We start from the raw sequence: 72089 nt of genomic DNA on the forward strand, positions 1-72089 counted from the left end.
GGTACAGGGGAAAAGGAAAGGCGGATTATCGTATTATCATTGGCGCCAAGTCCCGCCAGTGGAATCCGTACGGAGAAAGAAACAGACACTCGCGAAGAAAAGCGAAACATAACACAAAGCTCAAAACGATTCATCGTGAAAGCATCTGATAAATAGTTCGAGCACACCATCGCGCTCGCCCATTCATTTTTGCCCCATTCTAACACAATATCCTCCCTCACATTTGCTTTTCTCTCGGATATGAATGGAAATATATCTTTTTCGGTCACTTATGTTGAGTTAGAGCTGAGAAAACAGTAAAAAAAAACAGCGCAATAAGTCCGAAAGCAAGCAATTGTAAAAAAACCGGCCATACTAACATTTCACGTGATGCGCAGTGGCGTCCCCTAGCGTGGTTCTTGCAGCGAATAAGAAATAATTCCATATATATATGCCATTGTACGCTTGCGCCATCTATCAGCGATTTACTTAAGCGCTCGCATAGAATCCCATGTATTTAATATAGAAAAATGGCCATAAGACTGAAACGTTACGCTTTGAATAATTTGCCATGCTGCTGCTCCCTTCTATCATATACCACTAATTTTGCGCAAAATTACAAGATGATGACGTGTAAACTGTAGGTACCTCAGTCGAATAAACCTCTTGGTGTATTTCCACTACGGATACTATCCAGGATAATCGAAGTATAGGGTTCATTCTTGGGTATAAACACTGATCTCTATGACAATTGCTGGATCGCGTTTGCCCGCACCGCGAATGCGGTCACTGGCGGCCATCTTTAGGTAGAGTTATATCACCTCCAGCCAATGTAAGCTGCTGCAGCCGCTATCATCCATCCATGGCAGATAGCGTTTTGGCAGGTGGGTTGGCAGGCTGCGGTCAAAATAGCGTGGGTGATATTGCGTGCTTGATTAAAATTATTTGACGAAACATGTTTTTGAAACCCGGCGTGAACAGTAGTCCGGTTTTTGAGGACCTGGTAAAAGTTTCACGAAATCGCAGCACCGGGAGAAAAGCAGCACAGCACGTATCGACAGTCGCATCGAAAGAAGCATCGAAAGCAGACGACGGTACGGAGTCTGCTTTTCATGCGAGCTGCGCTGCTTTCCCCCGGTGCTGCGCTTTCGTAGAACTTTTGCCGGGTCCTCAAAGATGAGGCTACCATTCACGCTGGGTTTCAAGAATCTGCTTCGTCGAACAACTTCAATCAAGCACGAAATGTCACCCACGGTACAGTGTACTAGATCTACAGCTTTTTTTTATGGCAGCCTGCCGCCATTGCGCTGTCCGCCATATTACTATGATGGCTAGAGATGATACAACTCTACCTAAAGATGGCCGCCAGTGACCGCATTCCGGTCCATAGGAGGAGCTGGTCAAACGCGATCCAGCAAATAGACATAGAGATCAGTGGGTATAAATATCTGGCTATAATTGTATAGATGAAATCGAATCCATCCACAATATTGTGGCAAATTTTGTAGTCTATAAGACGGGTATTACATTTTTACAAAAATATATTTCGGAGGTAGCTCAAGCACATTTTTGAGAAACAGCGAAGTTTAAACGAGCACATTTTAAAGATACAACAAAATACAAGATTTGTCATCCAACTCCAGTAAACCAGAATAGTCGATAACGTGCTGGGTGCATATTGGTTTTTCTCAAAATTATTTTTGGGGTTTTTGAGATCAGTGCATGAGGTGCATTGGTCTCCGTTTATACGTTTAAATAATTTCCGGTATTCTGCAACTGACATCAATAAACTAGCAAACAAAAAGAGCTGTTTTATATTACTATATTCTGAAATTACAAAAAATCGAACCATATATGTCAATTATTAGTGTTATGTGGGTTAAAAAAAAAAATGAACGACGTTTACAATCTCCTTCAACGCCGAATTAGAGCGCAGCTCTTGAGGAGGAGGAGGGGAAAGTACAGAGAGTAGGCTATGCCCATCCTGCCCTCCTGCTCGGCTCGCATTTAGGGGAAAATTCTCCGCTAAGTTTAGCGGGGAACGTTTGCCATTGAATATAGCCGGGAATTTTTACCGCTAAATTTAGCGGAAAGTTTTTTCCGCTAATTCTAACGGGGATATTTTTTCTGCTAAATTTAGCGGGGACATTTTTCTGCTAAATTTAGCGGGGAAATGTTTTCCGCTAAAACTAGCGGTGAAAATTTCCTGTAAAATTTAGCAGGGAAATTTTTCTGATAAATTTAGTGGGGAAAGTTTTTCCGCTAAATAAAATGGGGAAATTTTTTCACTAAATTTAGCGGGGAATTTCTTCACCTAAATATAGGGGGGAAAATTTTCCGCTAAATATAGCACGAAAATTTACCCATAATGCACCACGCGGTTACGCCGACGCCGATGGCGACGGCGACGCCGCTCAAGCCGGAAACGGTGGCCTAAGAGCTGCGCTCTAAAATCAATTCATATTTTAAATGATGTGAGCAATGCGACCTCTCATAAACAATTTAGGTGAGGATGATTGCTCTTTTAAAATTAACATTCACATGTGACATGTAAGAATTAGGCACGTACTAAATGTTTGCAATAAATTAATGATCCCAATCGTCCGGCACCAGAAGAGAGCAAAAAAAAAAGGAAGAGCGTATTGAAATATCCGAGTAGGCATCGCACCCGCGGACGAATGATTATCGTGCTTGGCCCCCACGCACAGAGCCGAGGTTCGCCGCCTGGCCGCGGATACACCTTCATGCTGTTTCTGTAAATGTCGCGTTCTGGTAAATTCAAGAACCCTGTTGGCTTCTTCGAGGTTAGAATGTTCTACGGGTCGACCCTATTGAATTATACACCAAGCCGAGGGCTGGCGTGACTTGATGTGACACCAGACTTTTTCACAGATGTGATTTGGGACATTTTCACACCAGCAATCTGGTGTTCTTGTGTGACACCGAAAATCGTGCGTGTTGGTGCGTCACCAGCAATCTCGTGCTCGGGGTTGACACCAGCATTCTGGTGTTCTGTTGCGACATCAGATCCTGTTATAGTGATACCAGAGCACCTGTTTACTGGGTGTTGCTTTAGTCACAAAAAAGGGTAGGAATAGAGGTTTGACAACAACGCTGCTGTCATAATTACTTCATTCAAAAAAGCAAAAAAGCACGACAATAAAGCTTTGGAAGCTTTATTTTTGTAGTGAGTTGGCCGTGATCAACTGGAGCTTGTCCCGAGCCACTGCCCTGCGTCGAAGAACCGGACGTTCTGTCGTTCCTCAATTCTCGGCCTTTCAGCTTGCGGTTGACTCGTGCCTCAGTTACGCTGATTCGTTCCGTGTACCCCTCCGCGCCAGTTATCTCCTCTTTTAAGGCGTCATATTTCACAGATAGCTCAATTTTTTTTGTTCAATCCTTTCAGGAAAGCCTCCATAAGTAGAAGAATATCAAATCTTTCTTCGGGAGCCCACCGATGTCGGTTCGATCCGTGGCCAGCACGGCGCCAAACTCGTTAATGATCTTAGTTGCGGCGGCTCGCCTCTTTCGCTTCAGGCGGTTGACCCTCTCCTGGCTCGTAGAAGGCATGATCTGGCCGTTAATTCCCGGGTTTCAGGAGCTAAATTTTAATAATTACTAGCTTTTTTTGTTGTTTCGCGACCAGACCAAGCTCGTCGGAAGTCTGGAAAGCGCACCAACACGCATCTTTTCGGTTCCTGCTCACAGAGGATACTCGTTTATTTTCTCAAATTTCAACAAGAATACTGGCGGAATGGGAAAGGGAAACCTACAAAGAAGCGAGCGCCGCAAGCTGTTCAAGGCCGCCCGGGAAAATGCTGGGGACGAGGGGGATACTTTCTGAGCACAAAGGAGCCCGCCGCGGGGCCTCCGGCGACCACCAAGACGGGAGGAAACGAGGCACCGCGTCGGGGGAAGGAGCGTCCCACAAAATAATCAAAAACACGCTCGCGGACCGGGGGGAGGGGGAGTAAAAAACAACAAGACTGATGTCACATCAGACTGCGTAGGCACACCAGGCTGCCTGGTGGACACTTCAGCCAGAGTGATGTGACACCAGACTCTCTTGGTGCGCCCACCATGCTGGTGTGCGGGTACACCAGCGTTTCTGATGGGCACACCCAGGCTGGTGTTCTCAGTACAAAAGCATTGCTGGTGGGCACACCAGGACTTCTGGTGTCACACCAGGATTCATTGTTTTCACACAAGGATTGACTGGTGTATTTTTCATTCGGGGAACCTTCTACGCCGATTGTTCCAGAAGCCCACGCCTCTATATAAGGGGCTCTGCGTGGCGAGTCGGAGTCAGCCACGCCCTAGCTCTCGACCCTGCTGTTCCGCCGACATCGACGCTTGCGACGCTAACCGCCAAGGTATGCTCTATAAGGAGAACTTCAGCGACAAGAACATGGCGTGGCTGTTGGTGATCTCTTCCAGTTTTCGAGAAGAGACATTTCAAGGCTGCCATGATGACCCGACGGCGGGGCACCTTGGCTACAGCGGGACTCTTGCCAGGATACGCGAAAGGTACTACTGGCCGAGGCTACCGAAAACCGTTCACCTTTACACTCGATCATGCCATGAGTGTTACCGACTAAAGAAACTACCGACGAAACCGTTAGGACATCTGCATCCGCATTCTCCCACGTCACGCCCTTCCAGCACAGCAGAATGGATTTACGTGGCCCTTTTTCCGTCGTCAACGTCAGGAAAAGCTGGATAAAGGTCACCACAGGATATCTCACGCGGTAAGCCGATCCAAATGCCTTCCCTCAGGGACTGCTGTGGAAGTTGCTAAGTTTTTCATCGACTCGATCGTCTTCCGGCACGGCACTCCCGAAGTTTTGATTATAGATCGCGGGTCATTGGTCATGGCACAGCTGATGAAAGAGATCTTCCGTCGCAACTACACCAACCACCGGCGAACCACAACGTACCATCCTCAGAGTAATGGACTGAGGGAACAATTACACAAGACACTGGCCGACATGGTTTCGATGTACGTCGACGTGGAACACAAGGCATGGGAAGAGGTCCTACCTTATGTCACGTTCGCCTACAACATAGCGGGACAAGAGACCACTGGTGTTACACCATTCTAGCTGGTGCATGGTCGCAAGCTCACCACGATGCTTAACACTCACGAGTCAGCTGGCGACGGAAGTGACGACGCCCAGGTGGTTGCGCAACGAGCAGAAGTCCGCCAGCTCGCCCGAGTCCGGATCCAAGACTAACAGCGTGTCGACGCTGGTCGCTAAAACCTTTATCGCCTGGACGTTCACTTCCAGCCCAGAGACCGGCTGTGGGTGTGGGTATGGACACAGATAGGATGTCCTATCGGTTTTAAAGCGCTACTTTGGGCCCTACAAGGCCCTTCGGCACCAGAGAGATCTCAACTACGAAATAATGCCCGACGTAACGCACGCACCATCGCGACGCCGACCACGACCTGAGGTCGCTCACGTCGTTCGACTCAAGCGATTCAACGCTCGATAGGACTGTGGACCTTATGGGTTCCAAATAGCTCTTTAAAGTACCGTTTTTCTTATTTTCCTAGTTTTGTTTTGTGTTGCATCGGGGCGATGAACTTTTTAAAGGCAGGGGGGGGGGGGGGGTAGGGGTAATGTCACGTGGACAGCTAGCCAAGTAGGCAGCGCGCTTGCCGATGAATAGTTGCCATGCTTGACTCCTACACAGAGAGCCGAGGTTCGATGCCTGGCAGCGGATACACCTTTCTGTTGTTTCTGTGAGTGTCGCGTCTTGGTAAATTCAAGAACACTGTTGCTTATTCCAGGTTAGAATGTTCTACGCACAGAATCTTTTGGGTCAAATGTTCCAGAAGCCTACGTGGGTACATAAGGGGCTCCGTGTGGCCAGCCCGTGTCAGTCTCGCACAGCGCTCGATTCTGCTGTTTCGCCGATATCGACGCCTGCGACGCTAACCCTCTTCTCTTTCGTTTTGGACACAAGTTCGCCGCATTAAACGTTTAGTTTCTCCGGTTAAATCACCGCCTCATCATTTGTGATTTGTGACAATATCACATTCCTCAAAGATGGCTCGAATCCAAGATTTTACAATATCACCGGCTTTTAGTCGCCCGCCTTAAATTTTACTTAGCCGCCAGTTGAGAAGATGGTTGATCTAAAAACGACCTGGATAAGGAGCGGGTGCCCAAATGTGAAATAATGAACGACTGCCTAAAAACAGCCGAATCATGAAAACCGTCGAAACAGGATTTCTCAAACATGGTTCATTTGAGAGGATTCGCCGTAGAAGAAGGTTGTAGTCAAAAGCCCATAATTGTGTATTTCGTCTCCAGCGGAGTACTCAGCTGATCTCACAAAGTTCCTGGATGATTTGCAGTGGCCTGAATTTGAAATTTAGAACAAATGCCTAAAAATAGTCGAACCATGTGATTGACGGCTTCATGAATACTGGTCTTCTGATAGAGGCCACTTCCCAGCCAGACTTTGGGTTTTGGGCGTCGTAGAAATTGCACTTGCAAAAGTATTTGGAATACCGAAGGGTGAAGGCTAGTCCGTTTTTTCTTTTTCACATTTGTATGAACGCTGTCTTAGATGCCCAATAAGCTCGGCTAGGATTTGTGAATTTGCTATGTTGTAATGCTCTTAAGACGCGTATTATGTGCTTTGTACAGCGCCTTTTTACCCATGTAAATAACCGTTATTTTAATAAAAGGAATACAAAATTGTGCGTGGCGGAGTTTGCAATGTGTGCGATTGTCACGCAGAGGAATGGGCTTGAGTCAGTGTCGTACCAAATACCCTAAACAAGTAGTCAATATAAGATACTAAATACCCATTTGAAAATGTATTTAGAGTATAATTCTGGTTACTTTTACTACCAACATTCTTCAGTAGAGTACAAACACTTCCAAAACGTAATTGAATTTGTTTGGAATTTACTTGGCGCGTAGGTCTCTAGCTTGTAATATATTAATCAAAAAGTCTGGAGTGATGGTGTGATGACTCCGTTAGAAATCACAATCTGCTGTATTCTTTATGACTTCCAAAAGACGTGCTAAGCTGCTTCAATCGAAGTTTTCTTTGAAATAATTCGAAATACGCAGCATAATGTTTGTGCAAAAAGTTTAGCAACAAAGGGGACTCACGTATCGTAGACATGGCACCTCCCGTGCTTTAGTTTGGCGGCGAGATCGACTCAAAACGCATTCCGAAATAATTTCATAATATGCCTTGCCGCGATTTGGGGGACTTCTCATTTAGTCTGGCTTGCATTTTCCTAACAGCCGAACTTGAACTTGATTAGGCAGCCAGACTTGTTGATGCGAGTGAATGAAAACGTGCACGCTCAGGATAAGCACCGGCTCGTGGACAGCAGCCTCTTTCGCTGATCAACAACCAAGAGCGAGTATTTGGTCTCCCTAGTCAAGTGCGAGGAGGAGGGCCGGCTACTTCAAACTGTAAAAAAAAAGAAGAAGCTATTAGGAGGGTCAAGAGGGAAGAATGTGTAACGAAGAAGAGTGTCCACGAAACCTCTTCACAACCCCATTTCATTTCCGCCCTTCTCCATCATCTAAAACCAATCTTGATTCATCGAGGTTAAGATTCCAGAATCACAATCAACCACCTGGTAAAAAAACTGGGTTCAAGGATTCTGAGAATAAAACAATGCGTGCATTCGGAAGGAGACGAAAGAAACGCGTTTGAACGAGCTTGGATGTAAACGTTAAGCTACAATAGGTACAGAAGGGACTTTAGGCAAACCCAGTCTAGGTCACTGCAGCTCAATAAAGCCTGCAGGATCTAGCTTCCTAGCTCAAGGGAGTGCATGCACTCGCTTGAAAATGTACTTGCGCAATGTCGAACAAGTACCTCCTGAACCGGCGATTTCCGAAAATGGTTCATTGTGACCGTACCGAGCGTTGGCGTCACAATCCTCCGCTGGCGGAACCACCCTAGCTTCAGACAAAAGGTTTAATATCCGAATGATATCCCCAGCACTTCGATAGTTCCAAGAGTAACGTGTCATTCAAAACAAATTGGAAAAAGAAAAACGAACAAGACGGCACTAAGAAGCGGGTGTACCTGGGGCTATCCATTTGGTCTTTTGTTCGCATTTGGAGACTGTGTTTTGCTCGCTCCTTGTTTTCTGTTCTGTGTTCGATCGCTTAGGTTCAAGTTACCAATTCGTTGTCGTTTACCCTGAGCTCTAAGAAAATATGGAGGAGAAAGGTAGCAATGGCGCGTCTTCCTCCCTTCTACTGACGTGCCTCCTGGCGGACAGGAGAAGGAGGGAGGAGCTAGATGTTTTCCTCATTCTCCAGGCAGAAGGGAGAAAGCTTTCGCCCTCCCGACTCATCTTCTTTCGGTTCCGTTTTTCGAGCACGTCGCGAACGTTGTTTAATAAATGTTGTTGAGTTGATTGAGCTTAAGCGGCAGCGAAGGCGGCCTGTAATTCCGTCTTCAAGTCCAACCGTGCAGGACATTTCGGTTGCATTGACGTTTTTACCACTAATTTTATCAAACGAGCAAACGAAGCTGCTAGAAACAGCGAAGTTCCGGAGCACTGCGAGCAGTGCTACGTACACTGGGTAAGATCACCGCCACCAGATTGCGGGACCCACACGGAAGTACGGTAGTGGAACCACGCGGAACTGTGGCGACGTTTTCGACGTCATGAAAATCGCAGGAACTGCGTCCAAGACAGGCAGGTTTTCCTGCCAGCTGCCTGGGTGTCTTCCGTGCTGAGTTCGGTTCGGTTTTCCCATGCCAAGTGCCATCCGGCAATTAACGTGGTCCTGTATTTCTGCGTGTCAGCAATATAGCAGCAATATCGTGATGGGAATGTTGTGCGTTGTGAACAGAAGACTGAAATTATCGCCTATGTGATTGTGTGTTCGCGTGTCAGTGGTGTAACAAGAGATGACGTAAGGTGTCGGTCATTGATGCCGGTGGTCGGGCCGTGATCGGAGGCGCGGGGTGTCCCAGGTTCACATTCCGCTTTACATTACATGAAAGGGTTTAGGACCACTTGAGGGATTAGGTGGAATCGATCGACGTGCGGATAATCATGTTGGAACGCTGGTCTGAACGGTAAGCTTCTATCTTACAGGGGCCAATGTGACTGTCAGTCCCCGAGAGCGATTGAGCACTCGGGAAAGGACTGAAGAGTACGCTATTATAAAGGAAAGTACCTATACTTACAGTGTGGAATTTTAGCATTAAAAAAATAGGTAAAATCGAAAAAAAATATCCTTTATTTTTTGTTTAAATGTACTACGGTTCCTGCAGAAACTGCCCTCCAAGTAGCACGCTGGGATGAGTGCTAGAAGTTTTTGTGCTTGCCACAGCGTAGCTCCGTACATTTAACACCTGCCGCAATTCGCGGCTTTGTCTGCATTTAAGTTGATCGAAAAGCGATTTCTCTGCCCGTGAAGCTCCACTTCCAACTGAGTGATTATTGCTCTACAGAGATTAATTCAAAACGGCAATTACAGCCGTGCGCGAACAGCACAAATAGAAAACCAAAACACTACAATATAAATACTGGCTACGAAATGCCGTGCAGGGAAACAAACTCATGTTTTGGATCCGCATTGGAGCAGCTCGATTTACTGGCTTTCAAATAATCACGACATGATCAAATGTTTTCTTTTTATTAAAAGATTCATCCCCAGAGCCTTTAAAAATACTCTCAGAGGTATTACATTGCTGGAAAAAAATCAACATGCTGGGAATATTTTTTATTGCTGAGGCAGTCACCGAGAAGTTCAGTACGTGCAAAACAACCAGTATAAAAGACGGAAACGCAGAGCTCGAGTGTAGTGATTGCGTTGGTGACCCGTTGTATGATGTTTGTATGTGCCATGTATTTGTATGCGCTCAATGTATGTTCAGTTGATGCTTGCAGTATGCGTAATGTGTCTTCATGTGTGCATATAAAGGTTATCAAAGATCCCGAAGCGAAATGGTGGTGTGAGAAAATAAAAATATTTTTTGTAGAACATGAATTGCGCGGTACCTAGCTCCACCTAGCCTAGCTACATGCGATTACTCTGCTTGACCCTTCCATCTGGTGGCAATCGATTTAACCTCCTTCTACGCTACGCGGCTATGCCATAATTTCTTGTTACCGTGCAAGAGGCTGCTTCGGACTTGCGGTTTTTGAGAACGGCTTTTGGTTTTTCGAGCAAAGGTTTACCATTCCTCTGTGATGTGCGGTCGACGAAGGAATTGTGGCTCGAAGAATAGCAAAGGTAAGATATGAAGTGCGCGAAGTAACTGGTAAGCACTGTGATGTTAAACTCCGTTTAACATCGCAGTGTTGACAATGAGAAGACTGAGTGACTGCATGCTTTCGGAACGCAAGTTTCTTTACCTGCAAGAAAAAGCCGGCTTCGGAAATAAACTCAGTTCGCGGAAAGCTCGTCTTATGTTTTAGAGCGCAGCTCTTAGGGGCCCATTTCCGGCTTGAGCGGCGTCAGGGGGTCACGTGACCCCTTAGGTCACCTGACCCCCTGACGCCACGTGACCCCACTGAGGCCATGTGACCCCCTGATGTCACGTGACCCCCTTGGGGACACGTGACCCCCCGAGTTCACGTGACCCCCCTAAAGTCACGAGACCCCTGAGGTCACGTAACCACCCTGACGTCACGCGAGCCCCCTTAGGTCACGTGACCTCAAGGACTCACCTATCCTTCAGTACGCTTCCATCTTCCTCCTCAAGAGCTGCGCTCTAACCGGCGTTACAGGGAATTGTAAACGGCTTTCATTTTTTATTTGCTGCTCCTTTCGCCCCGTACAATAGACTTAGTGTTCTCTTTAAGGCTTATTGAGCTCGATTTGCTCGATTCATGGCCGCCATAATGAGATGCAGGCAACGGAGGAACTTTGCTCTCCCGCTTTCAGGGCGAAAGTTTCTCCCTTTCTAAACGAGCAAATGTGTCAAGAGCGTTTCTCCCTTTAGGGAGGACTATACTGACCCTTTTTTCCTAAGAGTGTGAAGTCTGACGATCCCCAGTTCCGTAGATATTTCCAGCGACAAAATGTTTCCACCGTTGCAAAATGCATCTGATATACTGAGTACAATATAGTGAGAAATGTAATTAAGATAGACTAGCGAACACTCTAGATGAAATGCCTTTGCAAGATAATAAAGTACTATCATGCATAACCAGATCTCAAATTACCTCAGTCAAAAATTTTTTCGTTTCAGCATGGTTTTTAAAGGTAAAGTTTGTTGAAACAAATTCGTTCTTTTTTGTAGATTTTTCTGTGCCGGTAGTCACAAACTGAGTCCGAATTGATGCTGTATATTTTGACATTCCGAAGGCCGTTGACCGTGTTGATCATACTTTACTCCTCTGCAAAATTTATTCTTATGGCATGTGCCCAAAGCTTCGTGAATGAATCAGGAGCTACTTGAGTTTACGGAGTAACACAGTTCGTGTTGGCAACTCTTTTGTAGTGTTTTACGTCAACTTTTGATGTACCCCAAGGTCCGAACCTCGGACTACTGTTGTTTATTTTGATTGTAAACGATATAGTGTCATACGTCAAGCACTCAAATGCCCTTCTTTTTGTTGACGGCATAAAACGTTTCTTTTTTAATCTTAAAAACTATATTGACTGTGCTTTATTGCAAACTGATATTGGGGCAATTTCAGAGTGGTGCAAAAAATTGCGTTCTCGTTAAATTCTGAAAAATACCAAGGTGATTTCATTATTGAGAGAGCGGGACGTTTATTTTTTTACCCTTATGTGCTTGAGGGAAATGTGATAATAACATTATTTATTTGTGTTGTGTTCAGAAACAGCACATAGCCTAAATAGTTGTACACAGTTCGTCATTGGAAATTAAATGCAGGCAGCCACATAGATTCAATATTAAAAACAAATGATCGACTCCGGTGTTCGTCGATAAGTTGTCACGTCACTAAAAATGTCTATGACAGATTGGTCAAGGCTGTTACATTCGAGCTGCATTCTTGTTAAGGGAGACGTATCGTATAAAGTCAGGGGGTAGAACGGGCTCTGAAACCGACTTGATCGCAAGGGAACATGAAAACAAACAGTACTTAACAAAAGTGATGAATCAATACTTCCGTTGTCAATCTTATGTAAGGACATAAAATCATAAAAACGCCTTCTATCAAGCAAGTTGCGCTACCCTAATTTTTTAGTAGTACTAGTAACACTTGCGTCCAAAAAGCCTGTCGTAGATTACGCCGATGAAGCGTCTTGGAACACGCTGAATAGAGCTTGACGCAGTGTAGTTGATACAATTCCAAATAATTGAAGCAAACTCCATCTTTGTACGCACTAAACAGCGAAACAAACACACGAGATAACCAGAAGAAAATTTCCTCGTAAAACGACATATCACCGCAAGATTTCTAAGAGAGGCAGTACATATAGTTGAAACATGATTAGTAAAAGTTAAAGATGAATCAACAAAAATTCCAGGTTCACGAATGACGTACACTCGTAAGATGACACTGCTTTCTATAGTGTAAGGAAACACAAGAAAATCTCGCTTTCTAGACAGGGACATTATTTTTGTCTTTTGATCATTAAGCGAAAGATGGTTCATAGAACACTACCCTGAAATTGTGAACGCGTCATCCAGAAGAAATTTTCACTCCGAGTGCGAACGGACACAGCGAAGCAGTTTGATGTCGTCGACAAATAGTAACACTTCAGAGTTTTTCACGCTGTAAGAGATGTCGTTCACAAAAAAAACAAGAATAAAAGTGGACCAAGGTTGCTTCCTTGGGGCACTCCGGAAGGCGGCAAAATGTCATTAGACATGAGCCCTGACACACGGACATAATTTTCACGACAGGAGAGATAACGTTTAAACCAATGGCAGTACGTTGGACACAAACCATAACTACCTAGTTTGGTATGAAGAGTATTGTGATCAACCTTATCGAGTGCCTTCGTCAAATCAAACTATATTGCATCGACTTGTGCATTTTCACAGAGAAATGAAACAGTGTAATCTAACAAACGAGCACAGATTAGATTTAACCGACTTGTCCTTCGAAAATCCGCGGTGCTCAGGGTTTATTTTTAGGCTGAATTAGCTGTACAGACGTTCGTGTCTTACCATCGCAAAAACCTTGGAAAAGTCACACAATAATAAAACGAGACGGTAGTTATTTACAGTACTAGGATCGCTTGATTTATGATTCGAAACAACTACGGCGCTTTTCTAGATAGAGGGAAATATTCCTGAACGAGGTGATAAATTAAATATGTGTAATAAGACAGAAGACAGAAGCTCCGCACACCCTTTCACAATAAGACTGGGAATGTCATATGTACCACAAGACAGCTTAGGTTTCATTTAAAAAAATTCTTTCCTTAATTTGAAGTTCGTCAAATGGGGTAAAAGAAAGAAAATCTAGTGTGCCTTGGCACGTCGTGCTGCCGTCAGTGACTGCCGCAGACGCAAACATTATTTAAAATGCACTGCAAGCTTGTTGACAATTTTACTTGGATCACATGCGTAACCGGAATCATCTCTTATGGGGACCACATTATGGTTTCGTTCCTTTTTTGGTGGTACATACTTCCAAGAGTGTTTGGCTCCGTGTGCATGTCGGTCTCAAGTACAGCCATGTGCATAGGTGTCTTGTTTGAAACCCCGTTTGCCAAAGCACGACACTGACTGAATTTGGCGTACCACTTATGCAGTCCAAATTTTTTTTATTATACGACGATAATAAAGCTTACGTCGTAAGAAACGCCTGAGCTCCCTTGAAAACCATGACGGGTACTTTTTTGCCTGAATAAAACGCTTAGGAACGTATTTACCTATGGCGCTGGAATCTACTGTTGTAGGAGTCTCAGCAGCCGAATCCGCGCAATTATCATTCAAAATCGGTTGCCAAGCATAGCTTTGCAAGTGCTTGTATGTACATATTAAGGTAATTTCCCTCACTGTACAAAAATATTCCTGGCTGCAAGAGCCTGGTTGACGCAGCGGAAAGAGAAAGGACACAACGAAAATTTAAGGGGCAAGATACGATTAGCACGATACAATTGACAAGATACAAAGAATTGTCGAGGAAACTAAAACAAACCAAGCATATTTCCCGCAGAATTCTGGATAATATTGCTTTGTAAAAATCTATTAAAATAACTAAGATCTAATAGGTTCGATCTGTTCGGGCTGGTGACCTTGCTCGCCAACAAATCACAACTTGCCAGCCAGTCAATTTCTGATAAATGAAAACCATCATATATCTGAACTGCGAACTTCGTCATATCAAGCTGTTGTTCTAGATTTTGAAAAAGGAAGCAAAAACTTCTGAGTCAAGGTATGGTGGAAAGTCATAGTTCCCTATTAGATAATTAAGCCCGTGACAGGAGGTAACCTGAACCCATACACATTCCGGGTAAGTCTCGAGGTCACATCTTCTACATGCACACAGCGACGCGTCCTTAGCGATTAAAACACCTCCTTCATATATCTGCCCATAACGGCATAATCACGGTCGTTCAGGAATACTGTACATGACGGAGGAAAATATTGAGAGCTAATGATACAGTCCTCTTTCCAAGTTTCAGTAAGGCACACAATGGTGTATGGATAGCCCACAATTTCCGACATAAACTCGGGGCACTTCGTTCTAAGGCCGCGAACTTTCTGGTAGTAAAGCGTGCATTCCACAGTAAAAGGTTACAAGGTTAAGCATTTACAATGACCACTGTCGCCGACGTGACTCTAAGAATGCCAAAAAAGGGCGAAAAAGGCATCCGGTTGGCCAAATGTCGGGTACATTGATATCGTCAAAGTCATCGTTCTCGACAGCCACGTGAAAGGATGCATAGGTATCGTGTTTCGTTACAAGCTTGGTGCACGTCACTGACTTGCCTCTCAAAGCACCTGCCAGGGATTCCGTAATGTCAACTTCCGTTGTTTGAGGATCCAGCCGGGAGACGAAGAGCCCTCGGCGTCTGGGTTGCAGAGGCACAGAGCCCAGCTTGCTGCCGGCGTTCTTTCGCTCGGCAGGTCTGTTTTTTTGTCTTTTTTTTCTTGTAACAGTTTTGAATCCTTCAGCGTCCACGGTGTCCCCGTGGCCTGGATATGCAGATGATGACGATATTCCATGAGCCGCGCTATTTACGGGAAGATAACGACGTTGTCGCTGAGTCAGAGACTTGGGTCGGGTATCCAGAGCAACAGAAACAAAGGGCTGCGTCATTGACTGCAGAACGTCGCATGAGTTTTTATTTTGGCAGCCCCTGCCATGGGGGGGGGGGGGGGGGGGGGGGGCCTCGCTCACAACTGCTTGGCGAAGTTAGGAGACTTCCACTCGTAGTGCACTGTTGTCCACGCGTAGCAGCTCAACCTCAGCGGTCAAAACTTCAAGCCGAGATGAAAGCCCCATGAGTAGACGAAGGGTTTCCCAAGAAATCTCTGCATCTGCCGATTCACCGTTGTCGCTTCCGCCGTTGTTGAATTCCGCGTTCCTTGTTTTGGGCGTAGCCGCACCATCAGTCTCAGCGCCGATAAGCCTCGTCGCAGAAGGATTTGCGCGCCTCGAACAAACCCTGCATTTGTAACTGCTTTTTCCAGACTGCATGAAGTTGTATTCTGCTATCTGAATATCTAGGCACTTCCAGAAAAACTGACGAGAACATGACGCACCGTGCAAAAATTGTTGTCTGCCAAAAAAATGGGCAGAGCAGCAATCGCACCCGTCCTTGCTCCCCGTCATTTGCGCATTACCTACCTTGCGTCAGCATCGTCGACAGCCCGTCTTACAGCGTCTCGCAACGAGTGCGACGTTAGCAAAATAGATCGTGTATCCCTGGTAAGAGACCTTGGCGTCTATGTTGATAGCACTCTATCATTCACTGTGCACGTTTCTAAGATTGTTGTATCAGAAATAAAAAATTTGGGAATGATCACTTGGTTATAAAGTTTTTTTACTTCACCATTATCTGAGTGTGTCTTTTGTGTAGCCTTGTGCGCTCAGGACTTGAATTTGGTTCAATTAGTTGGAATTCACTATCTTTAACACAAGTTGAAATGATCGAGCGTCTGCAGAAGAAATTTATGCAAATTATTTATGACCGATGCATTGGTCGGAAACAGTGATTTAGTTGGGATTTCTTGCTGTCTCTGTTCAGCCTTGACAGGCTATCACCGAAGGGGGCTGTTAGAGACATTCATTGTCTTCATAAGGTAGTGCACGGTACTGTTAAAACTGAAAATTTACTCATGAATATAGACTTTCATGTGCCGTCCAGAGCTAGTTGCCATTTTTAACATTTTATTTTACTAGAAGTAGCGAATCATCGCCATTTTATCGTATGCAGTCTGTCTTTAATGTTATTTGCGATTGTGACGTAGATATTTTTCTTGATATTGTTAGTTTCATGTCGGCCTAGAAAAAATGTATTTCATCCAACCAAGAGTTAGTGTAAGGCTTTATTTTGTCTGCAACCTTGTATTTGTGTCCTTGCAAATGTCTGTATAATTCTGTGTATGTATGTATTTTAAATAGCGTTGCTGTAAACACGAAATAACAGTGCACCACACAAAAGGCGTTACAACTGTTTGTGGACACTAAAAAAAAATTAATATTATTTAAATAAATATACTAGATAACATAAATAATAAAACATGGAGAAGACGAAACACAGACGAGTGCTTCGTCCTCTGTACGTTTCATTCTTTTTGTTAGCTAGTGTACTTTACCAACACGCTCGTTAGGAGCGTAATAACAAAAGTTTTTGAAATACAGTATCTTGGGTAGAGTATTTAAGAATGACAAAAGTCTGGCTTGAGTTCAATTCGGCCTCGATTCTTTATTTTATTAAATGTGTTCTCTGCTATAAATTCACAGCCCCTTTCTTGGCTGTTAACGTGTTCTTGTTCAGAACATTCCTTAACGCGCCGCGTCTATAAAAGCAGCGATAATGCGCTTCTTCGGGCCAGTCACTCTTCCGTCGCCGACGCAGCATGCGTCGGCGACGGAAGTTTGTAGGCAAAAGTTCGACTCATTAAACGTTTATTTCAGGTTCTAAATTTATCTGCTCTTTTCATTGGTTACAAAATTACACCACGAGGAAAGTGTTTATAAATCAACGTGTAGAAAATTATGTGCATGAAACAAATACGCTGACAATCCATCCTTAGATACGTCCTGTACGGAATCAAGAACTAATAATAGCATATGTCTTTTGTCTTATACGCACTCACACCAGAATTATCTTTGAAGGTACTTAACTATATTGCGCTCCAAGGTAACTATAAAAACTATAGAAATGCATGCTGTTACTACTGGGAAATCGTTTAGAGTTTCCGATGTTCTTCTTCAGGTCGGAGTGTCCCCATGAAATAGCAGACAAGAATGATAAAGTTATTATTATGTCGCAGCCGCAAGACGCTTATTATCTCATTATTTTTTTAATATTCGAAGTTACTTTTTTTTTTTTCTCGACACGCTCCTCCTTGGCGGAAATTAGCGGACGGCGTAAACGTTATAAGTCAATCGCAATACGGGGACAGTTTAGTGAAGTAGAAGCGCCTGCGGAAATTTCTGGCTATAGAAATGAAATGAAATGAGCTACATAAATATATACTGTAAACGACTTAATTTTCTCGAGGAGCCAATTTTCGCGAATTTCGCGAATCGCCATAAATTCGCTAAAAAATAGGTCCTGCGAACAATTCCGGTAAAATGTAAACACATTGGAATGTATATTGAGATCTCACCGGGTCGGGGAAATTAGAATCCGCGAACAATTCTAAAACTTCAGCTTTTACCTAAATCGCAAAATATTGAGCCCGCGAAAACTGTCGTTTACAGTATTTCAGAGAAATTGCAAATATCCTTTCAACAAAAACATTTACGTGATTTGGGTAGACTAAATTCCATTTTTCCACATAACATATCACTTGCACTGACTTTCGAACAGCAGCCATTGTTGCGGCCTTGCTGCCGAGAGCGTGCTTCCTGCAACATGCAATCCGCGCCCTTTGAATTGTTTTAGTTGACAGGCACAGGTGGGAAAGTTCACCAGCAGGACTCAATGACGTAACGTCCAAGCTATGAATAGTGTGAAACAAGCTTTACATTTTTTTTTTGTAATTGCGTAATGTGCATTTTTATGAAGCCGGAAGTTAGTCAGCCTTAACGCAATGCAAGTGCCGTTCCACAGCTGGATTGTGGCATTTCATATGCACCTTGCAGTAGTGATTCACGACTGCACGCCGGTACGATGCTTATCCGGATCGAAATAACAAGTGTCGTGTTTTATGCGCTTTGCTTCTTTTAAGGCGCATTTGCAAAACTCAACTAAAAATCGAAGAATATTTGAAGTTAAACTTGTTCCACGCTTCTTGTTTAGAAACACGTGTATATAGTTCACGAAAACCGCAAATATGGCTTTCTTGAAACCACGTCCACGATTTCTTTGTATTAAGCTCCGCACACGTGGTTTCTCGTTGTTCTAAATGGCATGGAAGTGTTTTGTCGTGTTCGTGATTACGTGCTTTTTGCAGCTGGTTTTCTGAATTTATGTTTTATCTTTTATAGTTGCCGTGCCCTCTCAGACGGTTCTGTAGGTAAACTAAATTATTCGGTTTTTATCATTTGTAATCATGTCCTGTATCTACCGAACCGTAAACTACGCACTTCTAAATTAACTTTCTGAGGTCATAAGAAGTCGGAAATTGCCCCGCACACACCTCCTTTGTCGTTCACATGGAATCTAAATAAAGTAAGAAGTTTGTTTCCTTTTTTCCCCTTATAGATATTCCTTTGTGGATCGGATGACTGTGGCGTTGCTTTTTTTCATAGACTGCTGCTTGCAAATGAACTGGTGTGGTGGTTTTATCTCTTCCACCTCAAAGATGTGCCATTTATGACTGAAGTAAAGACTAAATATACTAAAATTCTATACTTTTTTCCATTATAGGCCAAAGGGGATAGAACTGAATCAACGGGAATACACTGTAAAGCATTAGAGTACCCATGTCAAAGTCATTATATAAAAGTCAGTAAACGAATAATGCAGGAAGGTAGCGAGCTGGCTTACGAAGTCCCACCCCGTTATTCACCCGTCTACATGAGCTGCCATTTTTTTAAGTAAAATGAACTGCCCGTTATGTCTACAACAAACGTGGGATTTCACATTTTCATGAGAACTTCCAACCTTATCAAGAAAAGGTTATACCAAAGGAAACATAACTTTCGATTATCTGCAAGTGCGTAAGACCCTGTCAATGATCAAAGACGAGCGAGAAAGGTTTTCGCCTTTTTCAAATGTCATACGTTGAAATAGTATATATACGGCCGGCGAACGGTCTTTGCCACATCTCTCAGAAAAAAAAGAACACCGACCATGGTTCTTCTTAAAGTATTCCTTGTGCTTTGTGCCTTGGCGTATGGTAAGTTTTCTGACCGAGCTGTAACGCGAAACTTTTTTCTTGGTGTGTTTCTTTACTTCAGTTTCTCAAATAGACAAACGAAAACCATATATCTGAAATTCTATGCGCACGCCCATAAAACGGTTATAGACTGCTACAGTCAGTAATCAGAACCTATTGTGCGTCAACGACCATGACTTGCATTTTTACACAGGTTTATTTATGGTTAGGGTAATCGAATCAGTCGCTACTGTGGTGGAGCATTAAGGGACGTTTCTTTTAATTGAAATTAAACTGTTGAAATAAGGAGAAAACAGAAGTTATAAAAACGAAAAGCAAAGGATCATGAAGGCGAAAATGCACACTAAAGACGGTGTGTAACAAAGTCGACTAGCCGGACATGGGCGCTCGGGAAGTACGACCACAAACAAGACTAGTGTGCTAAGTCGTGGACTTTTCGTTGCAGACAGCGTTTTGCTGTGTTTGATTTACATCATCACAGAAGGCGTAACCTTTTTGTTGAAGGCTAGCAGAACGTGATCAAATAATATCTGCTGAAAAATAATAAAAACCAGAAATTGAAATACTTATCTAGCATCTTAATGTCGAACAATCACCTGATGGCAATATCCTAATTTACTGAGTCGACAAGGAGGGCGTAGACCGTAAAAATGTACTCAAAATGTGTTGTAAACAATTACTCATTCAGTTGCGCGTAAACGGAGGGCAGTTCACTTTACACACTGTAATGCTAACCTCTGCGTAGGCTCGCAGAGTATAAAAATTCCTGCGTATTTTGCCATGTACTTTTCCATGCAAAAGTTGTTGACTGTAGTTTTTGAACAGAAAATTAAGATATAAAACTAGGAACGCAATAAAGAAGAAAAGAGTTCATTCCCGAAAACGTGCTTTTTTAGTATTATGGGTAAAACGTCAAATTAAACAAAGAAATATGAAAGTAATGCCTCAAAATATTGGTTCAAAAGCAAAAAGTTGACAGGCACAGTTGTAATTTCTGAACAGTTTACTGCAAAATGTAAAACAATATCACGTTGATGGCTCTCTTCCACTAAGCACGCGAGAGCCCATTCACTGCATTTTGCCTTGCGTTCCCTAGCGCGCTCAGCGCCAACTGGCGATAATAAACCTCAAATTTATTTTCATCTGGCACATAGCCATTTTGAAATAAGTTGTCGTTTTACTTCGTTAATAATTGTACACACATGCGCTCGGTGGTAAACAACACATGAGTGTAATTGCATGCATATTTGTTCACGGTGAATAACCACGTGGTTTTGCTTTTTTGCTTATAATAAAAGGTTCTTGGAGTCCTTTATTTTCGGACATTGATATGAACTCATAATCTAAACTCGGAGACAGATTTAAATAAAATATCCGACGGATTTTGTGTCGTTCGGTTTGTTCTGAGTGTCTTCCGATTTAGGTTACGCTGTTCCCTAACCAGCTAGCCGCCTCGGTGGCTCCAACGCGAGAGCGTCGGCCTACCCATCCCCGTGTGTCGGGTTCGAATCCCGGCCGAGGTGCCCGCAATTTGACGGAGGCTTTTTGCGGTGAAGGCGCCGTGTAACCGAGCTTTCGGTTGCACGTCGAAAGATCCCCAGGTGGTCGAAATTAATCCTCAGTCCTCCGCTGGGGCGTGCCAGATGCCCGTCGTTGGTTTGGCGCGTAAAAACCCCCAAATTTGATTTTTTTGTCCCTAACCAGCTTGTCTGAGTACCTTCGCTTCTTGACACCCTTAAATTTATTCTATTTGGAAACGGGTGAAATAGAAAAAAAAAACACGCGCCTGTGTCGGATAATTAAGATAAAAAAAACAAAAAAACAACAAAACAACCCGAGATTATGCATCTTTAAAATTGCTCATAAATGCTTACAGTAACAAAAACCTAATTTAAGTTTCATAATCGTGGTCGGCAATAATAAATCACATCACGATTTCAGTGTTTTTTTCCTCTACGCCCCTTCCGTGAGGAGAGCTTTGAAGCGCAGTCAAGTCCGAAGGCGAGGTTGATAAAAACGCAAAAAGGACGTACCATAACCAGGGCAGCTGTGAAATCACAATGTGTTACTGGATAATGTCTAGAGGCAATATCTGGCGAATATATTTTTTCTTGTGAGTTAGATGGGATTGCCTATTCACGGGAATAACAACGCATGCCTGTTTTTGACTGGAGTAGCCGCTTATATTTACCAAATAATGCACTCAGCACTTGAAAAATTTAGACTTTAAACCATTGACAGGGAAAGTTACAAGAAACCATAAAGCCTCTCTGGTTTTAGTTTTACCGTTTTATGACATATGTGAATATGGACGTTTCTTTATAGACGCCTTCCCAGGCATCTATATATAAACGTCCCTAACAAGTTGCGTCAGGAGGCCTAGTGTGCGGAGTGGGATGTAAAAACAATAGCGTCTTCAGGGCTTGTTTATGCTACATTGAAGAGAGCAGAGCTCGTGAGTTATGTCTCACTGAATCTTTTTAATCTATTTATGGTATTTTATAAATGAGAATACAATCAGTTTTCTTCAAATTACGATACAGTATTGAAATTTTGGAGAGTGTGGTGGTAATTTATTCTTTTAACGAGAATTTTATGTTCAAACACATTGCTACTTCTCAACCGATGCACTTGCTTTAATGGGTTTTTTTTTTCAGGGACGTCGTTATACGCAAACCTTGATGGCGATGCAAAAACGAATAGTGCAACCTCGCTAGTAAGAATAAAACGTGAGTATTTACTTTAAGTGTTAATTTGCTTACTGGTTAAGTGAGGGTTCTTTCGCGAGAATAAAAAGGTGCAGCTTTTCTTAATATACTGAGCTTACGATATAATTTGTGATCTTGCCTTAAACAACACAAGTTTTGCGATAATACTATATATAGAAGAAAGGTCTTGTGACGTCGAATATTAGCGTAATTAAGGCATGAAGTGTGATAGCGACAAAAAAATTAGGACGTTATTAACACCCTGTAACGCTGAATTGGAGGAGGAGGAGGGAAGGGTACTGGAGGGGGTATACCCCACCTCCTCATCCTCCCTGCTACTCCTCCTCCCTCCTATTGCTCCTCCTGCTACAAGCTCCTTCCCTCCTTCTACTTCACCCACCCCTCCTCCTCCTCCCCTCCCTTTCATCCTCCTTTTCCCCCTTCCCTCGCTCCCCCTCGTCCTCCCCCTCCTCCCCGCGCGGTGCATTATGGGACATTTCCCATAATGCACCGCGCGGTTACGCCGACGCCGCTCGAGCCGGACATGGGCACCCAAGAGGTGCGCTCTAAAACACCTTGCTGCAGAAACAATGAATGGCTAAATATCCTGTTTTTACCCGATGCCGCTCATACCTTTTTATTCGGCCACTCAACTTTACTGAGAGTAGTGTTGTGGGGACGGATGGACGAGAAAAATATTATCGAGCATGCTCAACTGATGAAGAATTCCTCTAGCCAAGATTTATTCTACTAGTATGCTCCCTCTCGCGTGAACAGTTCGATATTGAGCAGTTTCGCAGAAAACGTTTATTCGATTCGTGAGATATTTGATGTTTTCCAAGCGAAATTGTGGCCCAGTTGGATTAATCACTACCTGAGTCAGTCAAGATATACCGTTATCACTGTGCCTAGCATTTCCGAATCGCCAAATTTTCCAGATGTTTCTACTAGAGATTAAATGGAATACCATTATTCTTGAGTTAAACTGAAAATTGCTTTTTTTAGGGCGAATATTAAGCAAATCCAGCGTTCATAAACCACAATGAAACGATTTTATAACTTACAATGTGAGCAAAACAAAATAAAACAAAACGAACTTGACAAAGACTGCTTGCGTACCTAAATGTTACTCATAAACACAATTCACATGGGCGAAATTATCAGGAAAGTACACGCGCGTACGTTTGCGGCTCTAAGGCTCAAAATCGGGGTTGTTTCCGCGCGGAAATCATCGGTTAAGAATTTACCCATTTGACTTTTTTTTTTAGTTCCTTGCCATAAGAGCACAGAAATCTAAATTTTGGAGTGTGTGACGTTGGAGGCATATATTGGTAAACAACAAAACCGAATAAATTAATAATAATACCTTTTTGTAGACACCGAAACTGCAAGGATACGTGGATTTAAAGAAAATTTGGACGCGCCGTCGCACCGATTTGAACACATGTGACTTCCGTAGCCTTTATCACCAGATTGATCCTCTTGGTTTAATGTGAATTATTTGCTTGTCTAATCTATTTATGTGTTTTCTAACGAGATGAGTGGGGTGATTCTTTCAGATGATGCTTTGGCGATTCACATCCGAAACAGTTTTTTTTTTTTCAAGTGCCAGACATAGATAATCCCAGGATTCTAAACTGGAGTATTTTAGATAATATTTTAGTTAAAAAAAAAAAACACTTTTATAGTTCAAAACAAAAGCTAGTCACAAGCAATTAAGCCACAACTTAGTGTGAATGTAAAAAAAAGAGACAATGTGAGACAGAATAGTTGTTGCCTTCCTGGCTTTGTTGTATTTGAAAGAACATTAATATTAAGCATCTCAGAGCACAGCTCTTAGGCGCCCGTATCCGGCTTAAGCGGTGTCGGCGTCGCCGTCGCCGTCGGCGTAGCCGCGCGGTACATGATAGGTAAATTTACCCGCTAAATCTAGCGGAAAAAATTCCACGCTAAATTTAGGGGAAAAATTTCCCCGCAAAATCTTGCGGAAAATTTTCCCCGCTAAATCTAGCAGAACATTTTCCCCGCGAAATTTAGCGAAAAAATTGTTTCCGCTAAATTTAGCGAAAAGGTGAAGGTACGGAGAGGCATAGCCCCCTCTCCGTACCTTTCCCTCCTCCTCCTCGAAAGCTGCGCTCTAATTTGGCTTTACAGGGAGTTGTAAACGGCTTTAATTATTTATGTTTAAAGTTTTCTAAAATTTTAAACCGAGTAGATGATATTCTCTTTAAAAACAACCCTGTTTTCCAGGTGATTTATATGTTGGAGGTTCAGCCCAACTTGAACTTTATATACTTTATAGTACAGGGCACAAGAAACGTCTAACGAAAAAAAAACATGTGTCTGATTATTTACGCAAGTTTGTGGAAAAGGTAAGTAAATTTGTATGAAATTGCAAACAGGAAAGTGACGACTTTTCAAATATTGACAGTATGTAGTCGACCTGACCTTCTAACGCTCCGTAATTATCTGAATAAGAAATGTATAATTAACTACGCATATAAACGGCAAATAGTGTGCTGACACAGGTATTGTTAATTTCGCGAATAATATTGTTGAAAACATGACTAAAATAAGAGGTCTAAATTTACTTGCGTAATTGACACTGGAAAAAAATTCCTCTTGAGACCATGTGACGCTGCCTTGACGGTCGTCCAAAGTGCGGCTGGCCAATATGATTGGGCAAGGCACTGCCATTAAGATTTATACCTCCGCGATCGCTAGCCCCAGCGCAGCGTGCTTCGATTTGCTATTGTGAGACTAGAAGTTTGGTTGACTTTCCGAATACGTACACTTCGGATGAAGTAAATGACTACCGATACGCCGGCAAGACGAACGTCCGAGACTGACTGTGTAGTTCAAGTTTGGGAGTAAAAGATATGTTGAAGTATCCTCGCGCCAAACGACAAGTATTTTGGGTTGGTTCATTCTTACTAGTCACTGAATGTTCCCCAGTACCAAGTCCATTCCAGTCCGCTTACCAGAAGTAAATCTCACAGAATCCAGTTTTGATTGGCTGGATCAACCAGGTGCGGGATTTTTCAGTCGGCCACTAAAAAATTACCCCCTTTCGTACCTCTAGGGAATCGATGCGATAGGACAGAACGGAAGATTCGTAGTTCTTTTCTATTTTTTTTTTTTTTTTGTATTAAGGATCCGCTAATCTGGTTCGCCCAAAAGATTGCCGGCTCGTTTGGTCGTTCTGGTTGCGCTGGCGCTGCGTTGGGAACTCTACGCCTTAGAGGCTAAGCCCATAACACTGGACTTCGATCTGCTTCGAGTCGAAAGAGAGATACGAGCCAGCGAGGAGCAAGTCACGCGCTGTTCGGAACAAAGAAAACAACTTTAATAAAAGCATACCTGTGTCTCTACAGATCAGGAAAGTGAACTTGAAAGCTCGCACCACAACGAACGCGACACTATACGCGCTTCGTTTCGGCCGCACAGGGCAGTGCCATGTTGGGGATGGCGATTGTTGCGCCACGATTCGGTTCTGAGGGGAAGCTTGGAAGTTTCTGTACTATGGGAATATTTATTGGCTCTAGTTCTCACAGGAGAATGAGATGGTTGCGGCGTTTTCGTTGGCGAAGCTAGCAACATCGGTGACGCAGACGTTTGTCACGTCTTCGTTGTCAATGCAGTTTTTCATCAGCGATTGATCGTGCAGTCCCCCGCAGGGGGCACCTGTGAAAGCAGGTGTTTGGAGAGTGGCGTCTCCACGGACCCCGAGCCATGCGGGTTCGCCCGCCCACGTCTGGCTGTGCGTGGCTTTCTCGTGTCCGGGGAAAAGGGCATCCTGGTGGTTGAGCCAAGCCCGGGGTAGGTTTGGACCCTTCGGGGCCCCCCGGGCGAGGCAATACACCACTTCGGCCCCCGCTTCCCGTAGACGGGTGTCCTGGCTTGGCCCGACCAGGATGATTCAGTCAGTCGCCTTTTCTTCTACTATCCCCTCCCTTCTTTGGCCTTTCTCTGCTCTTCTCTTTTTCATTGTCACCTTCTTTGGCGGCAAGGGCTAACCTTTGGGTGGAGACAGATACCTTTCTCGAACCACACTTGGTTATAGTTACTTGGTAGCACTGTTAGTGTAGCATACCCAGCCAAGCCATACTTGCTATGGGGTGCTACCTACCCCCTTGTTGGGCTCAGTGGTGGGTGTTGCGCCACAGTTTCTGAACACCCTCCGCCTTTCATGGCTTCCGCAAACCCTAAACCCGGTTCGGGACGAACCTCTAAGAGGCAGCGTCCAGAACCACAGACCATTGAAAAAGAAACTGTAGAAACATTTTCAAAGTTTTTTGTTATTCACTCACATGACGAGCAAAAACCTGTAGCAAAGATGTCACCTTTTATTGTCGCCAAAGTGCTAGAAAACCTTGTTGGATTTTCTTACAAGGCCAAGAAACTGCACTCGGAAGACCTTCTTGTTGAAGTGAACACTAAAAAGCAAAGCGAAGCGCTTCTCAGACTGACCAACGTTCTGGACGTGGAGGTGTCGGTGAGCCCTCACCGTACACTAAACACGGTCCGTGGTGTCCTGTCTGAAGAAGCCTTTCTTTACACCAATGAAGATGAACTTCTTCAGGTTCAGTGGTCGTCGATGCTCAGGTGTCGTCGATGTCAGACGTATAGTGTTCCGCAAGAATGGTGAAAATATCCCTTCAAAACATGTTATTCTCCCTTTTGAAAGACGGGCACTCCCAGAGACGGTCAAAGCCGGTTACCTCAACTGTCGCATCCGCCCATACATCCCCAACCCCCAGCGGTGTTTCCGTTGCCAGCGCTTTGGCCACGGATCACGCAGCTGTCGTGGGAAGGAGACATGTGCCACGTGTGGAAATGAGGGTCACGTGTCTGATGGTTGCGAGGCAGAGGCACACTGCGCAAATTGCAGAGGACCACATCCTGCCTACTACCTAAGCTGCCCCCTCTGGAAGCAAGAGAAGGACATCCTCGCAATTAAGGTTAAAGAAAACAGTCGTACGCAGCTGCAAAAAAGCGCTTTTCCTTCCTTTCTAAGGGAGGTTATGCCGAGGTGGTGCGCAGGGGCCCGCACCACGCTCGGAAACAAAGGTCACTCAGGTCTCTCCTGAGATCTTGGTTGCCGACCTAAAGGCCCCATCCCCACAACAGAGGCAGCATGCTGCTCCCCTGGGCAAGGACGGGCCGGCGATAGCCGTGCCCGCCCTCCCTTTCAAGACGGTGGCAAAGGGTCAGCGGGCTCACCCTTCTCGCGGAGAGGGCGCTCCAGCTGACTCCTCTGCTCAGGACAGGCCAGCACTGGCTGTACCTGTCAACACAGGCCGCACTCCTATGGAGGAGAAAAAGCAAGTTCCTCAGCCTCAGTCTCTGGAGAGACAGCCAGGAACCAAGGAGCTGTGTGGGTCGCATGCAGCTCCCTTGTCGGGAAACGAGGTGGAACAGATGTATGGGGTAGAACCCCTCCCCAGTTCATCAACCACCCTTCCACCCAGTTCTGGTCGTGGCCGCGGATCGGGGCCTCGCGGCACGGACCCTCCCAGGCCAGCAGGCAAGTCTGCCTGCAAGGCTCAGGAAAACACTAGCGCTGCCTTGTCTGCCCCCTCGTTGACTCCGGGTTCTGACCAGGGCGAGATGGAGTGGCAGACTACTAAGAAATAAAAATAAAAAAACCTGTAATTCCTCCAAAGTGAAACAACTGACTCACCTTTCCATCTGCTCCGGTTTTTTGTCCCTAAAATTGCTTCAATACTCGTACAGTGGAACTTCCGTGGCCTTCTAAGAAACCTGGACGATGTAGAGCATCTTCTGGAGGAGTACAAGCCACGAGCGCTGTGCTTGCAAGAGACTCATTTGAGTCCCAGTCGCTCTAATTTTCTGAGACGTTACCAGGTTTTCCGGAGGGATCGCCCGGGCTCTGGCAATTCTTCTGGTGGAGTTGCGGTGGTCCTCCCGAGAGACGTTCCCTGCACTGAGGTTCCACTGTCCACACCACTTGAAGCAGTGGCAGTTCGGTTCATGCACCATAAAGCTCTGACAGTATGCTCTTTATATTTACCACCTTCTTTCACCTTGAAATGTTCAGATTTTAACTCGCTGTTAGAGCAGCTTCCAGAGCCTTTCCTTTTAAAGGCGATTTTAATTGTCACAACCCTTTATGGGGGAGCACACGTCAAGATGTCAGAGGAAAAATAGTTGAGTCAGTTTTAACCACACGAAGTCTCTCTCTTTTTAACACGGGCCAGCCAACCTATTTTAGTCCATCATTTTTGTCATCAACTTCCATCGACCTTTCAATTGGTTCTGCTATTTTACTTCCAGATTTTTCCTGGAGTGTGGATTCCAATCCACGTGGAAGCGATCATTTTCCTACTTTTTTAACCGGTAGCATAGCCCCTCTTTTAATTCATACACGCCCGCCTCGTTGGAAGCTTGACAAGGCTAATTGGGGCCTTTTTAAGCAGGCATCGCTTCTAGCATATTCTCGTCTCGAAAGTCTCACAATTGTCGAACTCAATCATCTTTTAACCGAGCGCATTATCACAGCCGCCAAGCTGTCCATCCCGCAGACATCTAAATTTCTTCCTAGGAGGCTAAAGCCCTGGTGGAATTCGGAATGTGAAGAGACACGCAAGAAACAAAATCGGGCTTGGGGTATTCTGAGACGATACCCCACTAGAGATAACCTCATATCCTTTCGGAAAATGAAGGCCCGTGCACGCTACGTCCGAAGAAAAGCCAAGCGGGAAAGTTGGCACGGCTATGCTTCCACTATAAATAGCACTACCTCACCTAAGGAGGTCTGGGATCGAATACACAAGATCAATGGTTCCTATCATGCATTTAAAATCCCCCTGCTTTTTAGAGATGGAACATGCCCAGACACACTCGAGGAACAAGCTGATATTTTTGGAGAACATTTTGAGTATATATCCAGTTCACATCATTATTCATCTACTTTCCTTCGACACAAGCTGAAGGCTGAGAGCAATCCCTTGAAAACCTCAGGAGGTGAACAGGAAGATTATAATGCTACATTCAGCTTGCACGAGCTTCTCGGAGCTCTTCATAACACAACGCCCTCAGCTCCTGGACCAGATGGTTTACATTATTCAATGCTGCAGCATATTCATCCTTCAACACTCGATGTTATTTTATGTCTTTATAACCGCATATGGCAGGAGGGCTATTTCCCTTCATCTTGGAAGGTAGCACATGTCCTTCCACTTTTGAAGGCTGGTAAGGATGCTTCTTTTGTTTCCAGTTATAGGCCCATTGCTCTTACCAGCTGTCTCTGTAAGACACTAGAACGAATGATTAATCGTAGACTAATGTACTATTTGGAGCATGGCAAGGTACTCGACAAATTTCACTGCGGCTATCGTTCATCAAAGTCTACAGTCGACCACTTGGTCCGTCTCGAAACTGTTGTACGTGACGCCTTTGCGCACGGGCAGCACTGCCTCTCCGTGTTCTTCGATCTCGAGAAAGCGTACGACACGGCTTGGCGCTTTGGCATTTTGAGGGACCTTTCTGACCTCCGACTACGTGGTCGCATGCTTCGTGCAATTCAGAGCTATCTAGACAGGCGCACCTTTCGAGTTCAGCTGGGAAACACACTCTCCCGTGAATTTTTGCAGGAAATTGGAGTGCCACAGGGGGGAGTGCTAAGTGTCACCTTGTTTATAGTTAAAGTGAACTCCATTGCTTCAGTAGTCCCTCCGTCGGTTCAGTACTCTCTTTACGTCGATGATTTACAAATTTCAGTTTTCTCCTGTAACCTCTCAGTCTGTGAACGCAGGGTTCAGCTAGGCATCAACAAGCTTACTAAGTGGGCTGACAGTAATGGGTTCAAGTTCTCTCCTCAGAAGACTGCATGTGTTTGCTTCAGCCGCAAACGTGGAATCCTTCTTGAACCATCCCTAACAATCTATAATAGTAATGTTAGTGTCCAACCTCAGCACAAATTTTTGGGTCTTACGTTTGATAGTAAACTGAATTTTATTGCTGATGTAAAAAGCCTGAAATTGGGAGCTCACAAATCTCTCAATATCCTTAAACTTCTCTCGCACTGGTCTTGGGGCTCAGATCGATTGTGCCTCCTGCGGATCTATCGCTGTTTGGTACGCTCCCGACTAGACTATGGCTGCTTTGTTTATTGGTCTGCCAGACAGTCTGTTCTCAAGATGTTGGATCCCATTCATCATCTTGGGCTTCGGTTGGCTACAGGTGCATTTCGTACATACCCTGTGCCCAGTCTATATGCAGAGGCTAACGAGTGCTGCATCGAGAGAGGTAGATTCGCATTGGGCATGATGTACTCTCTTCGCATCCGATCTGTACTCCAGCAGCCTACTCGAGAAGTTGTACAAGAAACACGCTCGGAACGACTGTTTCTTGCAAAACCTAGCGTGATCCCTCCGTTCAGTATGCGACTGAAAACCTTGATTGAGTCTGTCGGATTTGATGTGGCATCCCAGGTAGTAGAATTTCCTGGCATCATAGCACTTTGGGAGCACCCTGACATACACTGCAACTGGTCTCTTGCACAGTATAACAAGAAAAACACTCCATGTGCTGTGCTTCTGCAAGAATTTTACGAACTGGCTCAATTGTATGAAGATCATACAAAGTTCTATACAGATGGAACAAAATCTGAGACCTTTGTTGGCTGCTCTGTCATTGGCTTTTCAGCGGAAGTTGTAAGGCGGATAAACACTGCCGCTACCATTTTGACAGCGGAGCTGTATGGCCTCCTGCTGGCTACGGAACACATAGCCCGCCTTAGGATACCGCTGGCAGTAGTTTTCACGGACTCTCTCAGTGCCTTGCAAGCCATCTCTTCTCTGCTGCCTACAAGAAACACCCTTGTTGTTGAAGTTCAGAAGAAAGTTATTGTGGCAGCTAGAAAGCATTGCATCATTGTCTTTTGCTGGATTCCCAGCCATGTTGGTATCCCAGGCAATGAGGCGGCCGACCGTGCTGCTCGCACATGCGTCAGCAGGGAGGTAGACATAAAAGGAATCCCTTACGTGGACTACCGCTCTTCTGTAAGGTCTCGCATACAAGCCCAATGGCAAGCCGAGTGGAATGAAGAGATCTACAATAAGCTGCATCTCATTAAGCCAAACCTGGGTGAATGTGCAAGTGCCCGACACCGAGAACGGTTTTATGAAGTAATACTGTGTCGTTTGCGCATTGGCCACACGCATCTGACTCATGGCTACTTGCACCGTGGGGAGGATGCCTTTTTGTGTGAACAATGCGATAAACCTCTAAGTGTTCTCCATTTTTTAATTGAGTGCCCTTTCTACGAACGGGAACGCCAATCTCACTTTGCACAGTTGTACAGAAATCACACTCCCTTACACCCAATGTTGTTGTTGGGTGATGAACCATTCGTGGCTTACAAGCAGGTTTTTAAGTTTTTAGATTCTATTCGTCTTCTACATCAATTGTGAATTTCAGTTTCTCACTCATGCCCATTGTTGTTTGTGATTTAATCCAGTTTTATGTCTCATTCCTTTTATTTTTAACCCTGACCACTAGAGTACTTTATTCTCACTTACCCTCAATGCAATAGTTTCCTTCTTTGGCGCTCTTTGGCCTCAGCAGCCCTTGCGCCATAAACCCCCAATCCCAATCCCGATCGTGCAATCGCTGTTTATGCCGTGTCGGACACATCAACGTTTGCGTCACTTACGGCGTCTTCAGCAACAGCAGTAGAGAACGTTTTCTTCGTCGTCAGTGGCATCCTGCGGCACGCGGTTCCCTTCTCAGATGCCTTTGGCCAACGAATAAAGCAAAAATACTAGGCAAAGCTTGTTAGATCATGAAGCGGCGGCAACCAGCACCATTCGGGAGGTAGCCAGCCTGCCTGAACTGCTTTGAGACTCGCCTTATATATCTTGTTTTCGTAAGTGTTCCCCCTCTGTCGTTTTATTTCATAACGATTACCCAATTGCTCCCAAAAACGGGATCGCTGGGCAAGGAATAAAAGGAACATCTGGAAGAGAGTACCCTAAGTTCAGATTCTCTCACGCGCCAAGCCCGAATAAAGTTGTAGCTCGGTTACTGTTATTGCCCTAGCTCTCATAATGATTCTTCGTGCACGCGCGCACATAACTTCATTCATCTCGGGAATCGGGAGTGTGCACTCAACGGACTGTGCTTTATATTTACTAAAAATGGATTTTTCAATGACAGCTGTATTATTGCAGGCGAACATAAATCTAAAATTTCCGATGTTTTCCTTGTTATCCGTCGCGTTTTTACGCTTCACGTGTTGCACAGCAATAAGGATTCATCTCGAAAGGTAAAATGAGGGCACTGCAGCTTACTGGCCCGCGCCACCGTATGCCTCCTAATGGCGGCCACGGACCCGCCGGTACCGGCGCACGTAACCGGGCCAAGCGGTAGTCCGTAATTTTGATTTGGTGCCGCCAGATGGGGCGGCATCGGTAAAAGAAGTCTATGCGGAGAGCAAGGCATCTGCTTCTTGCGCAAGGGTTGCAGTGACGTCTGAACGACGCCAAGTTATGATTGGCTTCGAATGGAAGTATAGTAGCTAGACCTCAATGGCTAGGTGCCTTGAAGTCAACCCACTATTTTTTTTTTTAATGAGCCAATAAGAGCTTAGCGTTCTGACATCGTCGAAAGCCACGTGCAAGAAGCAGACAAACTTGCGCTCCGCATTAACTACAGTCCAAAATTGTTTTTTTTTCGAAAATTTATTTTGGAGACAATTCTGTGAACTTTTGGAGCATAGGTATTGTTTACAAAATTCAGAGGAAAGGGGGGGGGGGGTGGAAGGTGTTTCACGAAACACGGCCCAAATCGCTCGTGCGAAGAGTCGGTATCGCATAGAAAAATGTTTGGGGCAATATTGGTCTCTACCAAAGCCCCTAGCTGGGAATATTAATCAAATCGTTATAATAAGGTTCTCAATCATTTTACGTAATTACAATATACATTGGTAAGTGAAAAATCATGGCTTCAGTTAGAAACTATCTGGGCATAATTTAAAACGGTGAAATACGCGCAAGTTGCAAAAATGTAAGGCACGCGTAATACTTCACAATGTTCAACCCCCCCCCCCCCCCCCTTCTCCATAAGCACTCACTATAGACTCGTTCTTTTAAGTTTTGCGTTTCCCATCAAACTGCATCTCCGCAGCTGCGGCCCTGCTCTCTCCGGCCGATATCGCGTACCCATCGTATCGCCGCTTCCTGGAAGGAAGGTGTAACTCGAACCGACGAAATAAAACACTGTGCGGCTTGAATAACCTTGAGAGAATAATATTTGATTTTTGAATTCACCTCCCTCTTGAGAATAATGCTTGGCTGCGCACAATGGTTGCGCGCTTGGGCACATGAGAAGCAGGACTGCAGGCACGAAAATACGTTTTGATGGGAAACCGAAACTTCAAGACTCGGTCAAATGAAGTGTTTGTTCAAAACGCCATAAAATGATGCACGTGCTTGACACCTTGTAATGTGCTGACTTAGAAGTTTTCTTTTATGTCTGCAATGTTTTTCTGAAAAAAAAACATACCTTTGCATCTAGATATGGAAAGCATAAATATTCAGAAGTAAAAAGAAGAAAACTGATTAGCACAAAAGGTAATTTTATTTACATGCCCACTGGCAGTAACCAAATTATAGTAACTAATTTTCTGTGCAACGCGTACCTTTCGCAGGTGGGATTTGGCCCGCGCTTCGTGAAAAATCCTGTATACAAGATACGCTTTTATAACCCTATACTCAACCTTGATGTGAGCTTTTTCGAGTCTCAAAACGAGCTGAGTTTCATCAGTTCCCCAATGCAGACTACGTCAGACTACGTTTCCTCTATGTAGGCGGTATTATCATGATTCAGTTGGGACTAACCTTGTGCCCTTATTTGGTCCTCGGTCGATGCAGAACGAGCGCACCTTGCTTCTCCGTCCCTATCAAAACGCCGTTCTCTATTCGGGCGTCCGATTGGCACAACGAACATGCTGGGTCTTAGTGGGCTGCCTGCCGCTTCTGTTCAGCAACCCCACCTCCAATCTGTTCTTTTTTTATTTTTTTTGTTCGAGGCAGTGCGAAGCAGACCGGAGTTCTTCCAACTTAATTCGCTGGATCTTGAGAAAGTAGTACCATTGCCTTCCCTGCATGCAAGCCGGACACAAAGAGTTACTAACATATAGGCGACCTGGAACTGTCAATGTGATTGACTGATCGGTCTTTGTTGCCATGGCGGTCCAACATTTTAGAAATAATCCTCCGCCCAGCCGCTGTTTATGCTCAATCAAAACGTTTTTCAAGATCTTTGAGGACAACCAAAAAAATATGTCTTTTATTCACGTCTTAAAATTGACAGCTTTAGGAGGTTGTTGTATGCATGAAGCACTATCACTTAAAGAGTATATATAGTAAATATTCTTTAACTAGCCGTATTTTATTAACAAAGAAAACCTTCGGGGCAGTTCAGGGTTGTAAATTTCTCTGGATTTTATTTAATAAACTATTCAGTGCTATCAGAGTTCGTTACAAGGTTCTCACGAAGTAATTATACGAAAGATATAAGCTGGAGCCAGATTTGTGGCCACATTTATGTGTATTAAAATAATTGCATGTATTTATGCATACCGAGAATGGCAATCGCAGAGAGACTGCTGCTGTAGTTAAGTTTTTATATGTTCAAGCTGAGCGTATCCAAAAAAAAAGGAATGGTGGGAAAAATATAATTTTAAATTTCCTGGTTTCTTTTTTTTTTTCAGATCAACGAGATATTTCAAACTCAGAAACACATACTGGTTGTAACTTTCAAACTTGTTCATGCCTCTCTGTGGGAAGTAAGTGTGTTATGCTTCAGTATATCGTTCTTGTTTCTAGTATTGATTTTCTGCAGCCAAAGATGCACCCCATGTATGCTGAGCAGCTGAAATCAAAACTGAAAAAATATGCCACGAGATTAGAAACGTCGTGGAGTAAACAACACCCCAGTGTACCCATTAGTGCTTTTCTTTTTCTGACCACGTGAGTTCCTCAACATTTGTTTTCTACTTTATTTGCAACGCAAACCAATGAACTGATACTAAACAGCTTTCCAACGAGAAAAACAAGAACTTACATTTTTTTTTTATATTCCATAAAACATATATAGAAAAAAATATAATCTTGCCCTGAAGATAAGGCTAGAAGTACCAGATAAGTTGATAATGTTTTAGCTGATAGGAAAACCTACATAAAACAAGAAGTGATTAAAATGAATTAAATACGTTTCTGTGAGTGCGTCAACTTTGCAGTGTATCATAGGTGCTCATTAAAATAAATTTCAGAATGTAATGAAGAAAAGCTCCCTGCAGTATTTTTATGAGAACATGCAAAATAGCATACTTTGATTTTATACGTTTTTGAGCGGACTGAAGTTTTGGTTGTTAGTTGGGGAGAAAAAACGATACATTATATCTAGTTATTGTTCGTGGGACAATATCTTATAATCACGATCCCGTACTATATAAAAGAAAATGAAAGAAGTTTACAAATCTCTGTAATTATAAATTAGAGCGCAGCTCTTGAGGACGAGGAGGGGAGGGTACGGAGGCTAGGGTACGCCCTCCTCCTCTCCCTCTCCTTAATTCCTCCTCCTCTTCTCCTCCTCCTCCATTCGCTCCTCTCCCTCACTCCTCCCATTCAGTTTCTCCGCTAGATTAAGTGGGAAAATTGACGTTACATGACCTCATCACCTATTCAATTTACCATTTAGCGGCGAATCGAATTGGTATTGACATCATGTGACGTCAGTTTCCCAGCTAAATCTGGCGGAGAAACTGAATTCGTCAACTAAATCTAGATGAAAAACTGAACTTTCCGCTAAATATTGCGGATAATTGAACTCGTGTGGAGGTGACGTGACGTCAATTTTCCTGCTAAATATGGCGCGGTTACGCCGACGCCGACGACGCGAAATACGCCAACGGGAGTCTAATAGCTGCGCTGTAAAATAGGTTTTCTGAATGCAATATATCGTTTATGGCGCGTCATTTGCCTTTCGTTTGAACTGGTCGACTCCACTAATGATGAAACCAAGCTCAGTGGAACAAATGTACCTTCTGGCAAACAGGAGCTTTGGACACTGTTGCCGATTTTTTGAATCTGAAGACAATAATAACGTATATAATTAGAGACCAATATGTTTAACGACGATACTATGTAAAATTATAGAGCATAATTCACAGAGTGTTTTTTTTATTCTTACAGATTTGTTTGAAAAAAATCATGAAAGCTACACTTATGCGGTTTGTGTGAGTGAGTTATAGCCCTGGGGGCATTATGTGGGTTGCTAATTTTTGCGATAAGTCGGCTAATTATTTTGAATTCTTTAGTTAACTTTTTAAGTAGCGAAAACAAACATTTGGCTCTAATTAGAAACTTGGTGACCGTTATCGACATCCACTAAATCTGTCATTTTCAGAAAGACTTTCAGCGCGTGAGAAGCGTAACAGTGCACTAAAGTTAACACTCCTGGAGCAGGTACAAGGTTAGCGGTTGCGGTAAGGCGCCCGCGAGTGGTAACTTTATCGCACTACAGCGATTCTCACGCGCTTAAAGTCTTTCTAAAAATTACTGATTTAGGCGTTCTGGACGACGCTCAGCAAATTTCTAATTGAAACCATAAAACTATTCTAAATAATTAACAAGTTAATTATTAAATTTTAATTAATTATTTGATCTATTGCAAAGATTAGCCACCCACATAATGTCCCCCTGCCTGTATACTGACTCGCACAAACCGCATATAAGTGTAGCTTTCAGGACTTCTTTAAACACATCTTTAAAAAATAAAATATACCCTGTATATTCAATTGTTATTAGCTATTTATGTGACCATCACCCCTCTGTACTAATCAACATGGCTTTCGAGAACGTTTTCGTGCAAAACCCAACTCTTTTTTAATTTGCTACAAATTTGCACGACAATAGCCATGCTTCTAAAGCTACTGATGTAATTTTTATTTCTCTGTAAGCTAACTTTACTCTATAAGCTAACTCAGCTCAACATTCATACCGTTCTCATACAGCGAATTGCTAACTTCCTCATTAACCGTAAGCAAGCTACGTAGATTGGGGAGAGAAACTCGCCCAAATTACTAGTGAAATCGAGGTCTTCAGAGGGCAGCCTCCTGGTACCACTGTTATTTCTAATATATATTAACATTAACGACCTCCCACTCAGCTTATCATCTCACATAAGACCCCTCGCGGGTGACTGTGTTATTTATCGTCGCATCACGAAACCGGGTGATCGTATTACAACAGGATCTGACCTTATATTTCACACATAATAGATATAATAACAAGAAAAGCTAAATATGTATTATTTGCAAGCCGACCCTCTCCATAACAAAATAAATACACACTCAAGCACCAGACATACGGTAAGTTAGTACTTAGAAGTACCCAGGAGTCAGATTTGCGGAGGACCTCACTTGAACTGAAGACATCACTAACACCGTGTCCAGTGCATGTAAACCGCTAGGATACATTAAACGCAATCATTTTCGCTCTTCAAAGGCTATAGAGGTGACCGCATATAAGAAATTAGTTAGTCGAAACCAGAATACACTAACATCATCTGGTGTTCACATCTAGCGTATCTTGTCCTCAAGCTAGAATCGGTAGAAAATAAAGCATCACGTTACATTACTCATGACTACTCGTATACCTCGAGTGCCACAGCTATAAAAACTCCTAGACTTTAACTCTTCATTATTTGAGTTTCGCAGCCCCCCCCTATACATCTTGAGAACCCATCTCACATTTCAAAGCGCCTTGATCATCCCGTTCAAGTTCAGCCTCCTTCTCCAGAACTAACAAATTTCAAAGGCCTCTAACCTCTCTTGCCAGTGCCGACGAAAAACTCATTGCCCACGCACGATGCCCACAAAGCTGAAGAAAAAAAAAAAATCCGTGAAATATGGTCTTTTTTTGTGAAGTGTGTACAGTGTTAGTTTTTCGAGTTTTAATCTTGTTTGTCTTGTTGTGCAGTTTTTTGTAGATAGTTGCACCCTCATGTAAAGGGCTCTCTTGGGCCCCCTTTGAAGTAATAAAACTCGACGTAACTCATTGCATTCTAGGCTAGCTGAATAGAGGCTAGAAAAGTTTTGTTAGTGTAAATATTTTTCCATCTTCTATAGCCCCACTGGCGGCTAACATTGCATGTTGTCGTTTTTTTGTTTTTTTTTTCCTTAGAGATATATAATATATAATAAATTTACCTTTTTATTACCCGCGTACAAAGCTGTAAAAGCTAGAAGTCCGTTTGAAATACACTAATACTTGACTTTTCTCGCAGGCAGCAAATTATAAACAAAACAGGAAATTCTCAAGCCGGTAAGCAAACTTTCAGGCCGTTTTTGCGAGCGCTTGTACTGAAAATCAGCTTTATTGTTGAAACAAAAACGTACACACTTACTGCCACACGAATGTACGCGAAACACTAGTCGGTTATTGATGTGGAAATGAAAGCCGTAGCCTTTAGGTTATTGATTTTTCATTGGATAGTAAATACAGGGTGTTTGCTTTAAATTCGCCCAGGAGTTAAAAAAAAGGAGATGAGTGTTAGATGAGGACCGTCGTCACAATATGTTTTTCAGGGCCGCCGGACATTAGGTAAGCGAATAATAATCAAGATAGGTTGACTAATTATCCAGAATTTTTAATTAACTTTTAAATGGTTGCTTTTAGGGTCATGTTGCAATTGCAGTATTGAAGGTAATTACTTTTAGACGTAAGATCTATTTAAATATTTTTTTTCAATATTTAATCGTTTGTAATATGTAAATTTCGACATTTTCAAATTTTTAGCCCAATTTAAAAATTACGCGCGCAAAAAAAAACGGTGCAAGCTCTAATCACAGCGACTCTTTAAGCTTGGAAGAGTGACGTACTCTTTTCAATAATGACGTGACTATCTCGGCAGCCTGTCCTAGCTGGGTCATGTGATCACGAATCAAGTGACCATGTGACTGGAACAACTGCATATCTCTTCTTAGCGTTATTTTGGTTTTGCGGATTTCTTTTTTCGCGCAATTTTAAATCGAACTAAGAAACATTAAAATTAAAGAAATAATGTGTAAAAACACTTTAGATATTGTAAAATTCTTTAAATTCGTCTGACCTCAAAACGTTATTGCCTTCAATACATCAATTGCAACATAAGCCCTAAAACCAATATTTGTGAGTTCTATTTAACACATTATAGTTAATTATTAAACTTACCCGGACGATTATTTCTTCATCCAATGTCTGCCAGCCTGATCTGTACCTGGTAAATGCAGCACTCCTTTTGTAGCTCTCATCTCTTTTCTTTAAGGAGTATGTTGGAATTAAAAATCAAACAGCCTCTACAGTATCAAACATGCGACGTAAAGCGCTTCCCCTCTTGATATATTATTAGAAAAAGTTTCGTTGTTATTAAAATTGGCTTTGGTTTAATCGCATATGGATTGGGTAACTTCTCCCGTTGCTCCATCGAATCACAAACGACAGCCTGCTAGTGTGGTTGTTTGAGACACAATATAGGTGGTCGCTAAAAAGTCAATTCATACATAGAAGTAGGTAATTGTCGTTCATGACCAAAATGTTGATGGTGGTCTTAAAATCGCAAAATAAAGCCAGGTTTCCAGACTCTCTTGGTACTTGAAGTGTTGTTGCACAGTTACTATGCTTCACCAAGTTAATGACGACAGCCTTTACTAATGTCGACATGTGGAGGCTTCTTGAAACCAAGTGGAACAAGCCTTCCTTTCTTCCCTATAAAATTGTCCTGCATGCAGACTGGAAGCGGATTGTTTCTTTTTAAATCGCAAAGTGGCTGAGATCGCGCTGTTGGGGCCCGCTTTTTGTCTACCGTTCCTGCCTCCTGCCAAACGCTGACTCCTGCCGAACGTTTTTGCGAACAGCGAAACGGAAGCCAATCGCAACACGACGCCAACTTTCGAATCAAGTTGGCAACGGTCGCTGGTTAGACACCCTAGGCGTTGTAGTCCTATTGTTTGAGCAGACAAATCAGCAAAGAAACCTGATGTTTACCTGCGTCATTGGAATCCACCACAAAAACAATTGGCTCGTAATTTTAATCATAATTCAACACGTGAAAATTTGGTGCGGGAAAATAACAATACTTTCCAATTGAAGAAAACAAAACCAGTAGGAGAAAGTCTCAATGTTCTTCTACTCAGGACCACATTGACACGTTTCCCTACTTGTGTCTATTTGTTCGCCTTGAAAGTTTCTAAACTTTCCCGCACCACAGTTTCAGGTGTCACATTATGATTCATTATCACCAGCTCGCTTGCCCCCTCACTGTTATATTATAATGTTAACTGGCTTAACCGTGATGGTTTTGTTTGGATAAGCTTGCTTGTTTGCTAATCGGGGTGCGAATGCCTGTAACTGCGGTGCCTTGTTTAGCCTTAACCATAAAAATCGGAACCCTCCTACGATCGCCCAAAGTGACACATTTTGAACGCAATTCGACAGTCACGGAAACTGCTGAAAGCCATCTGCATTCTACACCGTACATACCCACCACGAAAAATTGTTTAGATGTCGTGAGCGTAATTACGTCGCCACCACGCTATCGAGAAGCTTGCGGGACACCGAACTAAATCGTCGCGTTTCTACAACCAAAAGGAATGAAGGTCACGCACTCAAGAAACAAGATATACATACCAAGTGATGTGTAGATCATCGATACAGCGTTTATTTGAGTTCAATGTCAAACAAACAGGACACCTGAAATGGCTTGTGACGAGAGCCCGCCGCCCCACACTACGTCGAGAATATAAAAGCGAACGACCAGGGGGAAGAGCCGCTCCTCTTATCCCGAAAACAAGGTCAGCTGTTCATTCGGGAAGAATCCAGTTGGAAAAAAAAGAAGGTTCGAGGGAATTTCCTTTGGAGTCAGCAAGGCACGCCCACCTGGTCTTTGTTTTTTAGCGAACTGGAATCGTCGGCGCGGTTTCGCGGGTCCATGCATTTTATTTTCTTTTGCCTGAACTCGCGATGCGTGCGAAAAGCACGAAGAAACAGCTTCAGTACCAGAATAGGTTAAATTCGTCTTTGGATTGCATACAAAGCCATATTTTCGATCGTAAAAGAAGGTTCCCGAAATCAAGACCCGAACGATCACGCGTGATCGCAGAGAAACCGCCCACTGCGATACAGTGTGTCTGAACGGGGCCGCTCGGGAACCGTAACGACAACCGCTTCGCCAACGCAGCTCAACCGACAGTGTGAATGCGCATTACTGGGCTTCCCCTTCTTGCTGACGCCAGCTTTTCTCTCATCAGGAGGTATTTTTTATTGTTCTAGTGTCATTCGCCGATACCAGTCGTGCCTGGTAGTTAGGGAAGAATTCAACATCGAACAGACGGTGAACCAGAAATCCACGCTTATACTTTTCTAGAGAACCTGCGACAATAGAAGGCGTGCAGACGCCCGACCGTTTTAATAGAGCGGAGCTGTTAAGGGCTAGTTTTCCGAGTTTCGTGTCCGTCACCAAGTGAATGTCGACACAAAACTCTGGACAGCTACCGCTTCTATGAGCGACGGTGCCAACGAGACTGTCGGCTTGCCGGTGTCTGGTTGCACCCATCGCTCATAGATGGCGGCAACTTTCCAGCCTTTCCACTCTGGTTTTCGCCAGAGTGGAAAGGCTGAATTTCTCTAGGTGTCGTCCTTGAAGTCGTCCTTGTGGTCGTCCTTGACATCGTCTCTGAGGTCGTCCGAGAGGTCGTTCTAGAAGTAATCGTCGAGGTCGTCCTAGGCGCCGTCCTCGAGGTTGTCCAAGAAGTTATCCTTGAGGTCCTCCTACACGTCGACCGGGAGGTCGTACTAGGTGTCATCCTTGAGGTCGTGCTAGACGTCCCTGAGGTCGTCCCAGGCGTCGTCATCTAGGCGTTGTCCTCGAGGTCGTCCTAGAAGTCGTCCTAGACGTCGTCCTCTAGGCGTCGTCCTTGAGGTCGTCCCACCATAGTACAGCTTCGCTGGTTTTCCTTCTTCACCAAAGTGGAAAGGCTAAAATATTTTTTTTAGAGCGCAGCTTTTAGGGGCCCGCTTCCGGCTTGACGGCGTCGGCGTCGCCGTCGCCGTAGCCGTCGGCGTAACCCCAGGCACGTGATCCCCTTGAGGCCACATGACCCCCCTGAGGTCACGCGACCCCCGAGGTCACGTGACCCCCTGACGTCACACGAAAGGTGACCCTGAGGTCAAGTGACCTCAAAGGGTCACCTATCCCTCAGTACGCTTCCATCGTTTTTCTCAGGAGCTGCGCTCTAATCCGGCGTTAAAGGGAATTGTAAACGGCTTTCATTTTTTATCTCCAATGTCTTCTTTTTAGAAATGCGTAAAAGTCTTCGCGGGAACACTCGGTATATATGTATGTAAATATTTACTTAGCTGAAGGGTAATGCCACTTCAAATCTACCTTTTCACTTCACCATTTTATCTAAATTAAAAAAAAAGAAGCAATATCACACGAATTATTTGTCTGCTGACATCATAGAAAGATTTAGCGGGTTATACTTTCAGGGTACATTGAGATCTCCTGCATAGTTTACTAACTTGATTAATATAAAGTGGGGGATCGGTGGCCAAGTCGGCTAGCGCTCTCCAGCTCGGAGCACGTGGAGCGAAAGCTCGAACTGCAGAACCCAGGGATGCTCGGTTCAATCCCTACCTCTGCCCGCTTGGATCTGGATGAGCATCGTATCGGCGTGCAGTGGTGTAGCAATACTGCGTGATTCACGTTATAGTCCCCGGGACTGGTTTTACTGCAGTAGCTAAATTTCACATCTGCAGCTGAGACACCAGACTCCCATCGATGTTGACTAACTTCCGGCTGTATAAGCATACACAAAATAATATTATTATTAATATAGAAAGCAAAAACCTGCATAATACAAAGCTTTCTATTTTATTTTAAAGTATCAAACCTCTTGAAACAATGTTTTCACAGTTCAGTGGATGGCATTTGATAAAGTTGTGCCTGATATATTCGTTTTGTAAATTTTGATATCGGCGTCAACCAGACTGCTGAGCACTCTTACCTGTCTGAAGATGATTCACACAGTGGTGCTTCGTTCCATACATGTTATACCAATTTAGTTTTTGCTGTAACTATACTTTGCATTGCATGAAAGCTCCATGTTTGTAAATACGTCGGAAAAATAACTAAATTAAATCAAATTATTATTAAATTAAATTAAATATTTAAATGAAATAAAAAATAACTGAACTAAAGAAATAACTAAAATAATCACAAATAACTGGAACGTTAGAAATAACTATTCAGGGTGTGTGATTTTATTCGAACAGTTTTTTTTTTTTTTTTAATAATAGGGGGTGAAAGTCAGACGAGTTCTGTATTTGCCATGTATTCATCGTCCTCTGCGGACATGAGTTGAGGGGATAATGGTCACGGTTAGTTGACTAATTCTCTGAAACATCCTAATTTCCTTTTTATTTATTGGTTTTAGGGATCATGTTGGAATTGCACTATTGACGGCAAATACCATTACAACCCAGAACATTTTAATAAACTTGCGAAATTGTAATAGTTCTTGAGGTTTTAATTCACGAAGGGACACTTGCATCCCCTAATTTTTTTTTTCTTTAATTTTTTGGCGGGCCATTTATTATGGCCCTCGGAAGACTACTCAATTAATATTTTGCTAGAGAGTCGGGTATATTTTTAATAAAGCCAAAAAACGCCACTGCCCGAAACGGAAACCGAAACCGCGCACACAGGAGAGAGTGCCGGAAGTCACGTGGCTACATACGACCGTGCTCTTTTTCTTTTGGCTCTCCGTTTTCTTTTTCCTTTGCAGGGCGTAGCAGACGACATACATTGCGGGAACTGTTTGCCATGCGATTTCTTTGCAGTTATAATTGTTCCGCTCGCTGTTCTGCGCTTCATGATGAGTTGTTTCGTACATTAAAGAGTTGGACATGACTATTGAGTGCCCGTGGTGAATTCCCGTGATCGGCTACGAAAAGAATACCCCCAAGATGTTGCGTGAAGAGCTGGCTCACATCTCCTGTGTCCGAAAAAAAGTGGCGTTGTGTGCCAGAGTGTGCACATGTTTCCGAAACATCAACGGGATCGGTACCAATGGCTGGCTGCAATTTCTGCAGAATAGTTTTTGTCACCTCGGAAAACGGACGCTACCCGATTCATATGCTAATTGCATTTTGTGGAAAGTGACTATACATTGAGCTCGAGGGTGTCAAAAAGGGAATCCCATGCCATTTAGTTCAAGGACACATCGTCCACAACATTTTTTTTTTGTGATAATTGCAAAAAAAAAACAACGAAAAATTAAACACCGCAAAATTGTTAGTCAAAAAAAAAAAAAAAAAAGTACGCCTCTACTAGGGATGGAACCTGAGCCCGCTTCGTGTGAAACCGACATCTTTCCACTGAGCTCCAGAGTATTTTTTTTTCTTTATTGAACTTACTGGGGACCTCTTCATGGTAATGCTTCCGGCTCTCTGCGCAAATTGTTTTTTTAATCAACGTAATTACAGCTTTTTAGAAGCCGCCAAAAATGGGTTTCGTATTTTTTCTATTTTTAATATTGAGTGTGTTCCTTCAATGAACTACGACTTTGATCAAATTTGGTGATTGTGTCTAAACGTTAGAAAGCGGCCCGTGACCGCGGAAAAGAGAGTGAGCGGGACTCAATCCAGCCAGCTCTTAATTGGCGGTTTTCGGGTGGAAATAGACCGAATTTCGAACCGCAAATTTTGTTGGGGCTAGTTGCGCTCCCATGTGTCACGTAGAACAAAAGACCTCGGCGAGCATAAATAGCCTGTTAGTGTCCCTTTAAAAATTGCGCGCAAGAAAGCGCAATGAACACTGCCCACAATAACGCTTGGAAGTGTGGCGTAGTCATTTTGGTGTCGTCACTTGTCTCGTGGGCTCACCCACCAAAGACATGCTGCCGAGATTGCGACTACATTTTTAAATGCAGATGTCACTGTTCCAAGCGTGATTGTGGAAAGTCCACTCGATGCCTTTTTAGCACAATTTTTAAATGGGGCGAAGAAACCCGAAAATTGATTGATTAATATATGAAAAAAACGTTCCTGTTTGCGAATTCTTTAAATTTGTCTTATAGTTATTGCTCTTATAGTTATTGCCATCAGTACTGAAATTCTAACATGATACCAAGAATCAATAATTAAAAAAGTTAATGAAGAAATTTGAGGGAATTAGCCCTCTCACAGTGACTTTCTTCTCTCATTTGAAGTCTGCCGAGCATCATAGATACATGGTAATGACGAAACTCGTCCAACCTAACCCCGCCCTCTATAAAAAAAGCAGTGCTATTTAAAGGTATACTGAACCGGAATTTGAGTTTCGCAAAATAAGGCCGCAGTAGCGTTGAAGGGGACGCTACGAACTCCCAAATATCACTCATACATCGATATCTCAAACGGATGGCCGTGTATTTGGAAACGAAGGGCGAGATCAAGCGAAGATTTTGACGTCACGATCCTCCTTAAAAATTTGAGAATGAGGGATGCGGCCTCGTTTCTCTCCTCCTCGCTTCGGTTCACCAGCTCGAAAGAACGACGTGAAGAGGAGAGGGAATAAAAATCTTGACCTGTCGTGTGTCGTCGGCCTCGTCAGCCGTGTTAAATCGCGCACTTGATGTGCCAAGGCTTACGTGTACAGCCTTCAACGGTATAAACGGCCCATTTGACCTGTCAGCTTTAGGCAGCTGTGCAAGATTCGGCTAAGCCTGGTTCCCATTACTTGGGATAAGAAAGAGGAGAACCTTTAGTCAGCTGTCTACCTGAAATTAGTGCCTATGACCAAGGTGTGTTTAGCGCCACCAGATAAATTGCCTGGGAGGTTGGATCCGACATTTTATGGGAAACTGAACTTTGGGCGCCTGAAATGTGGTTATAGTACAAATTTACGCACTTCTAGCCAGGCATTTTTAAACTTTGTCTACGCCCACGGATTTCATTACCATTTGTTTATTTTTGGTACACCATGTTCACACATTTTGCTGCTTTTTGGTTAACACAAATAAACAAATTATCAAAACGTACATCTTTGCCTTTTTGGTTAATTTTAAAACTTGTTTAAGACATGCCGTGTTTCTTAAATATTATTCTGTATTCTCCCCAGCGAGTGCATATCTGATGTATAAACAAAATAGTTACAGGTATCTCTGGAAGAATCGGAGGAATTTGTCTGACGGGAGAAAAAGTAGCTGCAGCGACGGATGACGCCCAATTCAGCGGCGTCAGGAGCGCAGCTATCCAGCTGTCGCTTCTGTAAGTCCATATATTACGTACACTAACTATAGGTTTCAAACTAGCTAGCATATATATTGTATAAACTTAATGAAAGAAGTCTACAGGTCAGCTTCGATATTCATAACATGACAAGAGAGACTATAAAAAAATGGTAACACATTGATTCTATGCATAAATTCAGAATTACAAAAATGTGTTTTTATGTCAGTAGAATGCCCAGTTAAATCCAGCAGAGAATCGAGAATCTTCCCGCATTGATTAATCTCCCTCCTACATTTAGCGGGCGATTCTCGGTTATGCGTAACGCACAAATCAGCATTATAACATAATTTACCTTATTATGTCAGGCTTTCTTTCTGTTTCATCAGAGTTCATATTTTTTTCTGTTCAAAATGCTGACTTTTATATTATCAAGGCGTTGTTTCACTGCCATTAAACCTAAAAGTAAAAACTTCGCACGGCCTAGACCTCGCACCGAATGCCCTTCTTCGTCCAAACTCTGAAGTTTGGGCGCAGTTTTAAATTGTAATATTCCGTGTTTCTTTTTAAAAATTGGCGTTCTGCCGAACGTGTCGCACTTACTTTTAAAAAGGCGGTCCGTTTATCAACGAGCAATCACCGACCGATCTCCTAAAATTGCACATATTTCAAGCTGCTAGAGCATATTTTGTGTAATGTTATAAGCGAATATTTATGACTGAACAACACACCGACCGAGTTTCAATACGGATTGAGAAAATGGTTTTCAACTACAACCCAACTGGTATGTACCAGTCATGAATTTGCAAGACTGCTCTTCAAAGCAGTCGAAATCGATGTTAGTTTTTTTTTTTTTTATTTTAGCAAAGCGTTTGACCGAGTTCTCCACAGGAAACTAATTTTGAAACTACATAGTGTAGGTCTTCCTCGAGAAATCGTAAACTGTGTTCGTTCCTGGTTACTACATCGCAAAGAGTTCGTAGAGGAGGAGGGCTTTCGTTCGGACATGTTGGGTGTCACATCACCGTGCCGGAAACATCCTGGTGACACCACTATATTAAATGTATATAAATGATATCATTGACGTTGTAGAGTCACCTGTGAGCATCATATTATGTGCGGACGATTGTGTTTTATTTAGAAATATTACTTCGCCTTCTGATCATGATTTACTCAATTCTACTCAAAGTGCTATTCAAGTGTGTCGAATGGGTCATAAAAAATGAACCGCAACAAAACCGTTTCTCTTCGTATCACTGACAAAATTAAACGTTGCCTGTCTTTCTATCACATTAAAGATGCTCTTACTTTTAACATCAATTACTTGAAATACATTCGAGTCACCACCAAGAAAACCTGGAGTTTGTCAAATCCTACCTATAATGTTTCTTCGGCTGCTTTCCGCAAACTTCGTCTGCGTCGATATTAAAATCGAAAACGACCCTCCGAATGCTAAATTGCTCGCCTACACCTCGATTATTTGATCTAAATCAGAACACTTTTTTGATAGTCTGGGATTGAATTACCAAAATACACGCAGGAAAATTGGAGAATGTTCAAAAATGGCAACTTTTGTTTTATTTAGGGAAAATATAAACACACAGATTCTCCATTTTTGTTAATGCATACAAATAAAATGCCGACTCTATACCACCGACGTAAGTATCCAGGTTTAATTTTTGTCATCAGCTCGTCAATAGTCACGTATCATTGAATCACTACTTTTACTTTCTGTGGCTTTCAACGAGGTCAACCAGATAAAGCCCCGAATGCTCTTTAGCTTCCTCTTTTACCTGAACTAACATATTTAGGTTTTCATACTTTCCTTGAACAATAATAGAATGGAATTTATTAACCCGAGAAATGCTTACTTAGAGCAGATATTCAATCAACGTTAGCAAGCGCTTTGTCATTCTGATGAGATCAGTGAACCTTTTGTTTGAAGTTTTTGTACCGTTTCCTTGCTGTGCTTTTTGTGCCCTTGAAGTGTCATATAACTTGGGTAATGTGATTATAATGTAATCCGAGTTGATGGTGACCTTATTTGTTTTGTTTGTGAATGAGTGTATTAATTATTCACAGTGTCGAATCGTGACGTCTGTCTCGAGATCATTCATTTTTCGTCATGCTTGATGTACAGGCGTTGCTTCTTTTTTTTTCCAATCCTGCCGGGACTCGCGTGGTCCGCAGTATGTAATCAATAACTATAAAAAAGGGGAATGACCTGACATCTTCTCGTGCATTTAGGTTGCATTAGAATGGCGGAGCTTAATGGCAGACATTGGTAGTGTGGATGGGGCCTAGATTTCTAACGACGCTTTTATACACACTAAGAAGCTCTAAATTACAACCTGCAAGGACGAAACTCTGTCATTTCTCAAATTATTTCACGATAAATCACCTGGGTCGAGCATAAAGGAACACTGGGGCTGACGCGCGCTCGTACAACGTAAAAAAACGACGAGGTTAAAACAAAGTTTAACGTGTCGTCTGCTTTCTTTTTCTGCCCTTTTGTCACGTTCCCTAAATCTTCCTCACTATACAACCAATGTCAGTGCCTTTACTATGCCTTGCGTCTTCGATAAACATCAAAATGATTTAAATCCCGTTGGTCTTACTACGATAATTAAAAATAAGTCTTTATTAAGTGAAAATTTAATTATAAAATATGTTTACTTACCCTTTGTCTATCCTTTCTAACATACGATGCTTTCCGCATGCATTTGTTTGGTATTCAAATCAAATAACCACACAAAATATATCTCAAGCTCAACACAAGCAAAACGTGGTCGTCTTCAGAGCAAATCGAACCGTTGTACTTCGTTTCTTTCCTCAGCCTTTTCGTCAGTTAAAGATATATTCTTATGTGTATACCTCACAATATAATTAAATTTGCATAAAATGTATCTTCTACTCCATTCAATCATCGATCAATTTGAAGAAGTCATTTCTTATGTTTAAATGACTTTTAGTGAAAGAAATTACTATGCGATTTAGACTGTATAGGTCTGCATAGGAGAGAAAAAATTCTACGTTTTGTTTTTATAAAAGAAACGTTTTTTCTACCCTGCGTGCTCCGTTTTTGTTTTTACCCACAATTCCCGATAAAATAGCTGAAGAGTTAATCACTAAGAGAGAGGACCTAGCTCTTGGCGCTGTCCCGAGTCCTCTTCCTTCCCATTTCCGGCGAAGAAAAAAACGTATGTGACACCAATTGTCTGAGTCTCACAGTTCAGATCAATAGCGTAGCCAGGAATTGTTTTCGAGGGAGTGGGGGAGTTGGGGGGGGGGGGGGGGCGTCAATATGCATATGTATATTGTAGGGTCGGCTGGATAATTCGAGGGGATGACTGGGCTGGATAATTCGTCAAAGTCAGTGGCTGGGCCAGTGACTATGTCGAACGGCGTAGTGTTTCTAGGCCCTTCCATGGGGAAATATACGCAAGCCCTATGAAAAGGCTTTATGCTTCAGGAGAACTTTTTGTATTCAAGCAAACGCAAAAAGCATGCAGGCGAGCTGGTGGAATTGAACAGTTTGAACACCAGAGGCAGGAACACAAAAAAAGGTGCACAACAGAGGCACACAGGTCTGGGTTCATGTGGTCGACTCTTTTGTTCCTTAGTTTTAGGTGTTAAATGTGTTGTAACATTCATGTTTTTGTTTCGTATAGTAGTACATTAAATATGTTTTAAACATGTGTGAAGTACGATGAACTGAGACATTTCTGGTATCCTTTTGAAGTGTGCTAAATTTATAAGGTGTTTTCACCGTTCATTTCCTCCGCGTTACTGCTGCAACGTTTGTTGGTTAGGTGCCTTCTTTCTTAAGGAATATACATTTAACTAATCAAGAATTTCTAAAACGTAAGTTTAAAATTGTATAGTTAAAAGCCTGACAAGTGAAAACTTACTTTGTAATACCTCTGCTCAGGGGGCGTTCTTAAAGCCATCCAATCGAAGACTTTCACATAATTGGCAAATCAGGTCGCGATTTCACTCGCTGTGCGTGCAAGATGAGAGGTGCTCTACTTAGTTTCAGCTTAAGTCCAGATGCAGCCGACGCTACGTGCTAATGGTGGCAATCAAGCAGCGTCAAAACTGCAAGTCACTTGGCCTTCTTTGTTTATGATTGGTTCAGCCAAGGTAGAACATGTACAGAGATATGACGAACACATGATGGTGTCCTTTTCACACTGTCTGATTGGCTCCGTCAGTTCATAGCGTCGGCTGCGTCAGACCTAAAGGCGAAACGAAGTACAGTTAATCGATTCTACGAAGGCCTTCCGTCTGAATGCCCTTGACGAGCCCACTAAACAAGGGCATTTACATGGTTTGTAATTCGGATGCTTGAAACGTTTTATAAGTTTTATTTTTTTTTAACTGTGGCACTCTGGGAGTTTTGTTAGGACCAATTATAATTTTACATGATTGTAAACCTGAGACTGGGGTAGAAAGAGAACACAACAGAAGGTAGTAAAAGAGGAGACGTTGCCGCCTCGTTTACTACCTCCTGTTGTGTTCTCTTCCTGCCCCAGTCTCAGGTTTACAATCATGTTCAACTTACACCAGCTCGCCTGCACTCTGACTATTTTTTCAATTTTGCTTGTCTCTACTTTTTAGCATGGGTGCTGTGTATGACGGACAGGAACCTCCTGGAAGAGAGTTCGTACCAGGTAGCGACGGAGCTGGACACTGCGACCCTAAAAACGGATTTCTGATGGGACATTGGGGCAAAGATGAGAAGAATAGCTCAACGTTATCTACATGCACTTCGTACCAGGCGATACTTGGTCTAAGGTACGTCTGATTTCGATTAAATTGATTCAAAGGTAACATCAATAATGTCCAGAACAATGTTAATTAATACAAACGGTACTTAACCAGGGATTGGGTGTACTAATATTAAAAGAAAGGCCCGAGACATAAAAAAAGCTTATCATTGAGGGACAGCGTTAAAGGTGGTAAAATGAAGTGTTTTCTGATATTGTACATTTGTGGTAATAAAATAACTCAATTTGCGGGCTCCAAACATTCTAAAGAAACCTGAGAATAGATTGATACACGTCCGATTTCCGTAATAAAATGAGATCCAAGATCACAACGTGCCAGATTTTCTCTAATTCGGCGCAGAAGCCCGAAGGCCGCCGTGGGATGTGACAGCCCCTCGAGGGCGAGCGCTTCCCGCCCGGTGAGGGCCCCAATCAACGGCTGACTGATTTTTGAATGTGTGCGATTCACGCTCAGGAAGTGGTCGCTCGCGATAGGCTCTCGCATGGCGGATGGCGCCCGCGAGATTTTTTTTATTTTTTATTTTTATTTATTTGTAATATAATTAGTTCAAGTTAAGGACTTTAATAGGAGTAGTAATTCAAAAAAACACTTTGATAAGCAAGACAAATAAAAGCAGCAATTAAAGCGCACGAAAAAAACGCCGGTGCACAAAATACAAAGAGTATAAACTATAAGCGGCATCCAATGTACGAACGAGTATAAATATGTATATTGACATGCACAATAGTTACGCTTTGTCGAAATAAGATGGAGACAACTAGGAATCACGGCGTGGAACAACGTTATCCGGTAGAACATTACATTCTAGCAACGGGGGAGGGGGGGGATTCGAAGCAATCTTTATTAAGCGAAAATTTATGCAAGTAACGCGACTGCGTGTTACGAGTGATGCGCGACTTATGAAATGACACGTAAGTTGATCGGTCAATGAGCAGCGCATCACAAACGAGATTAAAAACAAGCTTCAAGTATTTTTTTCTCTGTCTAGACTCAAAAAAAAAATGGCGTGTCCTGATCTTGGATTCCATTTGGATTAAATAAATCGGACGCGTATCAACCTAATATTGTTCTTTTAGAATGCTTGCTGTACGGAGATTGAGTTATGACTAAAAATAGACGATCTGAGACACCACTTCAGTGCCCTTTGAACGACAGTAGCGGATTTCAGGCTACGGTTATAAAGTAATACTTACTCAAAATATTACCAAAACTTACCGACAGCTCACGATTTACCGACATCGGTATCACATCAAAGCTAAGGCTGGAAATTTTAGATTAGCTTTCCTTTCTGCATCTCATATGAGGCGCGCCTGGGTTTTTCAAGGAGTAAACGGACTTCGCAGGATAGGTTGGGGCATACTCTTACATTATGCAGGGCGCGACCAGTGAGTAGACTGTGCTGGTAGGCGAGCTTATGTAAATTGTCGACATGTAGTGTAGCGTTTCTTTTTTTTACAAACGGGTCTTGTCTGGGTCGAGCATGCTAGATATAAGTTGCTCCATTTTTCTAACGTATGACCTATATCTAGGCTACAGGTCTGTGTTTTATTTGTACACTCTTGTTTGAAACGTGGGAGTGAGTTGGGCACACCCGAGGTCTAAGTAAAACGTGGAAAGAGTGGTCTTATACCACTCGCACTTATCCGGATGGGTTTCAACTAGATTAAATAAGGGCAACCGCAAATCTTTCGTCCAACTTGAACACTCCGGCTTTTTCTTCATGGGCCCCGATTTACCTGAAATTCTGATAAACGGACAAACAAACGTCGCTCAAATAGTAACCCAAATATCAGTCAAAATATTTTTTCACTAAGTTATTAAATAATTTAAAATCATGGTCCTCACCGTGTTTCTGTAACTGAAATACTTTTTGTGGCAACAATAAATAAGTAACGCCAACGGCAGAAAGGGTTTCACGTTGGAATCTAAATTTTTTTTTAAACTTATTACGGGCAGTTTTATGGTTCACAATGAATAATTTGGAAGCTCACTCAAGCACCTGTGTAGTAACAGAAATGAATGCTCGGCATAGTCACATTTTGAGACTGCCTGCTCGACCTGCAAGCCTTCCTGCCACTGACGTCACGGCACTGAAAAGTGCGGGTATATTTGAATCATGGTTTTGATATCATTTTCTTTGGTCGATTTTACAAGCTCTATATTGAATCTCGGGATTTCAAATAGCATGCCAGAAATGGCCAAAGCAGGTGATTCACAATATATATCTATTGCGGGTAGTTTAAAAAAGCACAGGCGTCCCACTTAGGTTGAACTGGTGAAAGCAGCATAAAGTTTGATGAGTTTGAAAATGGGCTACACTTTACTGATAGAACAAATGAAATGTGATATAAAAATGACTTTGCACATTGTTTACTTAATGACCATATTATCTCACGCCAGTTTTGTATTGGGAAGATGATGCTCTTGTGAACCTTTACTACGTATGAAGCCTAATATATCGCCAGTGGCTGCAAGAAATTAAAAAAAAACTGCAACAGATAGTCTAGTATGACCGTCCTAGTCTTCAGAAGGAGAGTCAAATAACACAAGCACGGCAATACTCATGCAAACGTAGTAATGTGGGAATGTTTGCTCTCTAGAAAGTAAGTTATTTTGAATATGCTGAATAAATATCTCAAGTTGATTTGACTTCTTAGATTTTCCACATAGCATGATAGTGCTGAACTCATATTACTACATTACATGAAAAATATATTTCATTACAGGCAACGTGGACTCGAATGTTACGGAACTACAGATGACTAAGGTCGGTACGAAGATTCTAAGGATGAATATTATCTTAACAAGCAGAGCTTAACACTGTCTTCGAAAACAAAACAACAGAAACAGCAACAACCGAATAAACCTGAAATTGCAGGACCAAAAGCAAAGTGCGAACCTAACTGCTATTAGAATGTTTTATACCTACTTGAGAATTTTTGAGAAAAGAAACATACTGCAATGCGAGGGCATCTATTCACGCGTTATACTTATTTGTATGCCGCAATAAACTTTGAGTTCAATTTTATGATGACTGCTCTTGGATCAAATATTTTGAATGAAAAATTCGCAGTAAGGTCGAGCGTTGATTTTTCTAATATAATAGGCTCCCAAAATATTTAGGCTCCCCCCCCCCCAAAAAAAAAAAGTAGCAATCTCATTTTCGCAAAATGCAAATACAAAACATGCAAACACATGAAATAAACAAGTATCACATCAAATAACGTATTAAATAGAAATCATATTAAGGCACTAAATTCCAGTTCAAGGTAAAACTGGGCGCGTAAAGGAAACTGCGCTGAACAAACCCTTGCAAAATATCTGAATTTGATGTGTCAGTGATCCTTCAGTTAGACTTAGATTGTCAAAATAAAATTTGTTGTGACGTCACGTGAATTTAGGTTGTACACGTAACTTTATATTCCCCAATAGATCAGGTACATCAATATGTGCTTGAATGAGCTTCGGCAGTAACACTATTTCTTGTCAATGCTTACGGTCACTTGAAGTGCCCCAGATTAATAACGTTGACAAGAAACTTATATTCGAAATAAAGTATCCTGTGCAAATGCCAATCATAAGCTATGCGAACCAAACGACTTTGTTATACCAGGAACAACAATGAACTCAATACTGTCCCCTGGGGAACTCCTGAAGTTAGAGAAACCGTATTTCATAAAATATTTTAAGCCAGCTAGAGCATATATGCTTCTAAATTCCAAATAACTATAAACACATTCACAAAGCTTAGGAGCGATGCCATATTGTTATAATATATGTACAGGGTGCGGCAATAAAGACTAACACATTTAGCACGCCTTGCCAATTTTAAATTTCAAACGCACATCCCTGAAAGTGCGCGTGCGAATGTAGTTTCAGAGGTTTTATGAATATTGTTTTAAGAGTTCAATTTAGATGCTGCAAAATATTAAAAATACAAAAAAAAGATATGGAGTCCGCGCTTTCCTATGCCTTATACCGGATGTTGTTTGTCTGCACATTTGTTTGTGAGCTTACTCCCAAGTAATCATTGTTGACCTATGTTAGGAGCATCATAGCTATCGCGATTATTTTACACATCGCCAACCTCTGCTTTTGGCTTTTAGGGTTCTGTCGCTCAGAAATCCACCAAGAAGCAAGATCGTAAACCAATGTCCGGACGACAAATCGGCTGTTATAGAATATAAAAAAATACACGGCCTCCGATTTCTTAACAAAATGTTTTATTTCCTCAGAATTGAGCTCTATAAAATAGATAAAGAACTTCTGACGAAACCACATACTGGTGCGCATTCGCAAGAATGTACGTTTGAAATTCGAATTTTTCAAACCGTGACAAATGTGTTAGTTCTTACTGCTGCACCCTGTACAAGGAACGAATTATTAACCCTCTTGAAAGCCGTTGAAATACCGAAATGGATCGAGCCAACTTGACCCCAATTTTGAATAACCGTAGCTCCCTGATATAATAAAAAAAATAGTTTCAAGTCAGCATCCTCGAAAAATCACGTTCTTGCTGCGTCACGTACTCTGATACATGAGAGAGAAGAAATAATTTTGCATAAATGTTTCAAATATTTTATAACCCCACGCTCACAGTCACAGAAGACGGTAGTTCTATACAATACAGGAATCACCATATTTACGCATGGACACGAAAATAGCTCCATTCCAGATAGCAGAAAATACACTGGCACGCAAGGACAGGTTAACAATATGACCTACTACGGGATCCAGCAACTGACAACAGCGTTTGATAACAAAGAAATGAATTGTATCTACGTTGCTGTCACTTGGTACCGTGGTGAGAGTGGCAGGTGAGGCATGCAGCGTGCGACCATTCTCGGGCACTATGAGAAGCAAACGATCACCACACCTCTCTTCCTTGCCTACCATACCAAATCTATGTAAAAAGCCCATTCGGCGAGTTTGCTCAGTTGGTGGTTTGGCTAATTGGATATCCGCTGCTACTCCCAGGAAAAGAAGCCGGCGAAGCGATGAGTGCCCTTAATGCCTCTCGTGCCATCTGCTTGTACGCACCGCTCCCACAATCGTCTCATAATCTTGATTGTTAGCAAAGTAGGTTGACACCTTTGTATTTTTTGATAAGCTCAAAATCGTCTGTTCTTTTTTCTCTTTCGGAGACCAGTTCTACTAATACTAATAAAAGCTAACACTAATACATTCAATTTATTAGTTAAACGCAATACCTCAAGATTTAATTTATCAAACCATGCAAACTTTTTGAGCTTGTTAAGGAAACAAATTGACAATGATGATGATAGAGACGTCAACGCCGGCCGCGATGATTTACTAAACACTAAAAATCTGCAGATTTTCGTCCTCCCACATGGTAACACAGAAAAGCAACAAACCAGATTTTAATACCTTAGAATTAGTGCCCTGGTGCTTGCGCTGACCCTGGAAAGGTTTGGAGCACACGTATATAAAGTTTGCAACATCGCCACAGGATGGCGCCACAGCCCCACTGGCTGTTGAAACCATATAGGAAACACCTTCTGCAAGCGCCGACAGATGGCGGCGGGGTGCATATTTTGAGAGGCTGGGCGATAAGACGGATAGCAACGGAGGCCGCACTGTATTGGCTGGTTATAGGGAGCGACGCCGTGACGTACCACCTAGCAACCAAAGATTGCCGGCGACGTCCCCCTTCACAAACTTAGGCACGGCGCAGTTAGGGGGCGGCGGGTGTACCACTACCCTATTGGAAAGACCAGTTTGAAAATCTGACTGGTCATACTGGTATTTAAACTGGTCAAACTGGTATTTGGACTGGTCAGACTGGTCCAACTGGAAATCAAAACTCGTGGAACTGGTAGTCAGACTGGTCTAACTGGTAACCATATTGATCTTACTGGTCACCAGATTGCCTCCGAACTGGTCACCAGATTGGCCTGACTGGTCACCATATTGACCTAACTGGTCACCACACTGGCTGAACTGGTAACCAGATTGACCAAACTGGTCACCAGATTGGCCAAACTGGTCCCCAGACTGGCCGAACTGGTCCAACTGGTAACCAGATTGACCAAACTGGTCACCAGGCTGGCCAAACTGGTCCAACTGGTAACCAGATTGACCAAACTGGTCACCAGACTGGCCTAACTGGTTACCAGATTGACCCCTCTTTTTCACTTTATTTGTAGGGGTGTGCGAATTGGATAGCGCAGAGTCATTCGTAACCTTCACTGTGCAAAATAAAGTCGCAACAAAAGGTTGTGTTAACAGTGTTGAAGCTATTTATTTGTCATATATGTTCTACCATCTCGCGATTGTAACAGGCCGACATGGTACTACAAATAATTAATTTATTTGCAACTGAATTCATGGCATATTAATGCCCACACGAAAGGTCAGCTTTATTTATTTAGCTAGAGAACACTTCTTCAATCCAAAAAAGTAAGAGCATACATACTTAGATATTCTTAAAGAGTTTTTTTTTTAATCTTTTCTTCCCAAAAATAGGTTAAACCAGTTTAAATTCTACAAAACTTGAGATAAAAACGTTAATAACTGCTGCACCATGATTTATGTGGGTGATGGGACAAGTTTACTCGAATATAACGCGCCCTCGATTGTAACGTGTGCACTCTTTTCTCGCGGTCCGAAAAATGAAAAAAACGCCATGACTTCGATTGTTACTCGCACCAGATTTTGTAGGTTAAATACAGAAATAAAACTTTTCTCACTTGGAACAACAAAGGTTTATTCCGAATGCTTCAATCTTGCGATGAAATCAACGGCGCTGTCTCTCGCCGGTAAGGTCGTCATCATGGCGAAGGTCCGGTGCAGCGGTCGTGGGGCAGTATGCATCACTCGTCATGGTTGTCGGGCGACTCCTTATCGCTGTCAACGGCCCAAAGCATTTCATCTTCGGTGCCGTCCATAGCGTTAGGAATTTCGCACTTCTTGAAGGCCTTGATAACCATGGCAGACGGGATCGTGCGCAATGCATCTTTCGCTCATCGCACGTGATGCGGCCCAATTTTCATCGCTCTCTGCGCACAATATCCATTTTCTTTTGAATCCAGTATCATTGGCCTTTTTCATTTGGATCAAGTTGGTTTTAATGTTTCTAATTTTAACTCCCAAGCGGGAGAACCGCATTAATGACCATTTTTTTCTACATGAGCGAATTGGGCTTTTACACTCCACATAACTCACAATAAATAAAAAATTGGCAGAACAAGATTTATTAATTCTAAAGGCAAATATGTGTTTCTAGAATGAACCTTGCCACAGCAGAGAATATGTCTGGCTTTTACAGAACATTTTCTTTATGCAGATGTCGCATAACAGACTAGTAGAACAAATAAAAGCCTTATTTTGACGATGTACAGCTAGCTTGCAACAATAGTTCGTGACAGGTCAAGAATTCTGTGATGCAATCGCCTCATAGAAGTTCATTACCCTCTGCCGGCCAATCGTTCCCACTTGGACTTTATAATTTTCCCGCTTTTTACCACGGCCTTTATCCACCCTCACCTGCACCGAGAAGCCGCTTCCAGGCTCCAGAGCAATTGCCCGAGGCCGAGGCAGGGAGCCTCTCATGTGATGTTAGAGAAGCGCGGGAAAATGTGGCAGTATGAGTCAGGCCCTTGGAATGCGCCGGTGCCCTGGGTGCCTTGCAAGGGAGAGGTGCTCACATGCCAGGACAGGGAGCGCGCGGGCCAATCAGCGCGGCCCTCGCGCCCGCTCGAAGCGCCAGTCGGCGTCAACGACAGCTCCGGCAACCAAAAAAAAAAAAACGGATCTGGCGCGACGGTTGGGCCCACGTTGGGCCGGTTGGATCTTTGTTGTTTGGGGCCGCTGTTCTCCTTGGGGAGGTTACAAGTTGTCTTCAAGCTGTGTTTGTATAAGATAGTTAGCAGGAGCCTTGAGCGCTGCCTTTGCCGATGGTTCTTGTGACTGACGACGTCCTCCACCTGAGTTCCACTCGCTCGCAGGCGAAATGGCTGAGTCCCAGAACGGCGTTTTTGGAATTAGCTCCGTCCTCATTGCGGCGCTGGCAATGGCTGCCTCTGCCTCCGCGACAGCGAGCCATGGTGCGCAGGCTCGACCATTTGGATTCATTTTCATAATCAGGTGCATGTGAAACTGAACGTTTCAGCAACCCGATTTGGAACAGCTATGCTAGTAATACAACCGCCAGTGTGTATGCAGCTTCAGAGATATTCTACCGTAGTGGTTGCGAGTTGCGTAGCGGACGACAGACTGGTGAGGCAGGAAGGGGGTAACAACAGGATCTTTTCGCTCCTGGGCGTTGCTTTGCGTAAAGGCTGAACCGCATCTAAGCAATTAAGCGAACGACGGTGACAGTGACGAGAATCAGCGACGAGCGACGGAGATTTCCCGCGGTCGGTCGTCGCGTCGCTCGGTTTTTGGATTTCTAGAAATCGTCGCTCATCGCCTTGGTCGCTTGCTGCCGTCACTTTTATGCGGTTTGTCTCGTCGCGAGAGTGACCGAGCAACAGCGAAGCGGATCGTCGTCGCTTCTCTTGTCGCTCGCCAAATCGCTTACATGCGGTTTATACTTAATTGCCGCTACACTGGCACCACATGTACGGTTGGCGCACGCTTCCATATTCCCTCTCATACTGTTCATGATAGTGCATATTTTTTATTCGTGGCATTAGTTACATACCGTTTTAGAACAGACGGGCGCGAATAAATCTGCCATGGCTCTAATTTCTTATCTTTATTCTTATTTCAGATGCCTTGAGGTACTATGTTGCCCACCACCGGAACCCCGACACTCCAGAAGATGTGGAATATCTCGCCGACCGGCTCGGACTATAATGAATAATATCATGACAATTGTTTTTAATTGTAAATATGTTTTTATATTAAATTTTGTGGTCTGAAGTATGTGTATTTTTTGTGTAAAAAAGTGAATTTTATCCGTTTACGACCTGTGTTGTCAATATTACCAGTTTAACTGGTTTAACTGCTTGGAGTGAACCAGTATACGCAGTGGTACAGTATTACCGGTATACACATTTTCACAGTCAGACCTGTATGCACAGTTTCACAGTAAGACCAGTATGCACAGTTTGTTTGTCCAGTTCAACCAATTTAACCAGTGGCAATAAGCCGCTGGTTACCAGTTAAACCACCATTACCAGTTCAACCAGTATGACCAGTTCAACCACCATGACCAGTCAACCAGTGTGACCAGTTCAACCAGTATCAAACTGGAGCAAAATCCAAGTTTGAACCTGGTACCAGTTTGAACTGGTTACCAGTTTAAACTGGTCTTTCCATTAGGGTAAAGAGCGTGTTAACCCCCCCCCCCCCCCCCCCCCTTCCCTCCACTCACGCCGCTTCCCAGCGGCAGCTGATAACAAAATAGTAACAAACCTCGGGCCACCCATACTTGTCGCCTCGCGGTGCCCCACCGTCGGCCCAAGTACGCCCTGGCCTCTCCTGTCCCCCACTGCACCTCGGTAGCTAGGTGTTACGTCACGCCATCACTCTCTATAACCAGTCAATCCTGCACGGCCACCGTCCTTCATGCGCATGCTCGGTGACCTGATCTGCTTGCATCGGTGAGAAGAGGGATTTCGGGAACATTCCCCTCGCGGAACAGTGCTAAGAGGCTGCATTCACCATGAATTGTTCTAGATAACCACTGCGCAAAATGCTCACGCACTTCATCGAGAATCAGCGTTCCGGAAGATGCATTCTGGATCTATATTGTTTTTAAAATTTTCTACGCTCTATTTAAATGAGGAAACGATGTGAATCATGAGAGCAATCAAATATTTAGTAAAACACGTTTATGTAATTTAAGCCGCTTCACAAGATTTCATTAATTGTATATGTCCATAATGCAGATGCATCAAAAACTGTAAATTTCCGTAGCCTACTACAGCATGAATACTTCGAGAATTAACGCTATCGTTCGTCAACTTCCTTGCATATCTCAAGGGATTACGTCTTATCAAATATTTTACTGTAGTTCAATCACCCGTTAACAAAAATGATAGCTCCAATTATCTAAAACATAACCGAGGTAGTACAAAGGTCCGGAAAAACATCTGACAATTTCTGGTAGTTTGGGGCTTTGAGATGCACGAAGAAGTCTAAGTCAAGCCAAATCTTGCCATCTTGGGCAAAGGTGTAAGCATCTTGGCTTTCATTTGCCAAAAAAAAATTCCCCAAGTTATGCTTACTGCCCACTGATCTCTATTATAGGGGTCTTGATGGCGCATTGAGCAAACATGTATGAAGCCACCGGAAGTAAGCGGTTTGTGGCAGAAGTGAGCACTTGACAGGCTTTTTCACTGTTCCGAGTGCTGGTTCAAACAGCGTTAAGGGCGCTAGGTTTTTTCTTGTCATCTCAAGAGAGTCTGCTAGTTGCGGAGTAACAGTCTGGTGCCTAGAGCGCGCCTTCGATTGGTGTGTTTAGCGTCACATCTCGCCCATACATCAAAAGTGGTCGCGAAGTGGCAACAAATGACGTCACAGACGCCGATGTGTCATGCTGTCGGATGTCGCGATCCCGGTGGTTGGACATAGAAATGCTGGCGAAATGCACAAGCGAACGCGAGTGCCGCTGTCGTCACGGCGTCCCAGTCGTCCCGACTTCCGGCTGCTGTAGCGTCACAATGGAGAACGACCTCGAGTAGAACAGGGGTCTGCCGCATCCACCACACCTGCTGGGACACCACCATGGGTTGCGACCGGTGACAGCATGACACTTGCCTCACATCATTACCCTATTGAAAATTCCATCAAGATACGTAATTTGGGACACTGACTGCCAGTCAGCAGCCTTGCTGGAACGTGCCCTGATGGTCCATCAGATGACGTCTGACTGCCACTGCCAAGGGAATTTAATCAACAAGGGCAGCATTCATATGAGTAAAGCTATACGCACTCATAAATATTGCCAAATGCCTCGATAAAACAAAAGGTTCACCGCGGATCGAACCTACGTCCACTTCCGTACAAAGCGGACACCTTAAACCCTATGCTTTGCGATCACTTAGGAAACTCGGTTTGACCATTCGTTTTATACGAGTTTAGCGGAGTGTATAGCCATTTCCGTCCGAAGTGCACTCCGGAGTGCGTATAGCCTTACGCTTTATATAAAGCTCAAATTCCGAGGTGGCAATCTTGGATGGCTATGAAACGGTTCACAAGCCGAGGTGGCCATCTTGCATGGCTGTGAAACGGTTCACAAATCTTTAAAATGAATGTAATTTATGACATAAAAAATCAGGAAAAGTGTGTACCCGTCCTTCGTTTTCTTCGCCCTTTCGAAATTTGCGTTTTCGGGCAAAAGGGACATCCGTTTACAAACGGGACCACGTGCACCGTAAGCATGTTTCTAAGAAACGCCCTCGATGTCTGAACCTTTAAGGAACGGCCGTATACACTTTAATTCACAAAACCTATGCGACTCCGCTGAAGCTAGAGAGCAAGCATGCATGCTACAGCAGACAGCCCTGGCTTCCACGGAAGAACGCGAGCAGCAGACATATCTGAACTACGCTAGCGGATGCTTTTTCTCTGCACCCTTCATGAAACAATAATAATGAAGTGCGACGCAGCGGTAAGGCCAATAGCCCTTGCCAGATGGAAAGGTATAAACGTTCTAGCGCAAACCTCTCGGACCGAGTCATGAGCAGTTTAGTATTGCAGCGCGAGATTCCGACAATGAGCGCATCGCTCTAAAGAATGCTTCGGTTTCATATGCAGTTAAACCTTCAGCATGTTATGCAAAGCCCTCTTACATCACTCGCCGTACTTCAGTTCTACTCACCTGCCATGTAGAGTACTTTCGCGTCGTGGAACGATCTCTTTGTTCGCGGGTCTCCGGCCCAGTAGACCTGGTACACCTTGTCGTCTTCAACTACACCGCTAAAGTCCCTTACATCGTCGGAACTCACAACAGGCTGGGTCTTGTCGAGTAGAAATTCTACTAAAACATAGGACATTGTAAAGCCCTGGCAGGATCAACAGGTTGGAGCAAGTCTGCAAACAAAACGAGTCGAGAGCGATCGTTCATGGAAGCTCAGCGAAGCCTCTATGGGCGAAGCGAAAGTGGGGTGTTCGGCGTTTCGGCGGGCTTCTGATCAAGGTTGTCGGTCGGTTGCGTGTCATATCTCTAACATCAGCGGTTTTATGGGCTCACGTCCCGAAATCGTTTTCTCGTGCATAGATAATTTTTCGTATTCATAGATTTGACGAAATAGTGGTATCCGAACAAACTTTAAGTCCTTTGACCGTACGTCTGTCTGCGCGTCAAAGCTTTTTGACGTACAGTCAGAGACAATCGATGCACAATCAGAATCGCCACCAAGACATCTTGATGGAATTTCCCGGCGGCCGACTGCCACCAGTAAACCATCAGAAAGCCGACAAGCGGAGTCTGACTGGAGTTTGACTGTCGGTCAGACTAACTTGTTGGCCAATCAGACATGCTTGACGGACAGTCAGGCACAGTCAGCGGTCCACTAGAAAACACTGACTGCCAAACAGGGTTACATTGATGGATTTTTCCTTCGGGTAGGAAGAAATCGAGGGACTTCTTTATTGGACTCGGTAAACACAGCAGTCGGAGACGCGTTGCTGGTACCATAGTGACAGTGCATGCGGACGCGAGAAGTCTCCTGGGAAGCCATTGGATATGAATATTTTGGGATTCTAGTTGATCAAGTTTGGGTATGTCCCACGTTCGAATGCCTTATTCTCAAGAGTTAATACAGAATGGGAGTATTAAAACCCAATCAAAGACTCAAAACATCATGGACCAAAATATAGACTGAATGCTATAGGAAGAGCAGTGCACGCCTGACTTCCGGGACAAGCACTGAACTTCCGGTGGCTTCACTTGCGCCAGGCTCGGGGAGCAGCTAAGCGCCATCCGGCCCCCTATATTAACGATCACCGTTACTGCCTGGTAGTTCGGCTGTCATCTGGCATCTCTGGGTCCAAATCGCCAAATACGCGCCAGAGTTAGGCTCACTGTCCATTAGTTTGGCTGTCCTGTGGAGTTTTTGTGCCTAAACCGCACACATGTGGGACATGTGCTAGAGTTAGGCTTCAATTCCTAATATTTAGGCTGTCATCTCTCGTTCTTAGGCCTAATCTGCCATACAAGTGGCAGAGTTCGGATTACTGCTGGATAATTCGGCTCTCATCTTGCATCTTTGGGCAAAAATCGCCAGACGTTTTCCAGATTTAGCTTGGAGTTACTGATAGTTTGACTGTCATTTGGCATCTTTTTGCTCAAATCGACACACAAGTGCGAGAATTAGACTTTTTACACTCTCAGAAAAGAAGGGTGTAATCTTACACCCCATTGTCCCATATGCGACACCCCAAACCTTCAGTTTGACGTGCAGCGCACTGACTTCGAACAGAAGGCCCCTACGTCTACGAGGGGCTTGAGAACGGTGGTATATACCTCATCTAACAGCTAAAATACGTATCAAAAGCTACATCAAAACAAAACAAACAAACACCTAGGGTGTGCAGTAGGGCCAAAAGCACCCTGATTACCTTGTTTTTATGAGTAACTCCTACATTAGCTATTTTGTATCACTGGGCTATTAAGCCGCTCGTGAAAGTTGATACCGTCGGTTCAACTATGGTGCCTGGATCGCGTCTTCGACTGGTGTGTTTAGCGTCCTATCCCGCCCACACATCAAAAGTGGTCCCAATGTGGCAAGAAAGGACGCGAGTGTCATGCTGTTGCCTGTCGCGATCCTGGCGGTTGGCCGTAGAAATGCTGGTTGAAAGCACGAGCGAACGCGAGTGTCGCTTTCGTCACGGCGTCCCTTTAGGCGTCCCAACTTCCGGATGCTCCAGCTTCCGTGAACTGTCACAGTGGAAAGCGACCTGCAGCAGAAAAGGCGTCTGCCACTTTTACCACAACTGTTGGGGCACCGCAAGGGTCGCACCAGGCGACAGCATGACATTTCTATGACGTCATCAGGTGGAAATCGAGGGACGACTTTTTTGAACCCGGTAAACACACCAGTCGGAGACGCGTTCCAGGCACCATAGTTCAACGTCAGCGCGCTGTAAGTAGAACTGAAGTTTTGGAGTGTCGTACATGGGCAGGGGGTGTAAGAATACACCCTCTTTTTTTAGAGTGTTGTATTTAAGACTGTTTAGCCTCAAGCATCTTTGGACCTGAATTCTTAAACAAATTTCAGACTTAGGCTATAAGGGTGTGCCTACTAGGATTACTAATCACTATAGCAATATACTCGACTTATGCTTAAGCCAAGACCCCTCACTCTTCAGTAACATCACATACTTACCCGGCATTAGTGGCAATCTCGTCATCAATTTAACTCTCTCTTTCTCTGCTCCTCGTAGATCACATTACTGCAAATGCATTCGCAATTACGCGAGAGCTGATTACGCATCAATCAACTCGAACCTCGAAGATTTTTATTATACTTTCTCAGTTAACTCATGGGAAAGAACGGTTAATGAAAACTGGACTCTATTCAAAGATAAAACGATCTACCTATTCAAACGCTTTATTCCACTGACCCGTATTATATCTGATAACACTAACCCTTGGTACAATAAAACAATTCATACTCAATTCAATAGGAAAAAATACTTATAAGCGGACTAAGGCTGTCAACATTACGGCTTCTTGGAACGCATACTACGAATTCGCTAGGGATTACAAATCAGCAATAAATCACGCCAAAACCAAAATCTCTAGTATCGACCTCCCCAACATACTATCCACGAAACCAAAGAAGTTTTGGAAAAAAAATCCGGCACTTTCACATCCTTTGCAATTTGTAGATGACGACGGACTTCCGCTTTCTGATAAACACAGCGCTCTTGCTATTAACAATTTCTTCTGCTCCATCTTTACTAAGGAGGACTTACTAAATATTCCCGACTCGTGCCAATCCACTCACCCTCTCATGGATCCTATCGTAATTGACCGTACTGGAGTACTTAAGGCTATAGATCAACTAAAAGTGTCCTCCAGCTCCGGAGATGACCAAATTAACTCTAAGGTATCAATAAACACTAAACACATTTCTTCCACATTCCTCTGCAACATATTCTCTCAATCTCTTAAACTCTCTGCAGTACCATCAGATTGGAAAGTTGCTAACGTCATACCCGTTCATAAAACAGGCCATCGCCAACAAATCAGCAACTATCGTCCCATCTCGCTCACCAGCGTTTCATGCAAAAATCTTTGAGCACATTCTCTATTCTAACATAATAAACATTCTAGACTCTCATAACCTCTTTTTCAAGCACCAGCACGGATTTCGCAAGTCCTACTCATGCGAAACTCAGCTAACAGCATTTTTAACTGACATTTACTCAAATTTCGATTCCAATGTTCAAAATGACGCCATCTTCATTGACTTCTCCAAAGCATTTGAGAGGGGCCCTCATCAACGTCTTTTAATGAAACTAAGACATATAAATCTTCACCCCTCAGTAGTCAATGGGATTTCTGAATTCTTTACTCGCACACTGTACACTTCTATTAAAATATAAAATCTACCACAAGCACAGTAACGTCTGGCGTCCCTCAGGGAAGCGTTCTTGGCCCCCTTCTTTTTTTAATCTACATTAATTATCTCCACCATGGCATCACATCTGAGGTAGGTTTGTTCGCCGATGACTGTGTCATATATAGACCCATTCATTCACGCCACGATCAGCTAACCCTGCAAAACAATCTCCAACTTAAAATTCAGAGGTGTCATAAGTGGCAAATGGCTTTAAACTATAATAAATGTAAATCGCTATCTTTTTGCCGCGGTCATATCCTCCTCTCACCACCTTTCTGGCATCCCAGCAACTGCTTGTTCATCGAATAAATATCTGGGAATTCTTCTGACATATGACCTGTCATGGACCACTCATATAACAACTGTCATCGCCGATGCTAACCGCACTCTCGGATTTCTTCGCCGTAGCCTCCGACAAGCTACATCCCCTGTAAAACAACTAGCTTATACTACCTTGGTCAGAACTAAACTAGAATTCACTTCTTCCATATGGTCACCGTGGCAGGCACACCTAACTAACAACCTGGAATCCGTTCAAAGCAGGGCCCTCCGTTTTATTTATTCCGACTATTCCCCTTACGCAAGCATATCAGGACTTCGCCAATCAGCTAACCTTGACACTCTTTCTCACCGCCGCAGGGTGTCTCGTCTTTCTCTTCATCGGACCTTCTATTATAACAGTCATCTCAGACAAAGTTTCTTATAACCTCCTTGCCGCATTTTCCCTCGTCTCGAACATTCTTGTAAACTCCTTCCGATTTCTTCGTCAACCGTCACTAACCAAATGTCTACTTTACCATTGGCCATTGACGACTGGAACTCACTGCCTGACGTAATTGTTTCCTTATCTGATACTAAGAAATTTTCTGCAGCGATTAGCTTATTTTTTTAACCCATAACTAGATTACAGAGTGTTTTTGTAGATAAATAGTTTTGTTACTTGTTTTTTCGTTTCTTTTAAGTGTTCACTCCCTTGTATAATGCCCCCTGGGCCTTCAAGGAATAATCAATGATGATGGTGATGATGATGATAAGGGTGTGTCACGTTGGCATTGCTTCATTTTTGTTTGGGCAAGGAGGACCAATGAAGTATTGGTAGGGCGCGGGTGGTCTGCCACTCAAGAGATTGCCCGGTCAAACTTTGAGTTCAAGAAAAAAATTTAATATAATTTTTAATACCTCGACTTGCATCGTCCGTGCAATATCTGAATGTTATGTGCCCCTCTACATCGAAAATTAAATTTTAAGCTGCTCCCATCGCCTCCAAGGGTAAAGGTGCTTTCGTTGGCAACATTGAAGTTCCGACGTTACATAACACAAGGCGAGCATTTCCGTCTCGTCATTTTCCTGCGCTCGAGTTGTTTCATGAATGGGTGGGATTTTTTTTTCTCGCGCGGTCAGTTGCCACAACAACGGAGCAGCACCTGCGAGCCAAGACGACACGTTCACACTTTTCCGCGAGAAGTGCAGCGACGAGCAAAATGGTCCTCACCGTGCGTAGGGACCGCTGGGTTCCCGTAAAGATCGGCATCCTGATTATGCAGCAGTCATTTTCAGAAGAAAGCTAGGAGCTGAGCTTTAAGAATACAGAAGGCTCGTGGCTTGAGGTGTGATGCTGTGCTTACGATATTCTACCACGTCCACCAACTCTTTCGCCCAAATGGGACCAATCGGTTTGATTATGCAGCTAAGCCAAAACAAACAGCAGGCCATCTTGAAACGATGCGAAATGTTATATTTAGCACTCCAAGTCACGTGTTGATCTAGAAATGTTACATACATTTTGAACGATACGCCGTTTGCCTTCAACTCGCGGGCATCGCCTCGAAGCGAGCGACAACCTGCCGCATCACCGATCCATTGGATCGGCCAATATGTGTGCGAAGATGCCGCTTCGTGGACCTATCTGCCGCTGCAGAAATAAAATCTGCATCCTCTCTTTGCAAGCGCTCCATGTCCGATCGGTGGGTGTCGTAGTTGTATGTGCAAGAAACAGCCTACGTTTTCGGAAAGCTAACGGCTGTTTTCAAGTAATATTCTGCTAAAACGTCTTTTGCACAGCCTTGAGAACTGCACTACAAGAAACGTACTTCAGTAGGGTTCAGCCCAGGAGACTCTGTAGTTCGAAACAAAATACAAGACTTTTATAGACCAACGCTTGTTATCCCGACAATCCGACGATCATTTGTGTTCTGTGACGTCACGCAATAGCTACCGATTTTCAGCCATTAATACCGACGAAATGTGGGGTGCAGTTTTGTACACACGTCCATCTAAGGTTTAATTAATATGGGGACATCATATATCAAAATGAAAATGACGTTTGCCTATATTAAGGCTCCCTCGACGTAACGAGTGCAAAAATCTAAGCACTTCCAATTTTCAACACATCATTCCTTTAATTAAATTAGAAGAAACAGTTCACCTTTTACCGAAACTTTTTAAAAAATATTATTTTACTTGTCTTGTAATTGTTTTACCCAAAAGGTGGCCGGAATGGTTTCCCGCGGGTGGACCACACAGCGGTGATTCTGCAAATGTAGAATGCGCAGGATTGTTGAGCTCACGCTTTGGTGCGTCTGTGGCACACCAATGTCTACTTGGAAAATTCCGCACTCTCTAACGGACGCACTTTGAGACTGATTCAACGGTACTGCAACAACTGCCATCTAGCGAGCGATGCGCGAGACTGATGTGTGCAGGTCTTCTTAACGCATGCCGTTAATAGGTGACGTTTTGCAGAACCGAGCGTAGCTCTGTGCATGTCTTGCATTGTGTTGGATCATTGTAAAATCCTGGCGACCTGCAAAGAAAGAGCGGCCGTGGCTCCGTGGTACAGTGCCCGCCTCACTTTAGGGAGACCTGAAATCAAATCCTGGCGGCGGAGATTTCTTTCGCATGTTATGTTTTATGTATCTGGCGAAATCAACGGGGATGGTGCCGTCTGACCATCGTGTTTTAAGCCTCTAATTCATATATACTTTCGTTCTGGAGCGCATTAAAGGGCAATCTTGCAGCAAACCACAGAAACATCAAATTTCGGCTTGGCACTTGGGTTTCTTTGGAATTTGTAGCACCTATTTGGCACTCCAGTGGCTAACCATAGAAAAGCCAAATTTTCGCATGCCCCCGAATCCCCAAGTTAGATTAGACTTTGGCAGTTATGGCTAGACTATGGCACTTACTTTCGCACTCCTGTAGAGAAACGGAAAAAAACCGAACGTTGGCATGCATAAGGATCGCCCAACGAGGGCTATTGTTAGGCAAACTACTACTTCGACACTAACACGCACCTTGGAGCAAAACCTAAACCCAAGTTTCCCACTCTATTGCCAAGTTAATAGTTTTTCTAGCGTGCTACCAAGAAAATGATTGCTATGTTTGAAATAAAATAATTCATCAATAACTACCTGCGTATAAACATTTTCGCAAATGTAGACAATGCTAAGAGTGATGTAAATTTTAATACTGAGGCAGACGTAATCAAGGATATATTCGTGCTAAAAATTCGTGATTTAGGAAAATATTTGGGGAGCTGTACAAATACTAGGTAATAAAAAAGCCCCCTTCCACATCTTCTTTCATATTTTCCGAACAAAATAAAAATATCAAGGTAATGTAATCGATAATGGTCTTTTCGCAAAATGGGAACTAGCGGAGGCGAAAAGGGTTCGCGTTGTGTAATTGGTGACTCTACAATTATCTGCAAACAGCATAACACGTAAGTTACACCAGATCAAAGATGGTTTTATTACTTTCAAATAAAACCACTCATTCAGAAATATATTCAGAATTAGACAAGTAACCAGCGGCCATCGGCAGCTACCACCAATGACACCATATATCCTCCCCTAATGCTATGGACCTTGAACCAAGAACCCCAAAAAATCAAGGATGCTGTTTGCTTTGCGTTATTAAACGCGGAAGCGTTTTTTGTTTTGTCACTCGGTCTCCACCCTGAAGAATTGTGGTCGACGCATCGAAAGGCGTGCACGCGCGCTCGACAGTGAGGCATACGCGTCGTCCACTTCCTCTCTTTTGCGCGCACATGCGCGGGTCGCCGGGGGGAGGTACATGAGTCGTTTGCCTCTCCTTATCGCGCGCACGAGTGGGAAGCGAGACGTGACGCAGCCTTCACAATACTGGGTTTTAGTATTGCGTATACCAACAACCGCAATCACTGTGCGTTTGTGTTAGCATTGCGTGTTCCACACTGCGCGTGCGCAAGCCCCAACTGCGGTCTTAGATTGGCGCATGGCGATGTCGGGCATGCGCAGCGAGGAACACGCAACACTTACGCAAACGCACAGCGTCAGCCTTTGCTCCTACACACATTATTGAAACCCTAATGCCTCGCAAAAGAAAGGAACGGAGAGAAGGGAAGCTAGCTGAGCTGAAACGGCGACGGGCAAAGTGTGACCGTGCTTGACGCTCCAAAGAATCAATGGAGAAGAGAAAGCGACGTTTGGTTTGGTTAGGGTATATAAAAGCAATGCGGGCTCGTTACGGTACGGCAAGAGGTCGTGGAATAAATAAAAACTAACTAGAAGCCGTCAAAACGTCGTACTTAGCCACTCGATGTAGGATTCATCGCAATATAAGCATAGAAAAATAGCCTTCATTGAAAAAAAGCAATGCTACCCGATTTCAGCTTAGGCTGTCAAGATGGACCGCCGAAACAAAGTCAATATTTTAGGGGATTAAAAATTATGCGGCGAGATTTACGCTCAACTCTTAAATAAATTTATCAATTGTAGGTTAAAAAATAGACGAGTTCGCTTAAATAGTCCTCATCCGGTGCATAGTCCTGACACTGTGCATTGTTTAGACTTAGTTCTTAATCTGAACATAAAATGTTCCTCCACGCAGCACGTCTTGACAAATACCTGCTTTATTAGCTCAAAAGAAGCTTATATCACATTATAATCATCATTAACATGCTATTTCATTCATCTCTGAAATGCACCATTTAAGGTGAGATAGTTTGAAATTGTTTGGAACAAACTAAACAGTGTTTTTCGGGAGTAAAGAAGCTTTCTTATTTTAAATTTCCTTATTACATTGAGCGTGGAAACTGGATGCATGCGGCACGTGGCTTCAATTTGCCAGTTAAATTTAACGGTGAAACTAAATTGGTGTAGAGTTCATATGACGCCCATTTTTCCATCTTGATTTAGTGGGGAAATTGGTGTGATTTATATGTCAGGTGTTGTGAGGTCACGTGACATGAATTTTTCTGCTAAATTTAGCGGGAAATAAAATTGATGTATAGGCCCTGACGTCAAGTCACGTGACATTAAAGGTTCCGCTAAATTTGGCAGGAAAGGGAATTGGTGCGTGGGTCATTTGGCATCAAGTCACGTAACGTAAATTTTCCCCGCGAAACT

At 43.4% G+C, this 72089-nt stretch overlaps 1 protein-coding gene across 1 annotated transcript; it reads left to right on the top strand.

Moving 5' to 3' along the window:
* Positions 1-19334: 19334 nt before the first annotated feature.
* On the top strand, positions 19335-53926 carry LOC121837620. The gene is made up of 9 exons (XM_042293310.1): positions 19335-19380; positions 22038-22109; positions 24339-24460; positions 34828-34902; positions 34959-35086; positions 38406-38443; positions 46297-46408; positions 50990-51166; positions 53887-53926. The coding sequence occupies exons 1-9, from the start codon at positions 19335-19337 to the stop codon at positions 53924-53926; spliced, it is 810 nt and encodes a 269-aa protein (XP_042149244.1).
* Positions 53927-72089: the final 18163 nt, after the last annotated feature.

The sequence above is a fragment of the Ixodes scapularis genome, unplaced genomic scaffold, assembly GCF_016920785.2.
Source record: "Ixodes scapularis isolate PalLabHiFi unplaced genomic scaffold, ASM1692078v2 PGA_scaffold4__175_contigs__length_147842914, whole genome shotgun sequence".
NCBI lineage: Eukaryota > Metazoa > Arthropoda > Arachnida > Ixodida > Ixodidae > Ixodes > Ixodes scapularis.

Excerpts from the sequence above, each read along its gene's own strand:
- LOC121837620 (XM_042293310.1), top strand. The coding sequence starts at position 19,335 with ATGGTTCTTCTTAAAGTATTCCTTGTGCTTTGTGCCTTGGCGTATG. Across the intron at positions 34,903-34,958 it reads TTCATGCCTCTCTGTGGGAA|CCAAAGATGCACCCCATGTA; the intron begins GTAAGTGTGTTA and ends GATTTTCTGCAG. Across the intron at positions 38,444-46,296 it reads AACAGGAAATTCTCAAGCCG|GTATCTCTGGAAGAATCGGA; the intron begins GTAAGCAAACTT and ends AAATAGTTACAG.